General features: G+C 37.0%; 1 protein-coding gene and 1 pseudogene across 1 annotated transcript; both read right to left on the bottom strand.

Moving 5' to 3' along the window:
- Positions 1 to 13,872: 13,872 nt before the first annotated feature.
- Positions 13,873 to 14,849, bottom strand: LOC126079884 (olfactory receptor 5T1-like; annotated as a pseudogene).
- Positions 14,850 to 28,899: 14,050 nt separating this feature from the next.
- On the bottom strand, positions 28,900 to 29,868 carry LOC126079885 (olfactory receptor 5T1-like). Its single transcript, XM_049891243.1, has one exon. It carries the CDS (start codon positions 29,866 to 29,868, stop codon positions 28,900 to 28,902), a length of 969 nt encoding a protein of 322 aa, XP_049747200.1.
- Positions 29,869 to 53,852: the final 23,984 nt, after the last annotated feature.

Below are 53,852 nucleotides of genomic sequence, written 5' to 3'. Positions count from 1 at the left end.
TCTTTGTTTTTTTGAAGGGGGTAATAACATCCTATAGGCAGCGATGGGATGTTGTTGTTGCTGTTAACAGCTTTTGAGTTGACCTCCGACTCATGGCAACCGCATGCACAACAGGATCAGACCTCTGTGATCCACGGAGTTTCTATTAACCGATTTCCGGAAGTAGATCGCCAAGCCTTACTTCCCGTCCATCCTAATCTGGAAGTTCTGCTGATGCCTATTCAGCATCACAGCAGATGCAAGTTCTACTGACAAATGGGCAGTGGCTGCACTTGAGGTGCTTTGGCCAGAAATCAAACCTGGGTTTCCCATATGAAAGGGCAGAATTCTACCACAGAACCACTACTGCCCCCTAGAGGTGGGATAGGCAGTGACAAAGGGGTTGAGCCCCAAGAACACCAAACCGTTTGCCATCCAGAAGATTCTGAGTCATAGCAACGTTACAAGACAGGGCAGAACTGCTGCACAGGGTTTCCAAGGAGCGGCTGGTGAATTTGAACTGGCGACCTTTTGGTTAGCAGCTGACCTCTTAACCCCGGTACCACCAGGGCTCCATTTGGTCCCACGTGGATGCAATTTTCTGGTTATATATAAAAGAAATGGTTTCATTGCTTTCTTAGCCAAACCTGTCATGTTAAAAGAAACAAACAAAAAACAACCACAAAAAAAAAAAAAAACTTGCCAACTTAAGTGGTTCTCAAAAATATGAAATCTTGTGATTCTCAAAGACCAATGAATAGAAGAATTTAAAAATCCAAAAACCATATAATTGAAAGTACACACTAGGACACTAGCCCAGAATTTGCTGCAGTGTGCATCCGCACCTTTCCTTAACGTCCTCGATTATGAGAACAACGGCATTAACCACTCACAAGATTGGATTACATTTAAATGAGAAAAACTTTGTGAAAAAGATCTAATTTTAAATTTTTTTCAGATACTAGAGAATAGGATAATTTAGACTTACATTTCAAGTTGTTTTAAAAGGCAGTCTCTGATGATCCAACCATTTTATATGCCATTTTCTCTTAATTATCCCATTCCATGGGCATTTCTAGAACGGTGGTGAGCAGGACAGCAGACTGTATTCTGGAGACAGATTCATCTTATATGCAAAGGAAAACAGGACATTATCTTTTTTTTAAAGTTTCTCTTTCAAACACTTATTATTAAGTTGTCCGTTTTTCCTTTGCAGCTTATTGTACCATTATTGCTGTTTTTCAAGTGTTAACTTAATGACGATTTTGAAACTTCTTTCTATTCGTAAGTAGTCCTGGTGGAACAGTGCTTAAGTACTTGGCTTCTAATCTGAAGGTCAGCAGTTGGAACCACCAGCCACTACACAGGAGAAAGATGTGGCAGGCTGCTTTGGCAAGGATTACAGCTTTGGAAAACCTATAAGATTTTCTGTCTAAGGCCACTGTAGAGTCACTATAAGTCACAATCAACTTGACTGCAATGGGTTTGGTTTCTGTTTTTTCTCTCGTAGTCCTGCAAAGTCCTTGGGTGGATTTTAGAGACATATTCCTTCCCTTGCCCCACCCCAAGAATAACATGGTCATTTCTTTAATATATTATAGTTGCTTATGGAGTCTTAGAATAACTATGAAATAAATGTCACCCAATAATTACTAATAAATTTATCGCTGTTATTGCTAAAAGGCTAAAATCACTATTATTGCCACAAAGTAGTACTATTTATTTATTTATTTCTTGTGTGCCATCAGGCTGTTTCTCATTTAATGGAGTATGAATAAAGAAAAGTACATGGGAAAAAAAGAACCAAAGAGGCATCTGTACCTCAACTGAAAGCCTCACCTACTAAAACAACATTAAATATTGGATTCATCTTATTTAGGAGTGAGATTTCAGGACTTTCGTTTTTCCTTCATTGTGTCATAGACTGATGTGTTTGACCCATTGTTCTTCAGCGTTTAAGGAAGTGGCTTATGTGTTGCTATGATTCTGAAAGCCATGCCACCAATATTTCAAATGCCAGAAAAGTCACCTGAGGTGAATAGTTTTGAGAGGAGCTTCCCGACTAAAACAGACCAGGAAGAAAGGCCTGGAGAATTACTTCTGAAAATTAGCTAATGAAAATTCCATGGATCATAACAGAATATTGCCAGATATAGTGCTAAATATAAGCCACCAAGTTTTGACCAAACCGAACCAACTCATTGCCATGAATCCTTTCTGACTCATAAGAACCCCACAGCAGAGAATAGAGCTGTCCCATAGGGCTTCCAAGGCTGTAATCTTTATGGAAGAAGACTGCCACATCTTTCTCTGGCAGAGCAACTGTAGGTTAAAACTGCTGACCTTTTGGTTAGCAGCCCAGGGCATAACCTTTGCACCATCAGGACTCCCCCAGGTTGGAAGGCACTCAGAATACACAGTGGCCACAACAACAGATTGGAGCATGTCACTAGTCATGAAGACAGCACAGGACCAGGCGACACTATGCATTTTTGTAAATGGAGCTGCCATTAATCAGAACTGATTTCAGGGCAACTAACAACAACGGGAAGTATAAAATCTGTCATGAATAGAGTGGGACTTCAAACAGAGTTGTACAAATGATTTATATTCATCTCATGCCACTTATTACAGTTTTATCTTATTCAGACATCATTTTTAAAGAAGAGAATGAGCTAATCAGCTTTATTACCGTTGGAAGGAGAGGAAGGTACATGTCTCCTTTTTCTCTAAAATGCTCCTCACAGATCCATGTGGGAGATTTTTCTAATACCTAGAATAAATAACTTCATAAACTGGGGTCACAGAGCAAAAAATGGTCTTTTGATCTTCAGAGAACTCTAGTATAAAAAGATATAATTATATTAAATTGCTAGCTCTGTCTAAATCCAGGTAATTTGTATATAACTCTTGGGAATATACACACTAATATCTTCTTATAATAAATTCTAATTGTATTTTAGGTTATATAAATCAGAACTAATAAAGGCATCCAATAAATAATAAAATATATATTAATCTGTTCTTCAAAATTCACAATTTCATTTCTGTTCAAATCATCCTCAATCCTCTTTCTCTTCTTTTTGCCTATCTCTTTCTTTTCCTTTGTCTCTTCTCTCTTTGCCTTTCAAGAATCCGTGGAAGACAAAAAAAAAATATTTATTGAAGAGAAATACAAAACAAAACCCTTTTCCATTGAGTCAATTCTGACTAATAGCGACATTATAGCACAGAGTAGAAATAGGAAGTAGTAGTAGATAGGAAAAAGCACAGTGAAGGGAAATAAAAATATGACAGCAAATTTTGAATAAGAGACTATTACTGTACTGAAGGAATCCATTACAAAATCTATTACAAAATATAACTTGACTAACACATGCAGGAAAAATGCCAGCTAGGTTGTAGTTCTAACAGTCTCTTCACATATGAGTCTGAGATGAAACAGCAATAGTGGAAGATTAAGGACATTATATTTGGACTTGAAAAACCTCTATTAAAATCTCAGAAATAGCACCTAGTGACAGTGTGAGTTTGAAGAAGTAACATCGTCCTCTGTACCAAGCAACAGGTAAGACTGACAGAATATTTCAGACACATCCTGTTCAACCACATGGACAAAGTATTCATGCGGAGTGCTTATTAATGTGATGTATCAACATAATTAACTAAATTAAATTTTTGATTATATGTGAAACATACATTAAATTTAAAAGTAACTTTCAAATTCTATTTATTAAAAAAAAAGTTACAAGTTCAATTTTTTTTTCATCAAAACACTGAGCAATGACTGACCCTGAAGCCAGTAGCTAGGTGTTTTTTTTAGTTATTCATATTTGTTAAATAAAACACACACACACACAAAGTTGTCATGGAATTCTTTCTGACTCACAGTGACCCTGTAAAACAGAGTGGACCTGCCCCATAGGATTTCTTAGGCTGCAATCTTTACTGAGGAGTGCTGGTGGCATAGTGCTTAAGAGCTCAGATGCTAACCAAAAAGTCAGAAGTTCAAATTCACCAGCTGCTCCTTGGAAACACTATGGGGCTACTCTGTCCTACAGAGTCACTATGAGTTGGAATGGACTCAGTGAGAGTGGGTTTGGTTTTTTGCTTTTAAATCTTTACTGAAGCCGACTGTTGCTTCTTTCTCCCACTGACAGCTGGTGGATTCAAAATGCCACCTTTTAGTTAGCAGCCTAGCACTTAACCACTGCATCACCTGGTCTCCTTTATGACTCTAAGTATGTATTCAAATACCATGTCAATGAAATTACACCCAATGAATCCTAAGGTTCTATGCTGTAAAGGATCATAAAAAATGCACTTCTGCCAGTACACTCTGCCTTTGTCTTGTCAGTGAAATAATTGTGTGTTTTGTTTAAGTTCTCCCGATACTCTCGCTGATGTAACTTTCAGGCACCATTCATGGCTCTGAGCTTGTCTGTAGAACAAGAATGTGATTTATAAAGGAAGCTAGGTTTTACACCATGTTAGCTCCCATTAAAGTAATTATCTACATCACTGTAGGGAGCTGGAGACTTGATACAGAAAAAAGTATGGGGTTTAAATGCTTCTTCAACTTTCTTCAAACAGACATTTCTGTTTAATAAGCTGTAAGGAAATTAGAACTAGTGTTTTTACAACTAGTTGATTTCACATTAACAGGAGATAGAGACTAGAAAGACAAAAACAAATACCCTGAAATATTGAATAAAACCTGAACCATCAGGAAGAGTAAAATCAAATTAGTTCCTCAAGTCTCATACAGTCAGAAAATGTAAGGTATCAGAAGTTCCTGAGAACAATACCACAAATACTAAGGTTGAGAAGCTATGAAGCTACTGTATATTATTGAGTGGATCAGTCGCTGGAGAAGGACATCATGCTTAGTAAAGCAGAGGGTCAGTGAAAAAGAGGAAGACCGTCAATGAGATGGATTGACAAGGCTGCAACAATGGGCTGAAGCATAACAAGGATCATGAGGATGGCACAGGACCAGCAGTGTTTCATTCTGTTTTACATGGGGTCACTATGAGTCAGAACTGACTTGCAGCACCTGACAACAGCAAGGAAACTAAATGAAAAAAGAAAAAAAGCCCTGTTGTGGTCCAGTCGATTCTGACTCATAGCAACTCTATAAAAGCAACTCTATAGGACAGAATAAAACTGCCCCATGTGGTTCCCAAGAAGTGGCTGGTGGATTCTAACTGCTGATCTTTTGGTTAGCAGCGGAGCTCTTAACCACTGCATCACCAGGGCTCCAAGTGGACCCTAGCGGTCAGGAATTTTGTGTACATTATCATATGTAATCTACAGAGCAAACTTAAAACAATCTAAGTTAATGTCCTTTTACAGATGAAAGAATTGAGGCCCACCTAGACATATAACTTGGGCAAAGTCACACAGATAGTGACTAGTGGAGCAAACATTCCAGCTCAGATTTCTCTGATTCCGTAGTCTACACCGTTTCCAATTGACCATACTGCAATTCCATTATGCCATGCCATAATTCTGGTGTCATCATTCCCTAGAAAAAATGCAGAATAATATCCTCACATATTTTAATTTTTTTTTTAAATTAACCCAGCTTAAATAGACCAGGAAATTAAAAAGAAAAAAAAAAATCAATGTTTTTTAGAACAAAATACTTTTAAAATTAATTTATATTTCTTCAAGTGAAAGCAATTATGACCCTGAAATACCATACAACTAATGTGCTGTTTGAAATCTGGTTTTCCTTCATTTAATGATTTCCTTGATTTTTAAATATAGCTTCTTAATTATACTGCTGCTATGATGAAATTTCTGATTTACACATCTATTGACCTAAGTATAAAAGGAGCCCTTTCTGTTTTCTTTGCTATTTTCTCAGGAAGATACCGGATTCAATTTTTAATACAAGTCTGAATTAACTAGAATCACCTATTTCAAATTTGAATATTAAATGATGTACTTTAGTTTGAGATTCAAGTATCTAGCTTCTAAAATATTTTGTAAGTGTGGAAAAAGGTTCCCTCTTACCTGTGGAACCAAACTACTCACTCAGTCAATGTTTGCTATGACTGTTATGTTGTATGGATTTTTATAGCAGCTTCTTAAGGCCTTTTTGTAGGCCATAGGGGATTTCCCAAGGAGAAAACACACTAACTCTTTTCTGGAACAGAGAAGAAACAAGATCCCCCTCTCCTCCTGCAGTAAACAAGAGAATAGCTTGGATAAAATAAACCACCTGATAAAAATAATTCAATGAATCACCTTGACCTCCAAAAAAATGATTCCTCAGTTGAAAAGCTTATGACATAGGATTGGAAAATAAATCTAATGATGCAGGACATAGTCCTTGCTCTGATGCTAATTAGCTATGGGTCACTAGACTAATAAACCCAATTCCATGAAAACCAGGTTCTTTCTTCCAGTAATATAGCCTGTTTAATTTTTTCAAACTAAAAAGAATGTTGTAAAGAAATCAGACCCCTCACCTACTGCTGCTGGGAATGTAAAATGGCATAGCCATTGTGGAAAACAATTTCACGCTTCCTCAAAAATTGTCACATCCCTGATCCAATGTAAAGGGAGTTTCACAGGAATGTGGCCTACACCACCTTTTTCTACAAGGGATAAAGGAAAGGGAAGCAAGCAGAGAGTGGGGAACTCATATCACCAAGAAAACAGTGCCCGGAGCAGAGCATGTACTTTGGACCTGGGTTCCTGCATGGAAAAGGTCCTACTCCAGAAGAAGATTGATGACAAGTGCCTTCCTCCAGAGCTGACAGAGAAATCCTTGCCCTGGCGCTTATGACCTTAATTTGGACTTCTAGACTGCTAGACTGTGAGAGAATAAATTTCTCTTTGTTAAAACCATCCACTTGTGGTATTTCTGTTACAACAGCACTAGATGACTAAGACAGAAATTTGGTGCCAAGAGTGGGGTGCTCCTGTAACAGATACCTAAAATGTGGAGGTGGTTTTGAATATTGTGAATGGATAGAGAAGCTCCGGCGGCAGAGGACTAGCAGCAGCAGAGAACATGCAGCAGTAGAGAAATGGCCGTGGCAAAGAACCAGCAGCAGCAGAACCAGGAGACCAGCACCAGACAGCACTGGAGCCAACTCACACATGGAGCTAGAGACCTGAGTGCCTGCAAGCATGAGGCTTCCTGGTGGAGTGGGGTGCCTTTGGGCACTTATTGGTGGAGCTAGGCTTTCCAAACCACAGAGCAAGACAACTGAGTTCCTGTGTGCAGGAGGCTTCCTGGTGGGGTGGGGTGCCTCCAGGCACTTATTGGTGAAGCTACAGAGCTTTGGAACACTTGCTTGAGCTGTGAAGATAAGGGCAGCAAGGCCTGAGATACAGAGAGCCAAGGAACACTGGAAGCCAAGGTGACTCAGTCTCAAAAGTTATGGCCTCCACCTTTGGGATTTCAAAGGGTGGAGCCCTGGCCTCTGATGTTTCTAAGGGTGGCATTGCTACTCAGATGAACTGGAAGAATGTTGTACCTGAAGCCGAGGGAGCAGAGTTGCTGTTCCAATGGGCCTGGAAGGAGGAGCTGAAGCCCAGGGTCAAGCAACTCCACTCAGAATCCTGACTGATGATATTGAGCTTTTCCATCACCTCTTTGCACAGTTGTAGTTGACCTGATTCCTGCGTATTTCTTCTGTAAAGGTCCATGTATATAGTCAACATTTATGTTCGTGAAAAAAGGTATTTGCAATGAAGTCATTGGTCTTGCAAAATTCTGGCCAGTATCTAGAGTCTGGAGGGCAGAGCTATTGTGTTAATGGCCTCAGAGAACGGAGAATTACTTCTAAATCCTAAGGGCTAGTGTAATGTGTTCTGCTGAGTTGCTTTGTGCCTGTTATGCCTTCTTTCCCTCCAGTTTCTCCCATTTATAATGGTAATGTCTAGCTTGTGTCTGATTTGCCATTGTACTTTGGAAGCAGATAACTTGTATTCTAGATTTCACAGATGAAGAGGAATTTTTTAATTTTGGACATGGAGCCAATTTTGCTATGTTGTGGTGGGGTGAATGTGTTTTATGTGTGGCAAGGACATGAATTTTGGGGAGTGAAAGGATGGAGTGTCATAGATTGAATTGTGTCCCTCCAAAATATGTATCAAATTAGGCCATAATTCCCAGTATTGTGTGGTTGTCCTCCATTTTGTGATTGTAATTTTACATTAAAGAAGATTAGGGTGGGATTGTAACAGCTTTATTGAGGTCACATCCTTGATTCAATGTAAAGCAAGTTTCCCTGGCATGTGGCCTTCACCTCCTTTTATCTTAGAAGAGATAAAAGGAAAGGGAAGCAAGCAGACCTCATATCACCAAGAAAGCAGTGCCAGGAGCAGAGCACTAACTTTGGGCTTGGGGTTCCTGCATGGAGAAGCTCCTAGTCCAGGGTAAGACTGATGACAAGGGCCTTCCTCCAGAGCTGACAGAGAAAGCCTTCCCCTGGAGCTGATGCCCTGACTTTGTACTTCTAGCCTACTAAACTGTGAGAGAATAAATTTCTCTTTATTAAAGCCATCCACTTGTGGTATTTCTGTTACAGTAACACTAGATGACTAAGACAAAATCTGACCAAACTTTCCTTGATTTTAGACTGCACAGTATCCCATTGTTCTCTCCATGTGACTGCCTCTTGATCTATATACAGCTTCCTCATGAGCACAATTAAGTATTCTGTAATTCCCATTCTTTACAAAGTTAGAAAAGTTATCCATAATTTGTTATGAGCCACGCAGTCCAATGCTTTTGCGTAGTCAATGCATCACAGGTAAACATCTTTCTGGTATTTTCTGAATTCCACCAGGATCCATCTGACATCAGCAATGATATTCATGGTTCCACATCCTCTTCTGAATTCAGCTTGAATCTCTGGCAGTTTCCTGTCGGTATAGTGCTGCAACCACTTTTGAATGATCTTTAGCAAAATTTTACTCGAGTGTCATATTAACAATATTGCTCAATAACTTCCACATTCAGTTGGATCACCTTTCTTGGGAATAGGCATAAATATGGACCTTTTCTAGTTGGTTGGCCAGATAGCTGTCTTCCAAATTTCTTGACATAGGCGAGTGAGCACTTCTAGTGCTGCATCAGTTTTTTGAAACATCTCAACTGGTATTCTGCCAATTCCTGGAGCCTTGTTTTTCTCCATTCCATTCAGTGTAGTTCGGACCTCTTCCTTCAGTACCATCAGTTCCTGATCTTATGGAACCTCCTGAAATGGATGAAAGTCGACAAATTTTTTTTGGTATCATGACTCTGTGTATTCTTTCCATCTTTTTTTAATGCTTCCTGAGTCGTTTAATATTTCCCCCTGTAGAATCCTTCAACATTGCAACCCAAGGCTTGAATTTTTTCTTCAGTCCTTTCAGCTTGAGAAATGTCTAGTGTGTTCTTCCCTTTTGGTTTTCTAACTACAGGTCTTTGCATGTGTCATTATAATACTTTACTTTGTCTTCTCGATCTGGCCTTTGAAATCTTCTGTTCAGCTCTTTTACTTCATTATTTCCTCTGTTTGTTTTAGATTCTCTATGTTCAAAATCAAGTTTCAGAATCTCTTCTGACATCCATTTTGGTCTTTTCTTTCTTTCCTGTCTTTTTAATGACCTCTTGCTTTCTTCATGCATGACGTCATTAATGTCATTTCACAACTCGGTCTGGTCATTAGTGTTCAAGGCATCAAATCTATTCTAGAGATGGTTTCTAAATTGAGATGGGATATATCAAGGTTGTATTTTGGCTCTCGTGGACTTGTTCTGATTTTCTTCAGCCTCAACTTGAAATTGCATATGAGTAACTAATGGTCTGTTCTGCAGTCTGCCACTGGCCTTGTTCTGACTGATGATATTGAGCTTTTCCGTCATCTTTTTGCACAGTTGTAGTTGACTTGATTCCTCTGTCTTTCTTCTATAAAGGTGCATGTATATAGTCACCATTTATGTTGGTGAAAAAAGATATTTGCAATGAAGTCGTTGGTCTTGCAAAATTTTATCCTGCGATCTCTGGTATTGTTCCTAAAACCAAGGCCATATATTCCAACTACCAATTCTTCTTTGTTTCCATCTTTCAAATTTCTATCACCAAAAATTTTCAATGTATCCTGATTGCATGTTCCATCACTTTCAGGCTACTGTCTGAAAAAAATGAAATACATAGGAGTAAATCTAACAATGGATATAAAAGACCTATACAAAAAAAAACTAGAAAACATGGCTGTAAGGAACCAGAAGAGACCTATGTAAATAGGAAAACATACCAAGTACATGAACAGGAAGATACAACATTGTAAAAATGCCAATTCTAGGCAAAGAAATCTACAAATACAAGGCAATCCCAATCCAAGTACCAAAAGCATTCTTTAACTAGATGGAAAAACTAAGCATTAACTTTGTATGAAAAGGAAAGAGGCCCTGATAAGTAAAGCAGAAATGAAGAAGAAGAATAAGTAGGAGGACTTATACTACCTTACCTCAGAACCTACTATGCAGCTATGGTAGTCAAAGCAGTCTGGTACTGGTACAACAACAGACACATTGATCAATGGAACACAGCTGAGAACCCAGATGTAAATCCATTCCAGTGTCCATGGAATGGGGAAAAGGCAGTCTTTTTAACAAATGGTGGTGGCAAAACTGGATATTTATCAGCAAAAAAATGAAACAGTACCTATACCTTACACCATACAAAACAACTGACTTAAAATATATCAAAAACTTAAATATAAAATCAAACTAAAAAGATCATGAAAGAAAATGTAAGGTCAATGCTAGAGTCCCTAATACATGGCATAAATAGGATACAAAACATAGTTAACAATACACAAATAGCAGAAGATGAGCTACGTAACTAGGATCTTCTAAAACTTAAACACTTATGCTCATCAAAAGCCTTCACCAAAAGAGTAAAAAGAGAACCTACAGATTGGGGAAAAAAAAGAAATTGGCTATGATCTATCCAAAAAGGCCTAATCCCAAAAAATCTATAGGAAAATCCAACACCTCTATGACAAAAAGAAAATCCATTTAAATCATGGGCAAAGGATATGAGCGGACACTTCACCAAAAAAAAAAAAAAAAAAAAAACACACTAAAGCAGCCAACAGAGCAAGAGGAAATGTTGACGATCACTAGCCATTAAAGAAATGCAAATCAAAACTACAATGAGATACCATCTCACGCTGCATTACTGGCGAACAAAAAAAAAAAAAAAATAGGAAATGAAAAATGTTGAAGAGGACCCAGGGAGATCGGAACTCTTATGCACTGCTGATGGGAATGCCAAATGGCACAATCGTTTTGGAAAATAATAAGGTACTTCCTTAAAAAGCTAGAAAGAGAAATACCATATGATCCCTCCATTTCACTGCTAGGAATATATCCTAGAGAAGTAAGAGCTGTCACATAAATAGACATATGTACACTCATGTTCATTGTAGCATTATTCACAATAGCGAAAACATGGAAACAACTTAAGTGCCCATCAACAGATGAATGGATAAACAAACTATGGTACATACACACAAAATGAAGAACAGTGATGAATCTGAGAAACATCTGACAACATGTATGAATCTGGAAGACATTATGCTGAGTAAAATAAGTCAATCACAAAAGGACAAACACTGTATGATACCATTATCATAAAATTTCATGAAAAAATTTACACACAGAAAGCAACAATCTTTGATGGTTATGAGGCAGGGAAGGGATGGAGAGGGAAAAACACTAACTAGACAACTGAAGGGTAAGATGGTACACAATACTGGGGTAGTCAGCAAAACTTCAGCCAGGCAAAGTCATAGAAGGTTGGTTCATAGACACATCGAAACTCCCTGAAGGACCAAATTACTGGGCTGAATGAAGGCTGGGGACCATGGTCTCGGGGGACAACTAGGTCAATCGGCACAACATAGTTTATAAATAAAACGTTCTACATTATACTTTGCTGAGTAGCAATACTTTGCTGATTAGCATCTGGCATCTTAAAAGCTTATGAGCAGCCAAGAGACACCATTGGTTCCACCCAGTCTGGTGCAAGGAAAAATGAAGAAAAAACATAATCGAAAGATTAGTCCTAAAGACAAATGGACCTCCAACTACCACAACCCCCAACAGACTGAGTCCAGTACAAGTAAATGGTGTCCAGCTACCGCCACTGACTGCACTGAAAAGGATCACAATAGAGCATACTGGACAGAGCTGGAGAAAAATGTAGAACAAATTCTAACTCACAAAAAAAGACCAGATGTACTGGTCTGACAGAGACTGAAGAAACCTCAAGAGCATGGCTTGCAGAAACCTTTTTAACTCAGTACTGAATTCACTCCTGAGGTTCATTTTAAGCCAAAGATTAGCCCTGAAACAAACAAACAAAAATGTCGTTGAATCCATTGCAAACCATAGTGACCCTACAGGACAGAGTAGAACTGCCCCATGGGGTTTTCAAGGAGTGACTGGTTGATTCAAACTACCAACCTTTTGGTTAGCAACTGAGTTCTTAAGCACTGCATCATCAGAGCTCCTATAAGCCCATAAAACTAATAATAATACACGTAGTCCAACCAAGTTAAAAAAAAAATGTGCTTATATACTTCAACCAAGTATATAAGACTAAATGGGCACACCAGCCTAGAGGCAAGGGTGAGAAGGCAGGAGGGGACGGGAAAACTAAACAAATGGAAATGGAGAACCCAAGGTTGAGAAGGGGAGAGTGTTGACAAGTTGTAGGGTTGCAAACTAATGTCACAAAATTATATGTATATTAGCTGGTCTGTAAACCTTCATCTAAAGCACAATAAGAAAAAAAAAAAAGAATTGGCTTTTGTAGGAACACTGTTTTGATTGCTAGGTTCTAATGATTTTATTATGGTAGAGCCACAAGGTAACCAACACTGATAGAAAGAAAATGAGTTTTACTAAATGAAGCATAATTTTTACTTATAATGAATCTCGAAATAAATATTGAAATAAAAACAAATAATTAAATGAGGAGTCGGCATAATCAGGAGAGAGTTGAGGTAATGTAGAATCTTTTTCATTCCCTGAGCCATGATCATTGGTCCATTAAGTTTTTTTTTTTTTTTTACATATAGACCAATGCAGGGTTGTTCTTCATAGAGAATAAAGGAAGAGCTAGTAATTGAACTAGAATCATTAAAATATTTACGACGATGGGATAGTTTTTTTTTTTTCAGATTTTGAAGCAACCACACAGAATTGCCAGTAGTAGATTATTCTCTAAGCTATATGTTCATTTTTACTGAGCCTTACATATACTCTCAATAAATGCTACCACCTAGTCCCTCAGTAGTTGCAGAATGAGTCTAATCAATTTTTGTGATTGGACGATAGCGAAGAAAAACTGTAATAATGGGATCAACATTTATGGTGTTGAGCCAAATGGTACAGAAGACATATTCAAAGGCCTAGATAGACCTGAGTGTGTCGGGACATAAGGGGCTAGTAATCTTTGGCAGGTCCTACCCAGGGGTTCCAGAATGGGAAATCAACTTCCAAATGTTTGCTGAAGAGTTACTGTAAACAATGTGAGAATATGTGAAGTCATAGAGTTCTCAGGACATCATCATTATAAGTAAGTGAAGATCAACTTAAACAAATCCTAATCATACCAATATACATCCATCACTGAATGTTTAATATGCATAAATTTGAAAATAATCCTATAGGCATATAAATGATGCAGTTTATCTCAACTTATAAAATTCTGCCTTGGAAGGTTGATTAATGCTTTATTAGGAAATATTCTAGAACATATAGACACTTTAACAGAAAAACAAGACAGTTTCTTTTCTAGATTCAACTTTAGAAATATGGACTGACAGCCAACATTCTTTTTAGTTTTACAATGCTAAAAATGTGCTTTATTTATGAACCAATTTCTCTGAAACATTTCTTCATTGCGTCTTTTACATCTTTGTTCCTCAAACTGTAGATGATGGGATTCAGCATGGGAATCACAATGGTGTAGAATACAGACACTATCATATCATGGTCCAAAGCATAGCTGGAACTTGGTCTCAAGTACATGAAGAGGATTGTTCCATGGTAAATTGATACTCCAGTTAGGTGAGAGCCACAAGTGGAAAACACTTTTCGCCTTCCTTCAGCAGAACGCACCTTCAGAATGGCCATAAAAATGAATCCATAAGATATACAGACAATCAGAATATTGACCATCTCAATAGAACCCACAAAGTAGAAGAGTAGAAGTTGGTTGATAAGAGTGTCAGAACAGGAGATAGCAAGGAGTGGGGGGATATCACAAAAGATGTGTCTAATTTCATTGGATGCACAGAAAAAAAAAAAGAGAGGCTAAAAGTTGCCACTGTGTCTAAAGTAGCATGTGAAATACCACAAACATAAGAAGCAATGATGAGTGACACATAGACTGTGGGTGACATGTGAACTGAATAGAGAAGTGGGTTGTAGATTGCTACATAGCGATCATATGCCATTGCCGCCAAAAGAAAGGATTCTGTGGTCCCAAAAGTGACAAAGAGCAGCATCTGTGTTGCACATCCAGGAAATGAAATGACTTTATTCTCTGCCAGGAAATTGACTAACATTTTTGGGGTGACAACTGAAGAAGAGCAGACATCTAAGAAAGATAACACACTCAGAAAATAGTATATGGGGTTGTGGAGCCGGGCATCTGCCATGACTAATAGAACCAGTCCCAAATTTCCCACCAGAGTAAAAATATAGATTGCAAGAAATAGTAAAAAGAGATATACTTGTAGCTCAAAATCACCTGTAAACCCCAGCAAAGTAAATACAGTGACTTCAGTGATATTCCTCAACTGAATTTTGTATGGATCCAGTGTTGATAACAATATTGACATTTCCTAAATGCAATATCCTGATATTATGTGAAAAATAGATTGCACCCAATTACATCTTCATCTTTGTTTTTCAAAAGGTGGTAATAACATCCTAAGCAGCGAAGGGATGTGTTGTTAACTGCTTTGAGTTGACCTACAACTCTTGGCAAGCCCACTCACAAGGGGATCAGAGCACTGTGATCTATAAGGTTTCCACTGACTGATTCTCAGAAGTAGATCATCCGGCCTTACTTCTTAGTCTATCTTAATTTGGAAGCTTCCCTGAAACCTATTTGGTATCATAGCAGAACGCAAGCCTGCATTGACAAATAGGAATCAAACCTGGCATTCCCCCACGGAAGGTGAAAATTCTACCACTGAACCATGACTGCCCTCTAGAAAGTTGATAGGCAGTGACAAAATAGGTGGAATCATGTTGATGCAATTTCCTGTATAAAAAAAGAGAAAGAAATGATCATTCCTTTGTTAACTAAACTTGTCATGTTAAAAGAACCAAACAAAAAAAAAAGAGAGACAAAAGAACTTGCCAATTTAAGTGGTTCTTAAAAATACAATATTTTGTGATTCCCAAAGACCACTTAAAAATCCAAAATCATAGATATACAAGACTAAATGGGCAGTTGCTGTCCAGAGGTAAGATGAGAAGGCAGAAAGGGCTAGGAGCTGGTTGAATGGACACAGAAAATTCGGGGTTGAAGGGGGAAGTGTGCTGTCACATTATAGGAATAGCAACTAGGGTCACATAACAATGTGTGTATAAATTTTTGTATGAGAAACTAACTTGAGGGGTAAACTTTCGCCTAAAAAAGTACAATTAAAAAAAAAATCCAAAAGCAATATAATTGAAAGTACACACTAATACACTAGTCCTGAATTTGCTGCTGTGTGCATCAGCGCCTTTCCTTAATGTCCTCTATTGTAAAGTGAGAACAACGTCACCTACCACTTAGAAGACTGGATTGAATTTAGATGAGGAAAACTATGCAGAAACGATTTAATTTTAAAATATTCTCAGATGACTAGAGAAGGGGATAATATAGACTTACATTTCATGTTGTCTTAGAAGGTAGCCTTCAATGGTCCAACTATTTTATGTGCTCTTTTCTCTTAATTACTCCATTCCATTGACATTTCTAGAACAGTGGTGAGCGGGACAGCAGGTGGTATTCTGGAGATAATACACCTTGTGTGCAAACAAAAACAGGACGTTATCTTTTAATTTTTTTTTCAAACACGTATTATTAATTTGTCCATTTTTAGCTTTGCAGCTTATCGTATCGTTATTATTGTCTTTTAAGTTTTAACTTAATGACAATTTTAAGATGTTTTTCTATTCCTAAGGAGCCCTGGTAGAGAAGTGGTTAAGTGTTTGTTGCTAACCTAAAGGTCAGCCATTTGAATCTACCAGCCACTCAACAGGAGAAAGATGTGACAGGCTGCTTCTGTAAATATTACAGACTACAGGGCTTTTCTATTCTGTCCTATAAGGTCACTACAGGGTCACTGTGTGTCCAAATGAATGCAACTGGAAAGCATTTGTTTGTTGTTTCTATCTGTATGCTCGTTAGCCCTGCAAGTCCTTGTGGGAATTTGAGAGACTATGCCTGCCCAAAGAAACCATAACTGTTTCTTTAATATATTCTAGCTGCTTATGCAATCTTGGAATAACTATGAAATAAAATTAAAAAAAAAAAAAAACCCATTGCCATCGAGTCAATTCTGACTCATTGAGACCCTATAGGACAGAGTAGGACTGTCCCATAGAGTTTCCAAGGAGTGCCTGGTAGATTCTAGCTGCTGGCCTTTGGGTTAGCAGCCATAGCACTTAACCACTACCCCACCCAGGTTTCCATGAAATAAATATCACCCAATAATTACAAATATTGCCCAATAATCACTAATAAAGCTATTGCAAAAAGAATAAAATCACTATTTTTGCCACAAAGTAGTATTTGTTTTTTATTTATGTATTTATTTCCTCTCTAACATCAGTAAACTCTGGTGGCCTGTGGTTAAGTGGTGTGGCTGCTAATCTTGGAAACTCTATGGGCACTTCTATTCTGTCCTATAAGGTCGCTAGGAGTCAGAATCTACTCGACAGCAATGGGTTTGTTTTTGTTTTAGTTTTTTGGTCTATGCCATCAGACTGCGTCTCATTATAGGAGTATGAATAAAGAAAAATGCATGGAAAAATAAAAAAAAGAAGAAGAAAAAAAAAATCAAAGAAGCACCAGAATCTCAACTGTAAGCCTCACTGATTAAAACACAGTTGAGTGGATTTACCTTATTTAGGAGGGAGATTTCAGAGCTTCCATTTTTTTTTTCATTGTGTCATAGACTGATGCATTTGATTCATTAAGTGTTTGGCATCTGTATTTTCCAGTGATTAAGGGAGTGAAATCACCATTCATCTGTCAGTTTGTCATACTATTGTGGCCTGCTTGTTGCTATGATACTGGAAGCTATGCCATCAGTATTTCAAATACCATCAGGGTCATCCCTGGTCGAAGGTTTTTGAGACGAGCTTCCAGACTAAGACAGACTAGGAAGAAAGGCCTAGAGATCTATTTCAAAAAATTAGCCAATGAAAATCCTAGAGATCCTAACAGAATATTGTCCAATATAGTGCTAAAGATAAGCCATCAAGCTTGGAACAAACCCAACCAAACATGTTGCCTTCTAGTGAATTCTGACTCAGAGTAGAGCTGTCCCATATGTTTTCCAAGGCTGTAACCTTTATGGAAGCTGACTGACCCACCTTTCTCTGGCAGCGAATCTGGTTGGTTAAAATTACTGACCTTTTGGTTGGCAGCCCAGAGCATAACCGTTGCACCATCAGGACTCCCCTAGGTTGGAAGACACTCAAAATACATGGTGGCCAAAACAGTGGACTGGACCACAGCAACAGTCATGAAGACAGTGCAAAATCAGGCAACGTTTTGTACTTTAGTAAATGGAGCTGCCATTAATCGGAGCTTAAAACAACAATAAAAAAATGGAGCCGCCATTAATCGGAGCTTAAAACAACAATAAAACAACAATAGGAAGTGAAAAATCTGTCATATGTACAGTGGGACTTCACTCGGTGTTTTACAATTGATTTATATGCATCTCATGCTACTTGCCACAGTTTTGTCTTATTCAGATGTAGTTTTAAAAGAAGAGAGCAAGTTAATCAGCTTTATTACCATTGGAAGGAGGGGAAGGTACATGTCTTTGTTTCTCTAAAATGCTCCCTACAGATGCACGTGGGAGATTTTTCTAATACCTAGAAAAAATGGCTTCATAAATGTGGAGTTACAGAGCAAAAAAATACTCATTTGATCTTTAGAGAAGTCTAGTATAAAAAAACATAATTAAATTAAGTTGTTAAAAAAAAAAAAAAGTTGTTAGTTCTGTGTAAATCCAGGTAATTTGTATATAACTCTTGGGAATACACACAATAATATCATATTATAATACCTTCTAATTGTATTTTAATAGTTATGTTAATAAGATAATAAAGGCCTCAAACAATTAATAAAATTTGTATTAATGTATTCTTTGGAATTCATAAAAATTTCATTTCTGTTCAAAAAATTCTCCATCCTCTTTTTCTCTCTTTTTATCTATCTCTCTTTTCCCTTCCTCTCTTCTCTCTATTCTTTTCCAGAATCCATGAAAGACAAACAAAATTTTTACTGAAGAGAGCCAGAGACAAAAGGGTAATGAGGTAGATAGGAAGAATCACAGTGAAAGGAAATAAAAACATGCAATGAAAGTTTGAATAATGGACAAATGATTAGTCTACTAAAGGAATCCATTACAAAAAATGTTAGAAAACAAGACTTAACTAACATATGCAGGAGAAATGTCAGCTAGGTTGCAATTCTAACAGTCTCTTCACATACGAGTCTGAGATGAAACAGCAGTAATGGAAGGTTAAGAACATTATATTTGGACTTGAAAAACATCTATTAAAGTCTCAGAAATAGCACCTAGTGACAGTGTGAGCGTGGAGAAGTAATGTCATCCTCTATGCCAAGCAATAGGTAAGACGGACAAAATGTTTCAGGCACATCCTGTTCAACTACATGAACATGGTATTCATGTGGAGTGTTTATTATGTGAGGTATTAAAATATTTTATTAAATTAAATTTTTGATCATATGTGAAAAATGCACACAATTCAAATGTAACTTCTAAATTTTATTTGTCTAAAAATAATAGGAAGTTACAAAATCTTTTTTTATCAGAACACCGAGTAATGACTGAGCCCCAAACCAGAAGCTAAAGTGTTTTTCTTTTAGTTATACTTGTTTATTATATGACACACACAAACACACATACACACGCACACACACAAAACTTGTCATTGAGTTGATTCCAGCTCATTGTGACCCTATAGAACAGAGTAGAACTGCCCCTATGTTTTCCTAGGCTGTAATCTTTATGGAAGCAGACTACCGCATCTTTCTCCCATGGAGCAGCTGGTGGGTTGAACTGCCAAACTTTTGGTTAGCGGATGAGCACTTAACCACTGCACCACCAGGGCTGCTTTATAACACTAAACATGTATTAAAATACTGTTCTATTGGAATTATACCAAATGAATCCTAAGAGTCTATGTTATAAAAAAAAAAAAAAATCATAAGAGTCTGTGTTGTAAAGGATCATAAAAACTCACCACTATTACTGCATTATGGCTGCGAGCTTATCACTGAAATAATAGTGTGTTTTGCTTAAATTCTCCTGCTATTCTTGCTGATATAGTTTTCAGGTACCCTTGATGGCTCTGATCTTATCTGTAGAGCAAGAATTTGATTCATGAATGAAGGCATATTTTATACCATAGCAGCTGCTATTAGAGCAATTATCTACTTCCCTATAGGGAACCAGAGACTTGACAAAAGAAAAAGTATAGGTTGAACTACTTCTTCCAAGCCTCTTCAAACAGACATTTCTGTTAAGTAATCTTTAAGGAAATTAGAACTGGTTATGTTTACAACTAGCTGATTTCACATTAACAGGAGAAAGAGACTAGAAAGACAAAAACAAATACCCTGAAGTTTCTAAGAAAACATGGACCATCTAGAAGAGTAAAATAAAATTAGTTCTTCAGCTCTGACACAGTCAGAAAATGTGAAGTATCAGAAGTTCATGAGAACAATACCACAAATACTAAATTTGAGAAGAGAGCTATGACACCCCCTACCATGTATTAAGTGGATCTAAACCTTAAAAACAAACAAGCAAACAAACCTGTTGCTGTCAAGTCCATTCCAACTCGCGTCGAACCTATAGGACAGAGTAGAATTGCACCATAGGGTTTCCCACGAGTTGCTGGTGGATTCGAACTGCTGACATTTTTGTTGGCAGCCAAACTCTTTATCACTGTGTGACCAGGGCTCTAAGCAGATCCTAGAGTTTAGGAATTTTGTGTACATTATCAGATGTCGTCTACAGAGCAACCTTAAAACTATCTAATTTAGTGTCCTTTTAGAGATAAGAGAATTGGGGCTCACCTCCATAGTCTAAAGTATTTCCTTTTGAACATATTGCAATTCCACTATATCACGTCATAATTCTGGAATCAAAATTCCCTAGGAAATTGCAAAATAATATCCTCACATATTTTAATTCTTTTTTAAATTCATCCAGCTTCAACAGACCATTAATTGAAAAAAAAAAAAAAATCTAAAATGGCTTCTAAAGTAAATTAAATTTAAAATTAATTTGTATTTTTTCAAAAGAAAGCAAATCCTGAAGTAGCATATACCTAAATGCTGATTGAAGTGTCATTTTCTCTCCATTTAATGATTTCCTTGATTTTTTTAATATAGCTTCTTATTTATAGTGCTCCTATTCGGATTATCATCTACTAAGAAAATTAAAGCAAATTTCTGATTTACACCTCTATCAAGCAAAATATGTAGAGTCCTTTCTGTTTTCTTTGCTATGTCCGCAGGAAGAGGTGTGATTCAATTCCGGATACAAGACTGAATTAACTAGAATTGCCCATTTCAGCTTTAAATATTAAGTCATATACTCTAGTGTGAGATTCAAGTTTCTAGCTTCTAAAATGTTTTATAAGTGATGAAAAGCTTTTCCTCTTACCTGTGGAACTGAACTGCTTCCTCAAAGTTTGCTATGCCTATTATAAGTATGGATTTTTATACCAGCTTCTGAAGGCCGTCTTGTAGGCCATAGGGGGTTCCCCAAGGAGAAAACACACTAACTCTCTTCTGGAACAGAAAAGAAACAAGTTTTTTTTTTTTTTTTTTTTCTTCCCTGGCAGTGAACAAGTGAATGGTTATGGCACAATAAATTACATGATAAAAATAATTAAATGAATCATGTTGGTCTTTAAAAAAATGATTCTTCAGTTGAAAAGCTTATGGCAAAGGATTGGAAATCTAATGATACAGGATATAGCTCTTGCTCTGATGCTAATTAGGTATGGGTCATTGGATTATAAAATCAAATTCCCTAAAATCCAATTTATATACTTCATACCTTAATTATAATGCACTAGATATCAAAGAGGTGTGAGGAATAGATATAAAATTGAGAGTTTGCAGCAGGAGAGATGGAGCAATATGCAGACACCTATATTATTCTATGGGACAGAACATTAAAATATTAAAAGTATGGTGGAGTTAAAGGTCAAACTTTTTGTGTTGTAGAGGTTTTTTTTCTATCTTGGGAATCCTGTATACAAATTTATAGAAGAGTACATGAGGAGTTTTAGAAAGTCCTTAAGAGTATGTACTTAAAGAACTCTTGGAAACATTGTAAAAAGTAAATCGGTGTCTAGGCCCCATAGGAAGAGATTCTAAGTAGACAGTAAATATTAGTCATGGAATCTGAATTGAAAGAAGGAAGGAAGGAAGGATGATACATTGGTACTGGTGGGCAACCCAGTTGGGATTAATCAATGTGTTCATTAAATGCAATCCCAAATTGATCTATTGATATAATGTAATTTCAATTAAAATGCAACATTTTTTGTAGCCCTTAACAAAATGACTCCACATTTTATATAAAAAAGCAAAAGAACTGAACTAAAACAGTAAAAATTATTTTGAAAAAGGAGAATAGTGTTTGAAGATTCCCATAATCTAATTTTGGGGTTTATCTTATGTTAAAATAATCAAAAAAATGTGGTATATAGGCTAAAAAATAGACACATACGTCAATGAAACAGAATAGAATGTTCAGGAATACATTCACGCATACATGGTCAACTGATTTTTGATAAAAATGCCAAGGAAAACCTATGGAGAAAGGATACACTTTTTAAACAATGGTGCTGAAAAAAACTGAATAGCCTTATGCCACGAAAAAATGGAATTGATTAGTTCTTTCACCATTTGTAAAATTTGTCCCAATATGAATCCTTCCCCCCCAAAAATGTACAAAGGACTTGATCAGTCAACTCACAGAAGAGCATATTCAAATGGCCAACAAGCACATGAAAATAATATAATTAGCCATTACCAAAAAAAAAAAACCAAAAACCAGTGCCTTCAGGTCAATTCCCACTCATAGCAGCCCTACAGGGCAGAGTAGAATGGCCCCATAGAGTTTCCAAGGAGCACCTGGCAGATTCCAACTGCCGACCTCTTGGTTAGCAGCCATAGCACTTAACCACTATGACACCAGGGTTTCTAATTAGCCATTAGGGGTATGCAAATCAAAACCGTAATGAAATAACACCTCACCCCCATTAGAATGGCAATGGTTAAAAAAATGTAAAACTAGCATTGGTGAGGTTGTGGAGAAATTGAAACCGAAATCCATTGCTGTTGGGAATGTAAAATGGTGGCGCTATTGTGGAGAACAGATTGATTCATAGTTCCTCAAAATTTGAACACTGAATTACCACATGATTCAGTAATCCCAGTCTTAGGTAATGTATTCAGAAGAAACGAAGGCAGGAACAGACACAGAAAATTTTACACCAATGTTCATTGCAGCACTTTTCACAACAGCCAAATGGTGGAAACCACCAATATGCCTATCAACAGATAAATGGATAAACAAACGGGGTATAAACATACAATAGAATATTATGGAGCTGTAAAAAGAAATGAAGTTCTGATGTATGTCACAACATGGATGAGGCTTAAAAACATTATGCTGAGTGAAATAAGTCAGTAAAAAAAGGACAAATATTGGAAGATGGAAGATGCCACTTATATAAAATAAGAAATATACGGACACCAAGGATTATTAACGGTGCCAAAGGTAAGAAGGAGGGAGAAAGGGGGAGTATTTGTATGGGGGGCATTGAATTTATGTTAATGGTGGTGAAGTATTTTGGAAAAAGCAATAATGGTTGCACAATATGAAAAATGTAATCAATGTCATTGAATTGTAAATGTGGAAGTTGTGTGGGCAAATGTTTCGGTGGGTATATTTTCTGCACAATAATAATAATAATAATAAAGACCCACTCCACTTTGGACTTCTGAATTCCAGAACTGTAAGATAATATTACGTTTTTTTTTTTTAAAAAAAAAAAAAAACCTTAAAAAAGGCCTTTTTGCAGCAGATTTGCCCAATGCAATACACTGTTTGATTTCTTGACTGCTGTATCCATGGACATTGATTATTGGTATAAATAAACATGCGTATCAAATTTGGTACCAGGAGAGTGCAGTGCATCTCTAACAGATACCTAAAATGGGGATGTGATTTTGAAACTGTGAATGGGTAGGAGTTAAAAGAGCTTTAAAGTCCTTAATAATAAAAGCAGAGATTGCTTTGAAAAGACTGTTGGTGGAATTATGGACATCAAAGCCAATTCTGGTGAGGAGTCAGAAGAAGGTGAGCAGAGCTGTTACACTGGAGATGGCACAGATGGCAAGAGGCAGCACAGAGAACAGCAGCAGAGAAATGGCAGCAGCAGAACCAGGAGACCAGCATGAGACAGCACTGTAGCCAACCCAGGAAGCAAGAAAGCTGAGTGTCTTCTGGTGGATGTTTATAGTGAATTGGGGTGCCTCCAGGCACCTCTTGTGGAGCTGAAAAGTTTTGGAAGGCTTGCCCCAGCAGGGCAGATTTGGCTGGCCAGGCTCAAGGGACCGAAAGGCCAATGAACCACGAAAACAGAAGCTGAAGAGACAAGAAACACAAGAAGCAAGTAGAGTTGCCATTCTGGTGGTCCTGGAAGGCAGAGTGGAAGCCCAAGGCCAAGGGGCCTCCACCCGGAATCCAGAAAGTGTGGCCAGCACCTGGTCTGGAGTACAGGGCCATTGCCTAAATGGTCTCAGGGAGCAGAGGATCACTTTGAAGACTTGAGGCTTAATGTAATGTGTTCTGCTGAGTTGTTTGGTGCCTATTATCCCTTCTTTCCCTTCAACTGCTCCCATTTGTAATGGAAATGTCTAGTTTGTGTCTATTCCACCATTGTACTTGGAAGCAGATAATTTGTTATAGACTTCACAGATGTAGAAGAATTTTTGGATTTTGGACTTGGAGTTGATTTAAGACTTTTGTTGTGATATGATGGGGTGAGTATCTTTTACTGTGGCAAGGATATGAATTTTTGGAGACCAAAAAGTGGAATGTTATGGTTTGAATTGTGTTCCCCAAATATGTGTGTCAACTTGGCTGATTCCCAGTACTGTATGATCACCCACAATTTTGTCATCTGGTATGATTTTCCTGTGTGTCATAAATCCTGCCTCTAAATTGTTAATGAGGCAGTTGTGTTAATGAAACAGGACTCAATCTACAAGGTTAGGTTGCATCTTGAATCAATCTCTTTTGATATATAAAAGAGATATGTAACCTCCCACAGATTTAGAATTGTTCTACGATCATTTCAGTCAATTCAAAATATATTGTAATTTCCCTTGTGATATCCTTCTTGACTGATGGTTTATTTAGAAGTATGCTGTTGTTAGCATTAGCTATTTGTACCATTCAGGGACAAATCATAAAACACATGAAATAAATAACAGTACTGAATTCCTGTCTATTTGTTTTAGCAGTTACTGAGAGAGGAATGTGCAAACCTCCATTTATAATTGTGTATTTTGGGCTGGGCGGGCATTTTTTATTTGTTTATTGCTCCTTTCAATTCTGATAAAGTTTGTTTCATACATTTTGAAATTTTATTTTCACTGTGTATACTTTTCAAATTGTTAAGTCTTCTTGACAAATTGAGCTCTCTATCATGATGTTATGGCTCCCTTTATCCCTTGTAATGTTTCCTTGTCTGGCCTACTTCACTGGTGTAGCCAGAGTGATATCTATCTGTGATTTTAGTTCTCTACCTTGAAAATGTTAAGAAACTTCAGAATCAGTATTGTTGTTGTTGCTAGGTGCCATCAAGTTGGGTTCTACTCATAGCAACACTATGTAAAACAAAATGAAACACTGCCTGGTCCTATGTCACCCTCACAATCCTTGTTATGCTTGAGGCCACTGTTGCAGCCACTGTGTCAATCCATCTCATTGAGGGTTTTTGGTTTTTTTCTTTTTCACTAACCCTCTGTAGTATAGTATTTTACAAAAAAAAAAAAACAAAAAAAAAAACCTCAGTGCCACAGAAACTATTTCAACTGGTAGCTACTCCTGTAGGACAGATTAGAACTGCCACGTAGGGTTCCAAGGCTATAAATCTTTAAAGGAGCAGACTGTCACATCTTTCTCCTGAAGAGAAGTTGTTGGTTTCTAATCAATGACCTTTCATTTAATAGCCAAGTACTTAACCACTGTGCCACATGGCTTTCTTTCGGTATGGATTTAATGACCACTCAGGCTCATGATCTGCAACTTCCACATGTTTCAACCAAGCCAATCACTAGTTAAATCCTGTGGAAACCAAATCTCCAATACTCCTTACATACATTTTTTTCTCTATTTTCTGTCATTGACTTTATGAAGGCCTTAAATACTTCATCAGGTGTTGTCTGAAGGCCCAATAATGCAGTTGATAAAGGAAAAAGATCAGTATGTTCTTTTATTCTATGTAGCAAACTGTCTAAAAGTGAAGCCCCTGTAGCCAGGAAGCTTAACTTAGAATATGGCTATCACTGTTAGGAGCTATGTGGTCTTGAGCAAATTTATGTGCCTCTGTTTCTTCATCTGAGATAATAGTAGAACCACTTCTTGGAGTTGCTATGATGATGGTGAGACTTAATATACGGAAAGCACTTACATAATTATTCAGTGCCTAATCAGCTGTATATGAGTTCTAACTATTGCTGTTAACTATCACTCATTCATTGACTCACCATTCATTCAATAAATATCTCCAGGTAAACTTACTATTCCAAGTACAATGTTATGTCCTGGGGAGGAGAGACACAACTGTGAGGAGAGACACAATGACTGCCTTTATGCAATTTACACTGTCAGCATAGTGATAGATCTACATGAAACCAGACCCACTGCTGTCTAGCTGATTCCTACTCATTGTGACCCTGTAGGACAGAGTATAGTTGCCTCATAAGGTTTCCATGGCTACCGTCCTTATGGAAGCAGACTGCCACATCCTACTCCTGTGGAGTGCCTGGTAGGTTCAAACCACAGACCTTTTGGTTAACAGCCAAGAGCTTTAAAGTCTATACCACCAGAGCTAAAGATTTTTTTTTTTTAGTAGCCAGATATTGAAAACAACAAATACTCATGTCTATTTTATTTAATATTTGTTATAATACTGAAAAATGTGTTATATTAAAAAAAAAAAAAAAGCCAAAGAAGACAGGGAAGGTCAAATCTTTCTTAAAGGAAAGGTATTTGAGGAGATTTATAAAGAGTAAAAGTTATTGATACTTAAATATACCATTTTTCCATGTTGACTTGAACAAATAACTCATTGGAGACTGTCTTATCCTCACAATTTGGTTTCTTCTTTATTAGAAGAAAGAAAGGAAATATATTGGAATTTTCATATAGGTTAATTTGACATGAATTCTTGTCTACTTTGATGGCTGGATTATTAACCAAATATTTTTAGGCATAATTCGGTGCAAACTTGTTCCTTCAGTTCATCTCTTCCTTTCCCAAAAGATTATTACTATTATTTTTATTTGAAAGACTGATAAACCAAGAGACAATGTTGACTGAATCTTTGCCTTCATGATTTTGAAAGCCCGGTTTGAATAATAGAACATTTAAAAATGTTCTAGAAATGCTGCAAAAATACCGAGTTTTGTAAAACATGCATTTTTATGAGTACATTTGAAGCAAAATATTCTTTCTTCTAGAAAGACCATCTCAATAGATCATAATCAGAAATAATATTAAGTTACTGGGGCTTCAAACTGTATAATTTTTAGAAGGTAAAATGTCTATATTGCATCTCTGAAAATTAGAACTTTTAAAGGAATTTCGAGTATATATGTAAACCACACTCTGTTGTCCAGTATTTCCTTCTTGCAATAGAAAAGTATTAGTTCTCTTTGCATTATTGACCAGAAGAGATTAGAAATTGAGTCTCTTAAATTTTCTGGAGTGTTTTTTCAAACTCACACTTAAGCATTGGTGTCTTAGTCATCTATTGTTGCTATAACGGAAATACCACAAGTGGATGGCTTTAACAAAGAGAAATTTATTTCCTCACAGTCTAGTAGCTAGAAGTCCAAGTTCAGGCCCTCACCTCCAGGGGAAGGTTTTCTGTCTCTGTTGGCTCTGGAGGAAGATCCTTCTCATCAACCTTCCCCTGGACTAGGAGTTTCTTCACCCAGGATCTCCAGGTCTAAAGGATGCTTTCTGCTCCTGGTGGTACGAGGTGTCCCTTCTCTCTGCTTGCTTCCCTTTCCTTTTATCTCTTATAATATAAAAGGTAGTGCAGGTCACACCCCAGGGAAATTCCCTTTACATTGGATCAGAGATGTGACCTTAATAAGAATGTTTCTGTTCTGCCCTAATCCTCTCTGACCTAAAATTACAATCACAAAATGGAGGACAACCACACAATACTGGTAATCACTGCATCACCAAGTTGATACATATTTTTGGGGGGACACAGTTCAATCCATGACAATTGGTTTTTACAGGAACATTGTTTTGATTGCTATGTTATGATGATTTTATTGTGGTAGGGCCACAAGACAACCTCTGCTGGTAGGAAGAAAGTGGGTTTTATTGAATGACACACTTTTTACTCTTAATTACTCAAAAAATAAACAAATATTGAAATAAAAACAAATAGTTCAAGAGCAGATGACATTAACAGGAAACAGCTGAGGTGATGTAGGGCCTTTTCCATTCTCTGGGTCCTGATCATTGATGAAAAATGTCATTCATGATGACCAGAGCAGGGTTGTCCTTGTGATTAGAGAACAAAGGCAGGATGAGGAAATAAACTAGAACCATTAAAGGATTGTCCAATGGTGTAATCATTTTTCAGAGTTTGAAACAATCACATATAGTAAAAAAAAAAAATTTTTTTTTTTTAGTGGCCACTTGTAAATTATTTTCTAAGCTATATATTCATTTTTACTGAGCCTTAAGTGTACTCTCAATAAATATTACTGTGTAATCTCTCAGTAGTTTCAGAATGAGCCTAATCAATTTTTGTGATTAAACAATGGCAAAAATGTAATAATGGAATCGACATATGATTTTGAGCCAAACAGTGCAGAAAGCATATCCAAAGGCCTAGATGGTTCTCAGTATGTAAGGGCATAAAAAAAATCCTTGGGAGGCCCTTCACAGGGATTCTAGAAAGGGAAATTAACTTCCAACTGTTTGCTGAAGAGTTACTATAAACAATGTGAGGAAACCTGAAGTCATGGAGTTCTCAGGGCATCATCTTTCCGGCAAGTGAAGGTCAAGTTAAACGAACAGTAATCAGGGATATAATCCATCACTGAATGTTTAATATGGGAACATTTGAAAATAGCTCTACAGCCATGTAAATGGGACGATTTCTCTGTGCTCATAAAGTTCTGCCTTGGAAGGTTTGCTAAGGCTTTGTTTGAAAATATTCTAGGATATACACACACTGAAAAATAAAAGCAAGACACTTTCTTCTCAGATTCAGACTTTAGCAATATGAATTGATACTCGACATTCTTTTCAATTTTACAATGCTACAAATGTGCTTTATTTATGAACCAATTTCTCTGAAACATTTCTTCATTGCTTCTTTTACATCTTTGTTCCTCAAACTGTAGATGATGGGATTCAGCATGGGAATCACAATGGTGTAGAATACAGACACTATCATGTCATGGTCCAAAGCATAGCTGGAACTTGGTCTCAAGTACATGAAGAGGATTGTTCCATGGTAAATTGATACTCCAGTTAGGTGAGAGCCACAGGTGGAAAACACTTTTCGCCTCCCTTCAGCAGAATGCACCTTCAGAATGGCCATAAAAATGAATCCATAAGATATCAAGACAATCAGGATAGTGAATATCTCAATAGATCCCACAGAGTAGAAGAGTAGAAGTTGGTTGATGTGAGTGTCAGAGCAAGAGATAGCAAGAAGTGGAGGGATATCACAAAAGACATGTCTAATTTCATTGGATGCACAGAAGGAGAGGCTAAAAGTTGCCACTGTGTGTAAAGTAGCATGTGAAATACCACCAACATACGAAGCAGAGATGAGTGACACATAGACTGTGGGTGACATGTGAACTGAATAGAGAAGTGGGTTGTAAATTGCTGCATACCGATCGTATGCCATTGCTGCCAAGAGAAAGCATTCTGTGGTCCCAAAAGTGACAATGAGTAGCATCTGTGTTGCACATCCAAGGAATGAAACAGTTTTATTCTCTGCCAGAAAATTGACCAATATTTTCGGGGTGACAACTGAAGAATAGCAGGCATCTAAGAAAGATAACACACTCAGAAAATAGTACATGGGACTGTGGAGTCGGGCATCCGCCATGACTAATAAAACCAGTCCCAAATTTCCCACCAGAGTAAAAACATAGATTGCAAGAAATAGTAGAAAGAGAAAGACTTGCACTTCAAAATTATCTGTGAAGCCCAGCAATGTAAACATGGTGACTTCAGTGAGGTTCTTCATCTGAAACCTATATGGATCCAGCATTGGTGACAACACTGACATTTCAGTTCATATTTATAGTTCCCAACTGCAACTGGCATCGCCGGGTGGTGCAAATGATTCACATATTTGCTTTTAATTGAAAGTTTGATGGCTCATTTCCACACAGAGGCACCTCAGAAGAAAGGAATGAGAATCTACTGCCAAATATCAGCCTTTGGAAACCTTAAGGAGCATAGTTGTACTCTGATAAATTTGGAATTGCCTTGAGTTGGAATTGACTAGATGACATTGTAAATGCAATATACTGGGGAACAGAGTGCACCCGATAACATCTTCATGTCTGTTTCCTAGGAGGGCATAATAATATCCTAGCTTATGATGGGATAGGCAGTGACAAAGTAGATGAGCCCATGTGGACTCAATTTCCTATATAAAAAAAAGAAAAATGATTTCATTCATTTGTTGGCTAAACTTGTCATGTTAAAAACAACCAAACAAGCAAACCTGCCAATTTATGCGGTTCTCAAATTACCAGATTTTAAAACGTAGAAAGAGGAATGAGTAGAGGAAATTTTAAATCTAAAATCATTGGACTTGTAAATACACACTAATCATTTTAAATTAGCTACAACATACATGAAAGCCTTTCCTTAATGTCAACTAAGATAAAATGAGAGCAACAGCATGTGTCTCACAAGATTGCATTAAATTTAAAGGATAAAAAGTTATTAAAAATGATTTAATTTTAAAATGTTCTCAGATGACTAGAAAATAGATGAAATTAGACGTACCTTTCAACTTGTCTTAAAAGGTAGCTATTTTTGTGTAAATCCACAAAGTTTATCTACAATTCATCGGAACACATCTTCAAATATCTTATCATGTATTGTAATTTTGCTTGAATGGGATATTAAAAATAATAAAGTCATGAAATAATAAATAAATACATATCCATATATTTTGGGGGCATCACAAAAAAATACATTTTTGTTTCAAAAATCCCCCATTCTCTTTTTCTCTCTCTTCCTCCCACCCTTTTCTCTTTTCTCTCTTTCAAGACTTCATGGAACACAAACAAAAATATTTACTGGAGATAGTCAAGGATAAAATAGAAATCAGGTAGAAAGGAAGAAGCTCAGTAAAACTAAATTAAAAATATGCAAGCAAATTTTGAAAAAAAAATATGGCAATAGGTAGGGTACGAAAAAAATTCATTTCAAAATCTACTGCAAAATATAACTTGACTAAGAGAAACAAAAGAAATGTCAGCTAGACTGTGCTTATAGCCATCATTTCATTGATGTTTCTGAGACAACAACGGTGGAAAGTTAAGAGCATTGTATCTGGACTTGATAAACTTCTATCAAAATCTCAGAAACAGCACCTAGTGCCAGTGTGAGCTAAGAAAATTAAAGTCGTCCTTCTTCTTTCTTGTACTAAAGAATAGATAAGATGGACAAAATGATTTCGATAAACATTGTTTCACTACATGAACATGGTACCCCGGCAGAGTGCTCATTTATGAGACATGTTAATATTATTTTTTAAATTCAAGTTTTGATTATATGTGAAAAGTGCATATGCTTTTTGTTTATCTAAAAAATAAATAAGTAAAAATAAGCCCTCCACATTTTATTTATCTAAAACAAAATAAACAGGGATTTTAAAAACAACATTTTTTATCAAAGCATTGAGCAATGAATGAATCCCAAACCACAAGCTAAAATATTTTTCTTTTAGTTATGCATGTTTGTTAAATGTTAATATGCAGATTAAAATATCATTTTATTGAAATTAAGCCCAATGAATCATAATATTCTAGACTGTAAAAAAAAACAAAAAACAGAAACAAACTCGTTGCAGTAGAGTCAATTCTGACCCACAGCCACCCTATAGGACAAAGTGGAACTGCCTCATAGGGATTCCAAGGAGCAGCTGATGGATTTGAACTGCTGACCTTTGGGTTAGCAGCCTGAGCACTTAACCACTGTGCTACCAGACCTCCATATTTGATAATCTGTGAAGAATTATAAAAATGCATCTCTGTCACGGCATTCTGCTTTTGGACTTGTCAGTAAAATAATAGTGTGTTTGGCTGAAATTCTCCAAATACTCTTGATGACATAATTTCCAGGCACACTTGATGGTCTGATCTTCTCCATAGAGCAAGAATGTGGTTTATGAATGTAAGTATGTTTTATACCAAATCAAGACCTGTTAGAGCAACTGCCTACTTCACTATAGGGAGCTGGAGACTTAATAGAGGAAAAAGTAGGAGGTTTAATCACTCACCCAAGCTTCTTCAAACAGGAATTATGGTTAGCTAATCTTTAAGGAAAGTAGAACTGTGTTTATGACAGAACACATGCGTGGTGCAAACCATTAAGGCACTTGGCTGCTAACCACAGGTTTGGAGGTTGGAGCCTACCCAGGGGCACCTCAGAAGGAAGGCCTGGGAATCTACTTCTGAAAATCAACCATTGAAAACCTTGTGGAACACAGTCATGAGTCAGAGTGGACTAGATGACAAATGGTTGGTTGTGTTTATGACTAGTTGATTTCAGTTTAAGAGGCTATAGTGGCTAGGAACACAAAAATATAGATTCTGAATTCTCTTTTTTTTGTTTAACAAAACATGTTCCATCTTGAAGACTAAAAATATATCACTTCCTTAACTCTAATAGAGTCATTATCAGAAAACATAAAGTACTCGGTGTCCGTCACAACAGTACTACAAAGACTAGGCTTGAGGCGAAAGAAAGCCGTGATAGCAGCTACCACAGATTAATAAGTGGACTCAAGGGGCTAGGAATTTCATGCACATGACTGTACGTAATCTTCATAGCACCAGGAAAGCTAAATAATTTGGTGATCTTTTACAGACGAGAGAAAGAACTAAGGCCCAGCTAGACAAAAAACTTGACCAAGGTCACACAGTAGTTCCTAGCAGAGCAAGGATTCACCCCAGGTTTTTCTGATCCCAGTCTAAGCTATTTCCACTTGACCATATTGCAATTCCCACCGTGCCAGGTCCTTATTCTGGAATCATCAGCCCCAAGAAATAATGCAAAATAACATCCTCACATATTTGAATTATTTTTTAAAGTAATTCAGCTTAAGTAAACCATGAAATTAAAATACATATATATATATATAATGAAAATTACTTCTACAGAAAAATGTTTTAAAATAATTTCTATCCCTCTATGAGGAAAAAAAAATTTACATATATATTATCCCAAAGGAGCATACAGCCAAATGCTGGTTGAAAGCTCATTTCCTCTTCATTTAATAATTTCCCTGATTTTTGTATTTGTTGCTGTTTTTAGGTGCCATCAAGTCAGTTAGGACTCATAGTGACTACACATACAACAGAACACTGCCTGGCCCTACATCAACCTCACAATTTTTTTTTTTTTTTTTAATATAGTCCCTTGTTTCTACTATTCCTATTCCGATTATCATCCATAACGAAAATTAAAGCAAATTTCTGATTTACATCTCTATTGACATAAATATGTATGGAGTCCTTTCGGTTTTCTTTGCTGTGTTCTCAGGAAATCTTCAGTTTTTAATACAAATGAATTAACCAGAATCACCTAATTCAAATTTACTTTAAAACTAGGTGTATACTGCAGTTGGAAATTAATGGTTAAACTTCTAAAATATTTTGCAGTGTTGTAAATATTTCCTCTTACCTATGGAACTGAACTGCTCACTCAATTAAAGTATGCTATGATTGTGTTTGGATTCTTATATCCATTTCTGGAGCTCTTCTTGTAGTCCACAGGGGATGCACCAAGGAGAGAGAATGCTAACTCTCTTTTGGGACTAAAAAATAACAAGATTTTTTTCTCCCTGCAATAACAAGAGAACTGTCCTGGAACAATGAACTACTTGATAAAAATGATTAAATGAATTGCTGTGGCCTCTGGAAAACTGATGCTTTGCTGCAAAAGTTTATGGTTTAGGATTGGACAACAAATCTAATGATACAGAATCTAGTCCTAGCTCTGATGCTAATTAGCTATGTAAAAAAAATTGCTATATAGCATTGGTTAATAAACTAAATTTCCTGTAAGCCAGTTCCCTCCTTCTGGGACTATAACCTGCATAACTCTTTCAAAACTCTGTAAACATGTATATCATCAAAGAATATGAAAGCATAACATATGTCAGAATTTGTAATTGTTTACTAAAAATAACAAAACTTCCCATCTGAACTACAAGGTCTTAGTTTCATAGTTCTATGAGGCATACATGTAAGCTTATTGAAAATTTAATACAAGAGATATTAATAGACATAATTTTACTGTCAACACATGGATAGAAAGTTATAACAGGAGAGACAGGGTTTTATACAGAAAACTGATAATATTCTACGTGATAGAATATTAGAATATCAGATATCTGGCAGATATCAAACAGTTTGAGTTGTATAGGATCTTTTCAGGCCATCTTGGGGCAGCAGAAACAGGTACAAAGTGAGTGAAGTCCGGACTTTGTGAACTTCCAGGCCCTAGTGAAGGCACCACAGGCAGGGAAGCCTGAGCACAAAGAATAAAGAAAGGGCCCGCTGGTGCACCTCCACTCTGATACCATAAGTCTCAGGAGGAAGCATGTGTGGAGAACAGTGAGGCTCAGTCTTTGTGAACAGCCAGGCCCTGGCGAAGTCATCATTGGTGGGGACACACCACAAGTGGGTAGCTTTAACAAAGAGAAAACTTATTCCCTCATAGTCTAGGAGGTTAGAAGTCCAAATTCAGGGTGCCAGTTCCAGGGACAGGCCTTCCTTCTCTGTCAGGTGCAGGAGAAGGATCTTGTCATCAATCTTTCCCTGGTCTAGGAGCTTCTCAGTGCAGGGACTCTGGGTGCAAAGAATGCACTCTGTTTCAGGCTCCAATTTCTTGGTGGTAGAAGGTCTCCCTGTCTCTCTGCTCATTTCTCTCTTTTATATCTCAAAAAGATTGACTGAAAATACAATCTAATCTTGCAGATTGAGTCCTGCATCATTTATATAATTGCCTCTAATCCTGCCTCATGAACATCATAGAATTAAGATTTATGACACATAGGAAAATCAAATGAGATGACAAATTGATGAACAATCACACAAAACTGGGATTCATGGCCTAGCTTAGTTGACACACACTTTTGGAGGAAACAATTCAATCCATAACAAGTGGATTGTAAATGCTGGGCCAGAAAGCCATGTCAGAGAAACCATTTTTCCTCAAAGAAAATTTAGAAAGCAAGTCTATTTAAAACAACATCTAAAAAAATAAAATACCTAGAAATAAATTTAACCAAGGAAGTTACAGGCTTATACACTGAAAGCTATAAAACATTACCGAAAGAAATTAAAGAACATCTAAATAACATATGACGGTTCTGTGCTAATGGATTGAAAAACTCGATATTATTAAAACGAGCTTCTTGCAATTGCCACTGAAATTCCAACAGCCTTCTTTGCATAAATGGAAAAAAACACAATCCTCAAATTTACATGGAAGGGCAAAGGACCTGGAATTGCTGAAGCAATCTTGAAGAAAGAGACTAAAGCAGGAGGGATAACACGTCCTGATATCATAATATACTAAAATTACAGTAATTAAAACCCTCTGGTACTGGTATAATAATAGGGGTATAAACCAAAGGAATGCAAACGAAAGTCCAGGAATAAATCCACACACCTATGGTCAACTATTCAATGGAGAAGGAAGAGTCTTTGCAAGAAATGGTGCTGGGAAAATTGAATTTCCACACGCAGAAGAATGAAACAGGATCCAGGCCTTATACCGCACACAAAAATCAGTTCAAAATACATCAAAGAACTGTGAAAACTAAAATTATTACGAGAAAAGGTGAGAGTGAGGCAGTAGGATGTAGTGTGTCATGGATTGAACTGTGTCCCCCCAAAATACCTGTCAACTTGGCTAGGCCAAAATTCCCAGCATTGTATGGTTGTCCTCCATTTTGTGATTCATGTCATTTTCCAATGTGTCGCAAATCCTAATCTCTGTCTGTGGTTAATGAGCAAGATTAGTTTATGTTAAAGAGGATTAGGATGGGATGTAACACCCTTACTCGGGTCACATCCCTGATGCAAGGTAAAGGGAGTTTCCCTGGGGTGTGTTCTGCATCACGTTTTATCTTACAAGAGATAAAAGGGAAGTGAGCAGAGAGTGGACGACCTCATACCACCAAGAAAGCAGCTCCGGGAGTAGAGCACATCCTTTGTAGCTAGGGTTCCTGTGCAGAGAAGTTCCTAGACCAGGGGAATACTAATGGCAAAGATTCTTTCAGAGGAAAGAGAGAAAGCCTTTCCCTACATGTGACACCCTGAACTTGGATTTTAGCCTTCTAGACTGTGAGAGCATAAACTTCTGGTTGTGAAAACCATTCACTTGTGGTGTTTCTGTTATAGCAGCACTAGAGAACTCAGTTAGAATTTGTTACAGGGAGTGAGGTCATGCTGTAATAGATACCTAAAATGTGGAAGTGGTTTTGAAACTGTGAATGTATAGAGAACTCAGGAGGAAGGAGAGCTTTTATAATGGAGACACACAGAGTGCGAGAAGCAATGGCACAGACTAGCAGTGACAGAGAACTGGCAACAGCAGAACCAGAAGGCCAGTGCAAGATGGTGCTGAAGCCCACCCATGGAGCTAAAGAGCTGAGTGTCTTAGTGCAGGAAGCTTCCTTGAGGAGTGGGCTGACTCTGGGAATTTATTGGTGGAACTAGGCTTGCTGACCCACTGAACAAGTACCTCTTAGCCTGAGTTTACTGGTGGAGTGGGGTGCATATATTCAGTTGTCATAGGAGCTACAGAGCTTTGGAACACTTGCCACAGCAGGGCAGAGACAGTTGGGGAGGCCTGAGGGGCTGAGAGGCCAAGGAACCAGGAAGCAGAAGCTGAAGAGAAAAGGAACACAAAAAGCAGAGTTGCCCCAGTCTCAAAAGGTATGACCACAACTTCTGGTGTCTCAAAGGGTGGAACCATGACCTCTGGTGTTACTAAGGGTGGAATCACCACTCAGGTGGACTAGGAGAGTAGTGCACCTAAAGCCTAGGGAGCAGAGTTGCCATCCCAGTAGGCCTGGAAGGTGGAGCTGAAGCCCAGGATCGAGGCGCCTCCACTAAGAATCCAGACAGTATGGCCAATACCTAGAGTCTGGAGGGCAGAGCCATTGCCTAAATAGTTTCAGAGAAGAGAGAATTATTTTCAAAGCCTTGAGTGCTAACGTAATATGTTCTGCTAACTTGCTTGATGTCTCTTATCCCTTCTTTCCCTCCAGTTACTTCCATTTGTAATGGAAATCTCCAGCTTGTACCTGTTGCACCGTTGCACTTTGGAAGTTAATAAATTGTATTATAGATTTTACAGATGGGGAAGAATTTTTGAATTTTGAACTTGGAGTTGATTTAAGACATTTGCTATGATATGACGGGGTAATGTGTTTTCCATGTGGCAAGGTCATAAATTTCGAGGAGCCAAAGAGTGGAGTGTCATGGATTGAGCTATGTCTACCAAAAATATGTCTCAACTGGGTTAGGCCATGATTCCCAATATTGTGTGGTTATCCTCAATTTTGTGATTGATGTAGTTTTCCTATATGATGTAAATCCTTATCTTTGCCTATGCCTAATGAGGCAAGATTAAATTATGTTAAAGAGGATTAGGGTGAGCTGTAACACCCTTACTCAGGTCACATCCCTGATGCAGTGTAAAGGGAGGTTCCCTAGTGTGTGGCTTGCACCACCTTTTATCTTACAAGAGATGAAAGAGAAGTGAGCAGAGAGTGGCAGACCTCATACCACCAAGAAAGCAATGCCAGGGAGAGAGGGTGCTCTGTGCAGCCAGGGTTCCTGCCCAGAGAAGCCCCTAGACAAAGGGAAGATTCATGGCAAGGACCTTCCTCCAGAGCCAAGAGAGAGAAAGACTTCCCCTAGATCTGGCACCCTGAAGTTGAACTTCTATCCTTCTAGACTATGGGAAATTATCGAAAAATATCATTAATATCACACACAAGTAAAACTTTGCTGAAAATCATTAAAAGCAGCTTCAACATTTTATAGACAGGGAGATAGCAGAAATTCAAACTCGATTCAGAAGAGGATGTGGGATCAGGGATATCACTGTTGATATCAGATGGATCCAAGTTGAAAACAGAGAATACCAGAAAGATGTTTACCTGTGTTTTCTTGGCTGTGCAAAGGCATTGGACTGTGAGGATCATAATGAATTATGATAACATTGTGAGGAATGGGAATTATAGAACACTTAATTGTACTCATGATGACCCTGTAAGTAGGTCAAGGGGCAATCATTCAAACAGAACAAGGGGATACTGCCTAGTTTAAAGTCAGGAAAGGTATGCACCAGGTTTATATGCTTTCAGTATACTTATTCCATCTGTATCCTAAGCAAATAATCCAAAAAACTGGTTTATATGAAGAAGAATGGGGCAACAGGTTTGAAGGAAGACTCATTAACAACCTGTGTTATGCAGATGACAAAATCTTCCTTGCTGAAGATGAAGAGGACTTGAAGCACTTATTTGTGATCAAAGACCACAGCCTTCAGCATGGATTACACCTCAACTGAAAGAAAACAAAAATCCTCAGAACTGGGCAAATAAGCAATATCATGATAAAAAGAGAAAAGACTGAAGTTTTCAAAGAAAGCTGGACCATGACTAAGGAAGACCAAAGAAGAATGGAAGCTTTTAAATTGTGGAGTTGGCAAAGAATATTGAATATATCGTAAATTGCCAAAGAAAAAACAAATTTGTCTTGGAAGAAGTACAACCACAATGCTCCTTAGAAGCAAGGAAGGCAAGACTACATCTTACCTACTTTGGACATGTTATCTGAAGGCATCAATCCCTGGATAAGGCCACCACGCTTGGTAAAGAAGAGGGTCAGCCAAAAAGGGGAAGACTCTCAATGAGATGGATTGACACAGTGGCTGCAACAAGGGGCTTAAACCTAACAAATATTGTGATGACAACGCAGGACAGGGCAGTGTTTCATTCTTTTGTACATAGAGTCACTATGAGTCAGAATCACTCGATGGCACCTAACAACAACAGACTGAGAGAATGAACTTCTCTTTGTGAAAGGCATCTGCTTGTGGTATTTCTGTTATAGCAGCACTAGATAACTAAGTCATAGCATTTAACAATAGATCATCAGATATGAAAAAAAAAAAAAACTGGAACTGCAAAATCAAAGTAGATACATGTGACCTCATAAAAATTAAATAATTTTGTACATCAAAGGTCTTTATCTACAAACTAAAAAAGATAACCTACAAATTTGGAGAAAATTTTAGGGAACCATATATCAGATAACGGCCTAATACCAAAATATATACAGAACTTCTGCAATTTAACAACCAAAAGAAAGCAAGCCCCTGCACTGCCTTCCCACCAAAAAATAAATAAATAAATAAATAATGGGCAAAGGACTTGATTAGACAGTTCACCAAAGAGGATATTCAAATTTCCAGAAAGCACATGAAAATAATATCGTTAGTCACTGTAATTGTTGTTCCATATCATTGAGTCAGTTCTGTGTCATTGCAACCCTGTGTACAACAGAACGAAACATTGCCAGGCCCTGCTTTGTTCTATTGTACATAGTGTTGCTATAAATCAGAACCAGCTCTCTGGCACCTAACAATAGCAAAAAAGAATTTTAGTGGCACCAGAGTTGAGATAGATGCAAAAAGGTGGATTTTTCATATGGGAGGCATTGAGTTTATGTTAATGGTGGTGGAATATTTTGGAAAAAGAGAACAATAATGGTTGTACAACTTGAAACATGCAATCAAAGTTATCGAATTATAAATGTGAAACTTGTGTTGGTGAATGGTTTGGTGGGTATATTATCAGCACAATAATAATAAAACTAAAATGACACACTTTGTACTCCTGACCTCTGAACTGCAAGAAAAGACTATATCATTAACAAAATAAATAAATAAATAAAACTTAAGAATGGCATTTTGCAGTAGATTTGCCCAGTTCAATACACTGATTTCTTTACTGCTGCATCCTTGTATACTGATTACTGACACAAGGAGAATGAAATCCTTCACAATTTCAATTTCTTCATCATTTATCATGGTGCTGTTTTTGGAGCAACCACATGTAGTAGCCAGTTGTAGATTATTCTCTACGCTATATGTTTGTTTTTACTGAGTCTTAAGTATACTCTAAATAAATATTACCACCTAGACTCTCACGAATATCAGAATGAGTCCAGTCAATTTCTGTGATTGGACAATAGCAAAGGAAAACTGTAATAATGGAGTCGATGTTTCTGGTGTTGCACCTAACAGTGCAGAAGGCATACACAAGGCCTAGATGGATGTGACCGTGTGAAAGCATGAGGGGCTAGTAATCATTGAGAAGTCCTTCAGAGGGATTCCAGAATGGGAAATGAACTTCCAAATGTTTCCTGAAGACTTACTTTAAACAGTGTGAGAATGCGTGGAGTCATAGAGTTCCCAAGACATCACCTTTATGCTAAGCAAAAGCAATTTAAACAAAAACTAATCATAGTCACATAAAAGCACCAATGAATGTTTAATGTCAGTAAATTTGAAAATAATCCTACAGGCATATAGATGACACAACTGATCTGCACATGTAAACTTCTGCCTTTGAAGGTTGATTAATGCATTATTTGAAAAAATTCTAGAACAAGAAAAATATTCCCTTTTAAATAAAAGCAAGATATTTTCTCCTCTAGATTCAAACCATAGAATTATGGACTGACACCCAACATTATTTTCAGTTTCATAATGTGCTAAAAATGTGCTTTATTTATGAACCAATTCCTCTGAAATAATTTTTTCATTGCTTCTTTTACATCTTTGTTCCTCAAACTGTAGATGATGGGATTCAGTATGGGAATCACAATGGTGTAAAATGTAGACACTATCATGTCATGGTCCAAAGCATAGCTGGAATTAGGCCTCGCATACATGAAGAGGATTGTTCCATGGTAAATGGATACTCCCGTAAGTGGAAAACACTTTTCGCCTCCCTTCGGCAGACTTCATCTTCAGAATGACCATAAAAATGAAACCATAAGAGAACAATACAATCAGGATATTGCGTAACTCAAGAGAACCCACCAAGCAGAAGAGCAGAAGCTGGTTGATGTGAGTGTCAGAGCAAGAGATAGCAAGAAGTGGAGGGATATCACAAAAGACGTGTCTAATTTCATTGGATGCACAGAAGGAGAGGCTAAAAGTTGCTATGGTGTGTAAAGTAGCATTTAAAAAAACCACCAACATATGAAGCAGTGATGAGTGGCACGTAGACTCTGGGTGACATGTTAACTGAATACGAAAGTGGTTTGCAGATTGCTACGTAGCAATCACATGCCATTGCCGCCAAAAGAAAGGATTCTGTGGTCCCAAAAGTGACAAAGAGCAGCATCTGTGTTGCACATGCAGTAAATGAAATGGCTTCATTCTGTGCCAGGAAATTGACTAACATTTTTGGGGTGACAACTGAAGAATAACAGGCATCTAAGAAAGATAAAACACCCAGAAAACAGTACTTGGGTCTGTGGAGATGAGAATCTACCAAGACTAATAAAACCAGCCCCAAATTTGCCACCAGAGTGAAAATATAGATTCCTAGAAATAGTACAAAGAGAAAGACTTGCAGCTCAAAATCATTTGTGAAGCCCAGCAATATAAACATGGTGACTTCAGTGACATTCTTCACCTGAATCCTGTAGGGATCCAGTCCTGAGGACGACACTGACATTTCAGTTGATCCTGGAAAGTCATAAATGGCAATATCCTGATATCCTGTGAACACAGAGTGGACTCAATTACATTCTCATCTTTTTTTTTTCTTTAGAATGGGGTAATAACATACTAGGCAGCCATGGGTTGTTTTTGTCAACTGCTTTTGAATTGGCTTCCAACTCAATTGGACTGAACCTTGCTTCCTGAAAGTGAAGAGGACTTGAAGCACTTACTGGTGATCAAGGACCACAGCCTTCAGTATGGATTACACCTCAACTTGAGAAAAACAAAAATCCTCACCACTGGACCAATAAGCAACATCATGATAAAGGCAGAAAAGATTGAAGTTGTCAAAGTGGTTTGTAGACGGCTGCATTGCAACCATATGCCATTGCCACCAAGAGAAATGCACAAAGGGATCAGAGCATCGTGATGTACAGAGTTTTCATTGGCTAATTTTCAGAAGTTGATCACCACGCCTTACTTCCTAGGTCATCTTAATTTGCAAGCTTCACTGAAACCTATTCAGTCTCATAGCAAAATGTAAGCTTCCACTGACAAATGGGAATCACACCTGGCATTCCAGCACAGTAGGTGAGAATTCTACCACTGAACCACTTCGCTACTCTAGAAAGGTGATAGGCAGTGACAACGTAGTTGGGCTCATGTGGACACAATTTCCTGGATAAATATAAGAAAGAAACGGTTTCATTCCTTGATTAGTTAAAATTGTCATGTTAAAAGAAACAAACAAAAAACTTGCCAATTTATGTGGGTCTCAAAAATATAAAATTTTTTATTTTTGAGACCCACATAAATTAGACCAATGAATAGAGAAATTTCAAAATCCAGAAACAATAAAATTGAAAGTACACACTGATACACTAGTCCAGAATTTGCCACAGTGTGCATGAGCACCTTTCCTTAATGTCCTCGATTGTCAGATGAGAACAACAGCACTAACCACGTACAAGACTGGATTGAATTTAAATGAGGAGAACTATGTGAAAATGATTTAATTTTAAAATATTCTCAAACGACTAGAGAATAGAATAATTTAGACTTACATTTCAAGTTGTCTTAGAAGGCAGCCTTCAATGGTCCAATCATTTTATGTGCTCTTTTCTCTTCATTATCCCATCCCATTGACATTTCTAGAACAGTGGTGAGCAGGGTATCAGGTGGTATTCTGGAGATAAATGCACCTTGTATGCAGAGAAAAACAGGATATTACCTTTTTTTATGTTTCTTTTAAAAAAAAAATTAAGTTGTCCTTTTTACCTTCAGCTTATTATATCATTATTACTGTTTTTCAATGTTTAACTTAATGACAATTTTAAGATGATTCTCTATCCATAGGAAGCTCTGTTGGGTAGTGGTTAAGTGCTTCTCTGCTAACCTAAAGGTCAGTGGTTCAAATCCACCAACCACTGCTAAGGAGAAAGACGTGACAGGCTGTTGCTGCAAATACTACAGCCTACGGGGTAGTTTGACACTGTCCTATAGGGTCATTATAGCGTCACTATGAGTTGGACTCAACTCGACTGCAATGGATTTTGTATGTTTTTTTTTCTCTGTTCGTATGATCGTTGGCCCTGCAAGTCCTTGGGTGGATTTAAGATATATATTCCGACCCAAAGAAACCATTTCTTTAATATGTTATTGTTGCTTATGGAGTCCTGGACTAAGTATGATATAAATATCACCCAAATTTACTAATGAAGATGTTTATTACAACTTTTCCTTAAAGAATAAAATCACTGTTTTTGCCACAAAGTAGTATTTGGTTATTTTTTATTTATTTCCTCTATGCCATGAAACCGTTTCTCATTTAGTGGAGTACGAATAAAGAAAAGTGCATAAACAAACAACAACAATAACAACAAGAAAAAGTAGAAGAGAGTATCCAAGAGGTACCTGTGTATCAGTTGAAAGTCTCACTGATTAAAACACAATTAAACACTGAATTCACCTTATTTAGGAGTGAGATTTCGGGACTTTCATTTTTTCTTCATTGTGTCATAGACTGATGTGTTTTATCCCTTAGGTGTTTGGCATCTGCATTTTCCAGCATTTAAGGGAGTGAAAATGACCATCCATCTGTCACTTGGCCTTACTTTGGTGGCTTCTTTGTTGCTACAATGCTGGAAGCTATGCCACGAGTATTTCAAATACCAACAGGATCACCTTTGGAGGATAGGTTTGAGAGGAGCTTCCAGACTAAGACAGACTAGGAAGAAAGGCTCAGAGATCTACTTACAAAAACTAGCTGATGAAAACCCTATGGATCCTAACAGAATATTGTTCAACATACTGCTAAACATAAGCCACCAAGTTTGGACTAAACCAAAGCAAACACGTTGCCCTCTAGTGGATTCCAACTCATAAGGACTTCACTGGACAGAGCAGAACTGCTCTACAGCTTTCCAAGGTTATAAAACTCTGGTAGTGTAGTGGTTAAGTGCTAAGGCTGTTAACAAAAGGGTCAGCAGTTCAAATCTGCCAGGCGCTCCTTGGAAACTCTATGGGGCAGTTCTACTCTGTCCTGTAGGGTCGCTATGAATCGGTATTGACTTGACAGCACTGGGTTTGGTTGTGGTCTAATCTTTATGGAAGCCGACTCCCCCACCTGTCTCTGGCAGAGCAGCTGGTGAGTTCAAACTGCTGACCTTTTGGTTAGCAGCTCAGCACATAACCTTTGCTCTACCGCACATAACCTTTGCTCTACCGGAACTCCCCAAGATCGGAAGGCACTCAAAAAACAAGGTGGCCACAGCGGTGGACTGGACCATACACACAGTCAGGAAGCCAGTGCAGCACCAAACAAGATTTTGTAATTTTGAAAATGAAGTTACCGTTAATTGGAACTGATTTGAGGGCAACTAACAACAACAATGAGAAGTGAAAAATCTGTCACACGTAGAGTGGAACTTCACTCAGTGTTCTACAAATGATTTATATTCATCCTATGCCACTTGCTACAGTTTTGTCTTATTCAGATGTCATTTTAAAAGAAAAGAACAAGCTAATCTGGAAGGAGAGGAAAGTACATGTCTTTGTTTTCCATAAAATGTTTTCACAGATCCATGAGGGAGATTTTTCTAATACCTAGAATAAGTAGCTTCCTAAATGTTGGGATACAGAGCAAAAAATGGTCATTTGATCATTAAAGAACTCTAGTATAAAAAATATAATTAAATTAAATTGCTAGTTCTGTGTAAATTCAGGTAATTTGTGTATATCTCTTGGGAATACCCACACAAATATGTTATTAGAATAACTTCTAATTGTATTTTAATAATTATATTAATAAGATAATTGATATAAAGACATCATATAATTAATATTTGTCAAATAATAAAATATGCATTAATGTATTCTTTGGAATTCACAAAAATTTCATTTCTGTTAAGAAAATCCTCCATCTTCTTTCTTTCACACATGAGTATGAGATAAAACAGCAGTGATGGAAAATTAAGAACATTATATTTGGACTTGGAAAAACCTCTATTAAAATCTCAGAAATAGCACCTAGTGGCAGTGCGAGCTTGGAGAAGTAATGTCATCATCAGTACCAAAAAATAGGTAGGATTGACAAAATATTTCAGACACATCTTGTTCAACTACATGGACAAGGTATTCATGCAGAGTGTTTATGTGAGGCATTAAAATATTTTATTAAATAAAATTTTTGAATATATGTGAAAAATGCACACAGTTTAAAGGTAACTTCTAAATTTTAGTTATAAAAACACAATAGAGTTACAAAATCACTTTTTTATCAAAACATTGAACAATGACTGAACTCCAAACCAGAAGCTAAAGTATCTGCCTTATTCATGTTTGTTATATAACGCACACACACACACCCTCACAAACACACACACACAAAGTTGTCATTGAGTTGATTCCAACTTGCACCAACCCTACAGGACAGAGCAAAGCTGCCCCATAGAGTTTCCTAGGCTGTAATCTTTACTGAAGCAGACTGCTTCATCTTTCCCCCATGGGGCAACTGGTGGGTTCAAACAACCAACCTTTTGGTTAGCAGTCAAGTGCTTAACTGCTGCACCACCAGGGATCTTTTATGACACTAAATGTGTGTTAAAATACCATTCTGCTGGAATTGCACTCAATGAACCCTAAGATCCTATGCTGTAAATGATCATAAAAAAATGCCTCTCTATTAGTACATGCTGCCTTTCGGTTTGTCGCTGAAATGATATTTTGCTTAAATTCTCCTGATTCTCTTGCTGATATAATTTTCAGTCATCCTTGATGGCTCTGATATTTCCTGTAGAGTGAGAATATCAGTTAAGAAAGAAATTTTATTTTATACCATATCAGCTTCTATGAGAGCAATTCTCTGCTTTGATCCAGGGAACTGGAAACTCGGTAGAGGAAAACATGGGCTTTAACTACTGCTTCCAAGTTTCTTCAAAAAGGCACTTCTGTTAACAAAGCTTAAAGGAAATGAAAACTGGTGGTGTGTACAACTGGGTGATTTCACATTAACAGGAGATAGAAACTAGAAAGACAAAATTAAATACCCTGAAATATTTAACGAAACATGAACCCTCTAGAAGAGTAAAATAAAATTAATTCCTCAATTCTTATACATTCAGAAAATGTAAATTATGACATGTTAATGAGAACAATACCTCAAAGACTAAGGTTGAGAAAAAAGGTATGACACCAGCAACCACATATTAATAAGTGAATCGAAAACGAAAAAAAAAAAAAAAAGGCAAAATACCTGCTGCTGCTGTCAAGCCGATTCTGACTTGTAGTGAATATATAGGACAGAGTAAAACTGTCCCATCGTGTTTCCAGGAGAATATGGTGATTTCGAACTGCTCATGTTTAGGTTAGTAGCCAAACTCTTAACCACTCTGCTACCAGGGCTCCAAACAGACCCTAGGGGTTTGGAATTTTGTGTACATTATCATACGTAACCTACAGAGCAAGTTTATAACTATCTAATTTAGTGTCCGTTTACGGATGAGAGAATTGAGGCCACGTAGACATATACATTAAGCAAAGTCAAGCAGATAGTTACTAGTAGAGCGAGAATTCAGGCTCACATTTCTCTGATTCCATAATCTAAAGTATTTCAATTTGATCATTTTGCAATTCCATTATATCATGCCATAATTCTGAAATCAACGTTCCCTAGAAAAATGAAAAATAATATCTTCACATATTTAAATTCCTTCTTCTATATTCATCCAGTTTAAACAGACCATGAAATTAAAAAAAAAAAAAAGTCTATAATGGCTTCATTAGTAAAATAAAATTAAAATTAATATTTAATTCTCCAAGAGAAAGCAATTATGATCCTAAAGTAGTATATACTCAAATGCAGGTTGAAATCTCATTTGCTCTTCATTTCATAATTTCCTTGATTTTTAAATATAGCTTAATATCTGTACTGTTTCTATTCTGATCATCATCCATCAAGAAAATTAAAATAAATTTCTGATTTACACATCTATTGATCTAAATATGTAAGGAGTCCTTTCTGCTTTCTTTGCTATGTTCTCAAGAAGATGTGTGATACAATTTCTAATATAAGATCAAATTAACTAGAATCACCTATTTCAGATTTAAATTTTAAGTTGTATATTCTAGCGTGAGGCTCAAGGTTCTCATTTCTAAAATATTTTTCAGGTGATGAAAAACTTTTCCTCTTACGTGCGGAACTGAACCGTTCACTCAAAGTTCGCTATGACTATTATGTGTATGGATTTTTATATAAGCTTCTTAATAGCTTCTTGTAGGCCATAGGGAATTCTCAAGGAGAAAACACATTAACTCTCTTCTAGAAAAGAAAGCAACAAGTTTTTTTTTTTTTTTCCTTTTTTCCTTTCAGTGAACAAGCAAATGGTTCTGGCACAATTAACTGCATGATAAAAATAATAAAATGAATCATGTTGCCCTCTTAGAAAAGATGCCTCGATGGAAAAGCTTATAACATAAGATTGAAAATCTAATGCTACAGAACATTGTTCTTGCTCTGATGCTAATTAACTATTGATGTTGGGTTAAAAAATCAAATTCCCTAAAATCCAGTTTCTTTTTTCCAGTAGTATAACCTGTTTAATATTCTGTAAATATATATAGAGAGAGATAACATGAAGTAATAACAAGTTAGAATTTATAATAGTTTAATAAAAATAATGATATTCCTCATCTTAGTTATACGGTGCTAGGCATCAAATTGGTATGAGAGATAAATGTAAGCTCATTGAGAGTTTAGGCCAGGAAAGATGGGACAACATACAGAAAACTCGATTGTTCTATGGGACAGAACACTAGAATACTAGAAGTACTGCAAATTTAAAGGTCAAACTTTGAGTTGTACAGGGTCTTTTCCTGTCTTGAGAATTCTTTATACAAATGTAAAGAGATATACCTAAGAAATTTAAGAATATACTTAATATGTTCTTAGAGAATTCTTGGAAACATTGTAAAAAACACATGGTTGTCTAGGCTCCATAGAAAAAGATGCTAAGTAGATAGTAAATGTTGGTCATGGAATCTGAGTTGAAAGAAAGAGGGGAAGCAATGAAAGAAGGAAGGAAGGAAGACAGAAAGGAAGGAAGGTACACTGATACTGGTAGGTACCCAGTTGGGATCAATCAATGTATTAACTAAATGCAATCCCAAATTGACTTATAAATATAATGTAATTTTAATTAAAATCAAATATTTTTGCAGATCTTAACAAACTTATTCCACGATTCATACAGAAAAAGCAAAAGAACTAAAATAATAAAAATAATTTCAAAAAAGGAGAATAGCGTTTGAAGATTTACCTAATCTAATTTTAAGACTTACCTTAAGCCAAAATAATCAAGACAGTGTGATATTGGTTAAGAAATAGTGGCCTACATTGATGAAACAGAACACACATATATGGCCAACAGATTTTTGACAAAGATGCTAAAGAAAATCCATGGAGAAAGTGTACGCTTTTTTAAAAATGGTGCTGAAAGAACTGAACAGCCTTATACCACAAAAAAGGGAATTGGTTAATTCTTTCACCGTTTTAAAAATTTGTCTCAGTATGAACCCCTCCCCCCAAAACATGGACAAAGGACTTGATCAGACAATTCACCAAAGAGGATATTCAAATGGCCAACAGCACATGAAAATAATGCCATTCACCATTAGAGAAATGCAAATCAAAACCATAATGAAATATCACCTCACCCCCATTAGAATGGCAATGATGAAAAAAATGAGAAACAAGTATTGATGAGGTTGTGGAGAATTTGAAACCTGCATTCTTTGCTGTCCGGAATGTAAAATGGTGCAAATATTGTGTAAAGCAGTTTCACGGTTCCTCAAAAAGTTGAACATAGAATTACCATATGACCAGTAATCCCAGCCTTAGGTTTGCACCCAGAAGAAGTGAAGGCAGGAATACAAGCAGAAAATTGTACAGCAGTGCTGATTGCAGCACTTTTTATAATGCCCAAATGGTGGAAACAACGAAAATGTCCCTCAACAGATGAACGGAGAAACAAATGTGGTATATACACACAATAGAATATTACACAGCTGTACAAAGAAATGAAGCTCTGATGCTTCCCACAATATGGATGTACCTTGAAAACATTATGCTGAGTAAAATAAGTCAGCCACAAAAGGACAAATACTGGATGATCTCACTTACATAAAATAAGCAAATATATGGATGCTATTTTTAAAGATTATTAATGGTACCAGAAGTGAGAGGGAGGGAAAAAGGGGGAGTTTTTGTATGGGGGACATTGAGTTTATGTTAATGGTGGTGGAGTATTTTGGAAAAAGAAATAATGGCTGCACAATATGAAAAATGTAATCAATGTCATTGAATTGAAAATGTGGAAGTTGTATGGGCAAGTGTTTTGGTGGGTATATTTTCTGCACACACACACACAAAAAAAGACCCACTACACTGTGGACTTCTGTCCTCCAAAACTGTAAGATAATAGTATGCTGTTTAAAAAAAAAAAAAAAAATTAAAGGCCTTTTGTCACAGATTTGCCCAGCACAATGCACTGTTTGATTTCTTGACTGTTACATCCGTGGACAATGACTATGGGTATAAATAAACACGTGTATCAAATTTGGTACCGGTAGAGTGGGGTGCTGCTCTAACAGCTAACTAAAATGTGGAAGTGGTTTTGAATCTGTGAATGAGTAGAGGATGAAAGAGTTTTAAATTGCCTAATAGTAAAAGCCTGGGTTGCATTGAAGAGACTGTTGGTGGAATTCTGGACAGAAATCAAAGACAATTCTGATGGGGGCTCAGAAGGAAGTGAATAGAGCTGTCACACTGGAGGCACAACAGATGACAAGAAGGCACGAGCAGAGATTAACAGCAGCAGAGAGATGGTAGCAGCGGAACCAGGAGACCAGCACGAGACAGACCCGGAGCTGACCCACGGAGCAAGAAATTTGAGTGTCTTCCAGCAGAAGTTTACAGGCAGAGTGGGGTGCCCCCAGGCACTTATTGGTGGAGCTAAAGAGCTTTGGAACACTTGCCCCAGCAGGGCAGACTCTGGCAGCGAAGCCCAAGAGTCAAAAGACCAAGGAACCAGGACGCAGAAGTTGAAGAGACAAGAAACACAGGAAACATGCACAGCTGCCATCCAGTGGACCTGAAAGGCAGAGCTGAAGCCCAGAGCAGATGGGCCTCTACCCAGAATCCAGAGTGCGGCCAACAACCACAGTCTGGAGGGCAGGGTCATTGCCTAAATGGCCTCAGAAAATAGATGATTATTTTCAAGCCTTGACAACTAATGTAATGTGTTCTGTTGACTTCCTTCGTGCATATTATCCCTTCTTTTTCATCAATTTCTTCCATTTGTAATAGAAATGTCTAGTTTCTGCCCGTTCCACCCTTGTACTTGGAAGCAGATAACTTGTATTCTAGATTTCACAGATGAAGAGGAAGTTTTGGATTTTGGACTTTGAATTGATTTAAGACTTTTGCTGTGATATGATGGGGGTGAATGTGTTTTACATAGGCAAGGATATGAATTTTGGGGGACCAGATGGTAGAATATTATGGATTGAATTATGTTCCCCAAAAATGTGTGCCAACTTGGGGAGGCTATGGTTACCAGTATTGTGTGACTGTCCATCATTTTGTCATCTGATGTGATTTTCCTGTGAGCACTAAGTCCTACCTCTATGTTGTTATGAAGCAGGGTTATAGGCAGTTATGTTAGTGAGGCAGAATTCGATCCACAAGGTGAGGTTTTATCCTGAGTCAATCTCATTTGAGATATAAAAGGGGGACGGACTTCCCAGAGATTTAGAATTGTTCTAGGCTCATTTTCATTCAGTTCAAAATATATTGTATTTTCCTGTGTGATGTCCTCCTTGACTGATGGTTTATTTAGAAGTATGCTGTTAGCATAGCTATTTGTACCATCCAGGGACAAATTATAAAACACGTGTCTATTTGTTTTTTCAATTACTGAGAAAGGAATGTGTAAATCTCCAATTATAATTCTATATTTTTATACTACTTTCAATTCTAATAATGTTTGCTTCATGCATTTTGAAATTTTATTTTAGACATATACACTTTTCAAATTGTTAAGTCTTATTGATGAATTCAGCTCTTTATCATGATGTAACTATTTCCTTTATCCCTTGTAATATTCCTTTGTTTGGTCTACTTCACAACTCTAACCAGAGTGATACCTATCTGGAATTTTAGTTCTCTTCCTTGAAAATGTTATAAAACATCAGAATCAGTATACGTATGCCAAAATAAATAAAAAACCTTACTGCCTTGAAGATGATTCTGATGGGTAGCTACCCTGCAGGACAGAGCAGAACTGTCCCATAGGGTTTCCAAGGCTATAAATACTTACAGAAGCAGGCTCTTGGATGTTTTTCCCAAAGAGCAGCTATGGCTTCTAACCACTGAAGTTTCATTTAGCAGCCTAGTGCTTAACCTCTGTGCCGCGTGGCTTCCTTTCAGTATAGGTCTAATTGGTCTAATTTACTCCACTTTTACCATCTTCTTCTTTTAATATCTTCATTTTAATGATTACTCAGGCTCATGACCTGCAGCTTCCACATGTTTCAACCAAACCAATCACTAGTTAAATCCTATGGAAACCACACCTCCAACAATCCTTACATACTTAACGAAGGCCTTCAATACTTCATATGGTGTTGTCTAAAGGCCAAATAATGCAGTTGATAAAGGAAAAAGATTGGTATGTTCTTTTATTCTACATACCAAAATGCCTAAATGTGAGGCCTCTGTAGCCAGGAAGCTTAAACGAGAATATGGTTATCACTCTTAACAACTATGTGGTCTTGAGCAAACTTGTGTACCTCGGTTTCCTCATAAGAGATAATTGTAGAACCACTTGCAGGAAATGGTATGATAATTACATGACTTAATATGTGAAAGGCACTTACATAATTGTTCAGTGCCTAATCAGCTGCATATGAGTTCTCACTATTGCTATTAGCTATCACTCATTCATTGACTTACCATTCATTTAATAAATATCTATAGTTATTACTGTTCCAAGTACCATCTTATGCCCTGAGGATCAGTAGTGAGGACAGACACAATACTGCCTTTATGTAATTTACAGTATCAGCATACTGTTAGATCTACATGAAACCAAACCTACTGCTGTCTAGTCAATTCCAACTCATAGCCACCCTATAGGACAGAGCAGTGTCACCTCATAGAGTTTCCATGGCTATAATCTTTAAGGAAGCTGACTACTACATCTTTTTCCTACAGACTGGTTGGTAGCCACAAACCTCAGACCTTTTGGTTAGCAGCTAAGGGCTTTAACTACTGCAGCACCAGGGCTCCTTTATACCTATATAGGAACTAAATATTCAAAACAACAAATATTAATTTTAGTATTTATTTTATGTAATATTGTTATAATACTGACCAATGTGTTAACTTATATTAAATGAGTAAATAAAAGGGGCCCATGGGGACAGGAAGGTCAAACAATTATTTCTTGAAGGAAAGATACTTGAGGTAATTTATAAAGAATAAAACTATTTAACTTGAGACTTAAATACGCCATTTTTCTGTGTTGACTTGAACAAATAAAAAATCATTGAAGACTGTTTTATCTCAAAATTTGGTTTCTACTTTATTAAGAGAAAAATAGGAAACAGTATGGGAATTTCCACACAGGTTAATTTGACATGAGTTCTTGTCTAATTTGATGGCTGGATTATTAACCAAATATTTTTAGGCACAACTGGGTGCAACCTTATTCCTTCAGTTCATCTCTTCCTTTCCCATAAAATTATGGTTTATTTATTTATTTTTTTTTTCACTTGGAAGACTGATAACAAAGGAGACAATCTTGACTGAATCCTTTCCTTCACAACTTTGAGACCCTGATTTGAATAATAGAAACTTCAAATATGATCTATGAATGCTGCAAAAATTCTCAGTTTTGTAAAAGTCGCCTATTTAGGAGTACTTTTGAAGCGAGGCTATTCCTATCTTCTAGAGGGACCATCTCAATAAATCATAACCAGAAATGATTTTTAGTTACTAGGGCTTCAAATTACATAAGTTTTAAAAGATAAAATGTCTATATTGCATCTGTGAAAATTAGTATTTTTTAAAGGAATTTTGAGCATATATTTAAACCTCACTCTGATGTCAAATATCCCTTCTTCCAATAGAAATGTATTAGTTCTCTTTGCGTATTTGATCAGAAGAGATTAGAAATTGAGGCTCTGAAACTTACTGGTGTGCTTTTCAAACTCATAATTAAGAATTGGCTTTTACAGGAAAATTGTTTTGATTGTTAGTTTTTGATGATTTCCTTGTGGTAGGGTCACAAGATAACCACCACTGGTAGGAAAAAAATAGGTTTTATCGAGCAAAACATACTTTTTACTCTTAATGACTTGTAAAATAAACAAACATTGAAATAAAAACAAATAATTCAATAAGGAGTTGGCATAAGCAGGAGAGAGTTGGGATGATGTAGAACATTTTTTCCTTCTCTGGGCCATGTTCATTGTTGTAAAGTTTCCTTCGTAATGACCAATGTAGGGTTTTTCCTCATAGTTAGAGAACAAAGGCAGAATTGGGAAATGAACTAGAATTTTCAAAACATTTCTGAATGGTGAAATATTTTTTCCGATTTTGGAGCAAACACATATAGTAGCCAATTGTAAGTTATTCTCTAAGCTACATGTTTGTTTTTACTGAACCTTAAGTATACCCACACTAAATATTACCATCTGGTCTCT

The sequence above is a fragment of the Elephas maximus genome, chromosome 7, assembly GCF_024166365.1.
Source record: "Elephas maximus indicus isolate mEleMax1 chromosome 7, mEleMax1 primary haplotype, whole genome shotgun sequence".
Classification (NCBI taxonomy): Eukaryota; Metazoa; Chordata; class Mammalia; order Proboscidea; family Elephantidae; genus Elephas; species Elephas maximus.
This window is presented reverse-complemented; position numbering and strand designations above follow the sequence as displayed.

What these genes read in the sequence shown, in the direction of transcription:
- LOC126079885 (XM_049891243.1), bottom strand. Translation starts at nt 29,868, where the DNA reads ATGTCAGTGTTGTCACCAATGCTGGATCCATATAGGTTTCAGATGAAG.